Genomic DNA, 72,089 nt, shown 5'->3' with positions numbered 1-72,089 from the left:
TTCCTATTAGAAAGTATGTCTTCTGATAACAATGTTTGCAGAGCAATGCACAGAAAATTGCACCACTCCTAGAGATGAAGGTGTATGTGATGCCCATAGCAACCAATCAGATGCCGCCAGGGGACAATAAAATGAATGTATCTCCTGGCTGGTCACTGTGTGCAACAAATACAATAATCAGAATATTTACTGTAAAATGTCAGTTTTACTCTCATTGCTGCCGCCAGTGGAGTGTGAGGAGCCAGTCTGCAGAAATGTAGCCTAGAGTGTAGATATACAGAACACAGAAAGGGACTAATTTTAATAATATATGATAATAATAATACTATATACAATATACATACAGTATCTCACAAAATTGAGTTCACCCCTCACATTTTTGTAAATATTTTATTATATCTTTTCATGTGACAACACTGAAGAAATGACACTTTGCTACAATGTAAAGTAGTGAGTATACAGCTTGTATAACAGTGTAAATTTGCTGTCCCCTCAAAATAACTCAACACACAGCCAATAATGTCTAAACTGCTGTCAACAAAAGTGAGTACACCACTAAGTGAAAATTGGGCCAAATTAGCCATTTTCCCTTCCCAGTGTCATGTGACTCGTTAGTGTTACAAGGTCTCAGGTGTGAATGGGGAACAGGTGTGTCAAATTTGGTGTTATCGCCAGTGGCATAGCGTGGGTTGTCAGCACCCGGGGCGAGGCAAGTAATTTGCGCCCCCTAACCCGCGGGATTTTAGCATTCGAGTCTCTTCCACTAGATTAGTTAACTAAACCCTTACCCCCTAAGCACATGTATTGTTTGTTATGAAAATACTGATGTAATTAAAATAAAATGCATCTAAATACAAGTTTGAATGACCAGCGTGCCCCCTTTCAATGCAGAATGACCAGCGTGCCCCCTTTCAATGCAGAATGACCAGCGTGCCCCCTTTCAATGCAGAGAGACCAGTGTGCCCCCATTCAATGCAGAGAGACCAGCGTGCCCCCTTTCAATGCAGAATAAACTAAGTAAGGGAGCAAGCGCTCTGGTACAGGCTGGATGGGATGGTGATAGTATACGAAAGAAGGGAACAATAAGGAACAGAACACTGGACTGTAATAAAAACAATAAAAAGTCCTTGAAGAAAAGTCCAAGAGTTAAGTCCCAAATGAGGTAGTAATGGTGCAATAAATGGTAATTGCTGCTGAAAGGGCTGCTCCAGGGATCACAGTGAAGTCAACGCTGTGGGTACATGTAGAAAAGAGAGAGAGACAGAGCGCCTCTAAGTGCAGCAATTTATTGTAAAAATGGACATCATAATAAAAGCAACTCACTAGATAAAAAGTAATCAAGGCTTGTAATCTCCGGTGGTAGGTGGAAACGTAGCTGTAGCCCCCGAGGTCCCGCAGGGTAGAATGCTCCGTGCTGGCTGGATAGACGATCAGACGCTAGGTAGAGGATCCTCCAGTCTTCTGGGTATCAAGTACGGCTGGGCGCTCAAGAACCATGCTGGAACGCAGCGCACGCTGCATGACGTCACCGGAGATGAACCAATGGCACGGCGCGTTTCAGAGCTGGCGCACGACTCAATGGGCGTGCGTGCTCTTTTTTCAAGTGCAGGATCTAGTGAGTTGCTTTTATTATGATGTCCATTTTTACAATAAATTGCTGCACTTAGAGGCGCTCTGTCTCTCTCTCTCTTTCAATGCAGAATGACCAGCGTGCCCCCTTTCAATGCAGAATGACCAGTGTGCCCCCTTTCAATGCAGAATGACCAATGTGCCCCCTTTCAATGCAAAGAGACCAGCGTGCCCCCTTTCAATGCAGAATGACCAGCGTGCCCCCTTTCAATGCAGAGAGACCAGCGTGCCCCCATTCAATGCAGAGAGACCAGCGTGCCCCCTTTCAATGCAGAGTGACCAGCGTGCCCCCTTTCAATGCAGAATGACCAGCGTGCCCCCTTTCAAAGCAGAGAGACCAGCGTGCCCCCATTCAATGCAGAGAGACCAGCGTGCCCCCTTTCAATGCAGAGAGACCAGCGTGCCCCCTTTCAATGCAGAATGACCGGCGTGCCCCCTTTCAATGCAGAATGACCAGTGTGCCCCCTTACAATGCAGAGAGACCAGCGTCCCCCTATTCAATGCAGAGAGACCAGCATGCCCCCTTTCAATGCAGAATGACCAGCGTGCCCCCTTTCAATGCAGAGAGACCAGCGTGCCCCCTTTCAATGCAGAATGACCAGCGTGCCCCCTTTCAATGCAGAGAGACCAAGTGCCCCCTTTCAATGCAGAATTACCAGTGTGCCCCCTTTCAATGCAGCGAGACCAGCGTGCCCCCTTTCAATGCAGAATGACCAGCGTGCCCCCTTTCAATGCAGAATGACCAGTGTGCCCCCTTACAATGCAGAGAGACCAGCGTCCCCCTATTCAATGCAGAGAGACCAGCATGCCCCCTTTCAATGCAGAATGACCAGCGTGCCCCCTTTCAATGCAGAGAGACCAGCGTGCCCCCTTTCAATGCAGAATGACCAGCGTGCTCCCTTTCAATGCAGAGAGACCAAGTGCCCCCTTTCAATGCAGAATTACCAGTGTGCCCCCTTTCAATGCAGAGAGACCAGCGTGCCCCCTTTCAATGCAGAATGACCAGCGTATCCCCTTTCAATGCAGAGAGACCAGCGTGCCCCCATTCATTGCAGAATGACCAGCGTGCCCCTTTCAATGCAGAGAGACCAGCGTGCCCCCTTTCAATGCAGAATGACCAGCGTGCCCCCTTTCAATGCAGAATGACCAGCGTGCCCCCATTCAATGCAGATAGACCAGTGTGCCCCCTTTCAATGCAGAATGACCAGCGTGCCCCCTTTCAATGCAGAGAGACCAGCGTGCCCCCATTCAATGCAGAGTGACCAGCGTGCCCCCTTTCAATGCAGAATGACCAGCGTGCCCCCTTTCAATGCAGAATGACCAGCGTGCCCCCGTTCAATGCAGAGAAACCAGCGTGCCCCCTTTTAATGCAGAATGACCAGCGTGCCCCCTTTTAATGCAGAATGACCAGCGTGCCCCCTGTCAACGCAGAGAGACCAGCGTGCTGTGCCCCCTTTCAATGCAGAATGAGCAGCGTGCCCCCTTTCAATGCAGAGTGACCAGCATGCTCCCTTTCAATGCAGAGTGACCCGCGTGCCCCCTTTCAATGCAGAATGACTAGCGTGCCCCCTTTCAATGCAGAATGACCAGCGTGCGGCCTTTCAATGCAGAGAGACCAAGTGCCCCCTTTCAATGCAGAATTACCAGAGTGCCCCCTTTCAATGCAGAGAGACCAGCGTGCCCCCTTTCAATGCAGAATGACCAGCGTACCCCCTTTCAATGCAGAGAGACCAGCGTGCCCCCATTCATTGCAGAATGACCAGCGTGCCCCCTTTCAATGCAGAGAAACCAGCGTGCCCCCTTTCAATGCAGAATGACCAGCGTGCCCCCTTTCAATGCAGAATGACCAGCTTGCCGCCTTTCAATGCAGAGAGACCAAGTGCCCCCTTTCAATGCAGAATTACCAGAGTGCCCCCTTTCAATGCAGAGAGACCAGCGTGCCCCCTTTCAATGCAGAATGACCAGCGTACCCCCTTTCAATGCAGAGAGACCAGCGTGCCCCCATTCATTGCAGAATGACCAGCGTGCCCCCTTTCAATGCAGAGAAACCAGCGTGCCCCCTTTCAATGCAGAATGACCAGCGTGCCCCCTTTCAATGCAGAATGACCAGCGTGCCCCCATTCAATGCAGATAGACCAGTGTGCCCCCTTTCAATGCAGAATGACCAGCGTGCCCCCTTTCAATGCAGAGAGACCAGCGTGCCCCCATTCAATGCAGAGTGACCAGCGTGCCCCCTTTCAATGCAGAGTGACCAGCGTGCCCCCTTTCAATGCAGAATGACCAGCGTGCCCCCTTTCAATGCAGAGAAACCAGCATGCCCCCTTTTAATGCAGAATGACCAGCGTGCCCCCTTTTAATGCAGAATGACCAGCGTGCCCCCTTTCAACGCAGAGAGACCAGCGTGCCGTGCCCCCTTTCAATGCAGAATGAGCAGCGTGCCCCCTTTCAATGCAGAGTGACCAGCGTGCTCCCTTTCAATGCAGAGTGACCCGCGTGCCCCCTTTCAATGCAGAGTGACCCGGTGCCCCCTTTCAATGCAGAATGACCAGCGTGCCCCCTTTCAATGCAGAATGACCAGCGTGCCGCCTTTCAATGCAGAATGACCAGCATGCCCCCCTTCAATGCAGAGAGATCATCGTGCCCCCTTTCAATGCAGACAGACCAGCGTGCCCCCTTCAATGCAGAGAGACTTACCTGCAGCGGCGGCTTCGCCTCAGTTCCCCGCATCTCCTCGAGTCCTCCCGCCTCCTCCTCGGCCAATGTTTGCCTTTCCGAGACCCGCTTCCTGATTGGCTAGGAGGAGGATCCGTGTGACAATAGTGAATTCTCATTCGCTATTGTCACACAATGGGTGTGCTCGGGGCACACTGCTCTGCACCCCGGGTCCACCCTTTTTTGAAGCCTATTAGAGCCTCTGTCTCTAATCAGGTGATTAAAAAGAAACCCACTCTGTGACAGCGCCAGGCTGCTGACTCACTCACTGCTAAACTGACTGAGCAGTGAGGAGAGGCGGCATAGACGGGGCTTGGCTTGCAATGCCACCCCACCTTACACCAATGGACAGGTGAGGCACAGTCCAGCCCTGCCGCGACCAGCCATTTTCAGCCATAGGGCGGCCGCGCTGGACATCTCCCAGCCTAAAGATGGAGGTAGCCGCAGACAGTGTGTGAACTGTGTATGTCAGAGTCAGACAGACAGAGCGACACAGGGGATGCACCCCCCCCAGATGTTGCGCCCAGTGCGGCCGCCCCCCCCCCTGCACCCCCCACGCTACGCCACTGGTTATCGCTCTCACTCTCTCATACTGGTCACTGAAAGTTCAACATGGCACCTCATGGCAAAGAACTCTCTGAGGATCTGATAAAAAGAATTGTTTCCTCTACATAAAGATGGCCAAGGCTATAAGAAGATTGCCAAGATCCTGAAACTGAGCTGCAGCACGGTGGCCAAGACCATACAGCGGTTTAACAGGACAGGTTCCACTCAGAACAGGCCTCGCCATGGTCGACCAAAGAAATTGAGTACATGTGCTCAGCGTCATATCCAGAGGTTGTCTTTGGGAAATAGATGTATGAATGCTACCAGCGTTGCTGCAGAGGTTAAAGTGGTGGGGGGTCAGCCTGTCAGTGCTCAGACCATACGCTGCACACTGCATCAAATTGATTTGCATCGCTGTCGTCCCAGAAGGAAGCCTCTTCTAAAGATTATGCACAAGGAAGCTGGCAAACAGTTTGCTGAAGACAAGCAGACTAATGCCCCGTACACACGTGCAGATTATCTGAAGACTTTTGTCTTCAGATTTACCTTTTCTATGTAGTGCAAGGGCCTGCCGGATTGCATACAAATTGAAAGTGTTTAGGTTTGACCTCATATTATATGGTTTTGGTAAGTCTACAGACAAAAGTCTTCAGATAATCTGCACGTGTGTACGGGGCATAAGGTTCCAGTAATCCATGTCCTGTGGTCTGATGAGACCAAGATAAACGTATTTGGTTCAGATGGTGTCAAGCTTGTGTGGCGGCAACCAGGTGAGGAGTAGTGATGGACGAACATCGGCTGGGGCGGTTCGCGAACGCCAGCCGCGAATTTTCTCAAAAGTCTGCGAACCTCAAGTTCGTGGCGGGCCCCATTGACTTTAATAGGAGGCAAACTTTAAAAACCTTTAGGTCATATTTGCAGCCACAAAAGACATACTAGCTGTGCACAAATAGTCCCAGCACATGGACAATGTCATAACAGAAGTATTGCAATTGAAAAAGTTGCCCTAAATGTTTTATTTTTTTTTTTTTTACAGCAAAAAATATATATTTTTTTTTCATAAATCAGCCAGAACTGACAGCAGCCGGTAAATACATTGTCTAATACATATAGGGTCCATTCACATATCTGAGACAACCACTGGATACCTGCCCCTATAGTAAAAAGACTGTAATAGGCCCGAAAACGACATTGGAGCACCTTAAATGACTTTTGTGGACATTGACATAGCGATTTGTGTGAGATCAAAATTAGTGATTTGTGTGTGACTGCAGCTGATCTCTAACTGCCCCTAAAGCAACCACAGGATACCTGACCCTATAGTAAAGAGACTGTAATAGACCCTAAAATGATCCCCGCTGAGCAACACGGATCCGCCTGCGGAGGTGGACCGTGTGAAAGAGCCCTAATGAGCACAGCAGACCTCTCCCTACACTGGCAGAAAACGGAATGTGAAATGGCTGCCAGATCGGGTCTACTTATAGGGTAGGGGGACTGTCCATGTGCTGGAATGGTTCAATTGGCTGTCCCGTTCCACCTGACGGCTGTGTCATGGGTCAAAGTTCTTCTGAATGAAAAATAAAATGGCAGCGCGGACATATTCGCGAACATTGGCAAAAGTCCGACTTTTTGCAAATTTGCGAACAAGCAAAATTCGCCGCGAACCGACCGCCGGGCGAACCGCAAGGCCATCTCTAGTGAGGAGTACAAAGACAAGTGTGTCTTGTCTACAGTCAAGCATGGCGGTGGGAGCGTCATGGTCTGGGGCTGCATGACTGCTGCCAGCACTGGGGAGCTAAAGTTAATTGAGGGAATCATGAATGCCAACATGTACTGTGACATACTGAAGCAGAGCATGATCCCTTCTCTTCGGAGACTGTGCCACAGGGCAGTATTCCAACATAAGGAGCCCAAACACACCTCCAAGATGACCACTGCCTTTCTAAAGAAGCTGAGGGTAAAGGTGATGGACTGGCCAAGCATGTCTACAGATCTAAACCCTATTGAGCATCTGTGGGGCATCCTCAAACAGAAGGTGGAGTAGCACAAGGTCTCTAACATCCACCAGCTCTGTGATGTTGTCATGGAGGAGTGGAAGAGGACTCCAATGGCAACCTGTGAAGCTCTGGTGAACTCCATGCCAAAGAGGGTTAAGGCAGTGCTGGAAAATAATGGTGGCCACACAAAATATTGACACTTTGGGCCCAATTTGGACATTTTGACTTAGGGTGTACTCACTTTTGTTGCCAGCGTTTTAGACATTAATGGGTGTATGTTGAGTTATTTTGAGGGGACAACAAATTTACACTGTTATACAAGCTGTACACTCACTAATTTACATTGTAGCAAAGTGTCATTTCTTCAGTGTTGTCACATGAAAAGATATAATAAAATATTTACAAAAATGTGAGGGGTGTACTCACTTTTGTGAGATACTGTGAATATATATATATATATATATATATATATATATATATATATATATATATATATATATATATATATATATATATTAATGTAGGGCAAATGCACTATAAATTTATATATATATATACATACATATACACATAATGACTATAGGAAGATATTGCATTAGAAGAAGCTATGGTGATGAACGATAGGATATTAAAGGCTTGTTCACATGTGCCCTTAATGCCCCTTTCCAACCCTCTGAAAAGCGATCTGTTGGGGATTACTTTTTAGAATGCGTTTGGAAGGTGGTGAAGAGGTTAAATGTTCCCTCCTCACTGCCTGATTTAACCCTGTAAATACCAGACCAACACATTGCACACGGTTGAGGGGCAAATGTGGCTCGGCCCCATGGGCTTGTATGGGTCACATTCAGCAACAGTAATGCCCACCAAATGCCATATAATGTTTCCTTTTTGCCATGGACACAAAGCACTAGGCATGTGCAATTCGTTTTGAAACTAATCAAAATTTGGCTGAATTTTGCATCTTCCGAATGTCCGAAGAAAAATATAATGACTTTCAACTAATACGAAAGAAATTATAACGAATTCCTTAGTTTGTTAAAGATCTAATGAAAGAGCAGGTCGGCTCGGAGTAAATCCTACAGTCCAATCAGCTGATTAATTTTGTGCTGGAGGTTGGATTACTGAGTGCATTCCTGAGAACTGAGTGAGAAGGGAGTTGTATTGTATTTAATCAGAGGAGATGAGTTTTAAAAAGCAGCAGAAGAGATATTGTCTGTGTGTGTGTGTGTGTGTGTGTTTATGTGTGTGTGTGTGTGTGTGTGTGTGTGTGTGTGTGTGTGTGTGTATGTATGTGTGTGTGTGTGTATGTATGTGTGTGTGTATGTGTGTGTGCGTGTGTGTGCATGTGTGCGTGTGTGTGTGTGCATATGTGTGTTTGTGCATATGTGTGTGTGTGTGTGTGTGTGCGCGTGTGTATGTGTGCGTGTGTGTGTATGTGTGTTATGTGTGTGTGTGGTGCATGTGTGTATGTGTGTGTGTATGTGTGCGTGTGTGCGTGTGTGTATGTGTGTGTATGTGTGCGTGTGTGCGTGTGTGTGTGTGTGTGTATGTGGGCGTGTGTGCGTGTGTGTATGTGTGTGTGTGTGTGGTGTGTGTGTGTGTGTGTTAATGGATTCAATAAACAAACGACTTTCTGAATTACAAAATGTTATCACGGATAAATAATGAATTATCCGAAAATAAAGCAATCAAAGAATAAAATGAATTGATTTGTTGTAACGAATATCTATACTCTACAGAAATAATGATTTATCCAAAAACAAATTAAGGTAACATAACAAATAAAACAGAACAAAATTATTTATTTTAGGAATAAAAATTAAATGGAACAACATTTTTCAGTCCTGAGCAGCTGCAAGTCTGTGTTCAGGTGGGTAGCTGTGGGGGGGGGGGGGGAGGAACAGTAAAACAGTGGACTAACCATCTGGTTTTACCGCCCCTGGCTAAATGTGTAAAGGAACCCTGAGAGGTAAATTTACCATAGTGTGCACGTCCTTTGTGCAAGGTCATCAGACAGTAACCTTGTGTACAGGCAGGGCTGCTGTTAGAAATCACAGGGCCTCACACAGCCTCCACCATAGGGCCCCCCCTTGGCCAAAAGTGACTGACAACATAGATTTATCATTATCTTTCTCTGCAACCTCAGTTGCACAGATGAATGAATAGGAAGCCCTCTGAGGCTTCCTGCTCATTCACAAACTAAAGCATAGTAAATACAGTTCACTATGTTTCAGTAATGAATGGAAACAGGAGTGATTGGTATTGATCGCTCACTGTGTTCATTCAGGAAAGGAAGGGGCCAGAAAATTACATATTTACTGTCCCCTTCCCCCGCCCTCCATCCTGAAATATCCATCTGCGTGCCTGCAGCAGCTGCTGGTGGGGTAGGACAGGAGGGAAGCCAGCAGTGCTGTGAGGGAAAGGGGCACACAGGGGGGTCTGGACAGCAGATAGAAGTGGCGCATGCACTAGAACCAATTCCCCTGCAGTGCAGCCAGAGAGAGAAAGAGGAGGAGAAGCTGGCAGTGCTGCAGGGGGAGGGCAGAAGAGGATAGGTGTCTGCAGTAAGAGTACAGCTGGCCCTCCTTCTCAACAGGTGCCGGGCCCCCCTTTTAAACTGCCTGGCTGCAGGGCTGGCTGTACTGCCTTATCAGTGGCCCTGTGTACAGGGCAGTGTTACTAAAAGAGTAGATGTGATCATAGGTGTGTACAGCCTATAGCATTAGGGTGTGCACCCCAAAGCTCAAACACATATAAATGCCACCTGCTGTCACAGGGAGGAGGTTTTGGTGGTGGGAGGCAGTTGATTAGGAGCATATTACGTTACACCCTAAATACGGTTGTAACGTGTTTCTAAACTTGAACCTAGCCTTTAACCACAGATATACCGCGGCAGGCAGCTGCTGCTGGGCAAAGTGACGTAGGGGTACGTCACTCGCTCAGCCGCCTGTGGGGGGCGAGCGCGCACCGCCGGAGGCGTGCTCCTGCCCCTGCTCGTTCACTGAGATCCCCACACGAGTGACCGGCGGCTCCGATGTCTGCCGGTCACTCGCGATCTCCCGCAGGAGAGGGAGAAAGGCAGACGGCTGATGTAAACAAAGCCGCCTGTCATTCGCCCTGGTGTAAGTGCAGAGACAATGTGGTCCTGCTATGTAGGATCGTATGTCTCTGTAGTTACATCACAAGCCACGCCCCCCCACAGCTAGAATCACTCCCCTAGGGATACATTTAACCCACTGATCACCAATAAAGTTAACCCCTTCCCTGCCAGTGTCATTTTTACAGTAACAGTGCATATTTATAGCACTGATTACTGTAGTAATGTCACTGGTACTCCCAAAAGTGTCAAAAATGTCAGTCAGGGGTCCGATCTGTTCGACACAATGTCACAGTCCTGCAAAAAAATTTGCAGATCGCCGCCATTACTAGTAAAAAAAAAACAATAAAAATGACATAAATCTTTCCCGTAGTTAGTAAACGCAATAACTTTTGCGCAAACCAATCAAAATATGCTTATTGCGATTTTTTTTACCAAACATATGTAGCAGAAAAAAAATTGGCCTAAAATGTTAAAAAATTTAGATTTTTACATTTTTTTTTGAGAATTTCATATAAAAAATGTGAAAAATATTGTTATTGTAAAATTGTCGCTCTTTTTTTGTTTATAGCGCAAAAAGTAAAAATCGCACAGGTGATCAAATACCACCAAAAGAAAACTCTGTTTGTGGGAAAAAAAGGACGTCAATTTAGTTTGGGTACGGCATCGCACGACCGCGCAATTGTCCGTTAAAATGTTAAATCGCAAAATAGGCCCTGGTCTTTGAGCAGCCAAATCTTCCGGGGTTTATATGGTTAATATCATGGGGGCATTTACACTGGCCACTGGCACCCCCAACCACCCACCTGGTGTTGCCCCTGGATAATACTAACGCACATGGGGTGATTAGGGTGTGCCAAGGCACACCCGGCACACCCTGTGCGCACGCCTATGGATGTGATTCACTTAGCAAAGTCAGTATTCACCTAGCTTAGTGAATGAGGTGAAGCTGTGTTCACTTCCATCATCTAATAAGAAGAAAATAAAATCTTTTTTTTTATATTCCTTTCACATGGATGGGTATTGAGATAGAACAAAGCTTTGCAATATTCACTAAGCTAAGTAAACATTGTAATCGCTAAGTGAACATTCTCCACTCCTTTAGTAAATCAGCTCCTTTGGCTGACCATAATATCACCATTTTGCTTTGTATTGGTGAGCTTTGTCCACTGAAAGATAAAAGAATCCTGAACATTGCAGCAGCCGCACAAAGCTGGAATTGTGGTTTTTGGTGGAGTTGGCATTTAAAGCGCGGTCCTGGCATACAATGATTTTTGGATGGAGGGTGTTATTTTAAATACGAGGAGCCCCCAGTCTAGACATTTTTAGCTATTTTATTGCTTTCCATTTCATAGCAGACACTATTTACAGACGGTCCTCAGTAAGTGTTTCTGTTGATGGTTAAAGTGATGAGTAATATTTTGGGGGATAATCTTAAAATACATAATTCCCGAGACAGACATACAGTGCGCTATTCTGTGTCTTCTGAGTCACTCCTGGGGGGGGGGGGGGGGGCACTGACTGAGTGGAGACACATATTGGCACGTCTGCGGAGAGGCACTCCCATCTCCTCAATACGTTGTATGCACTTAACCCCTTCCCTTCCACAACACAAGCATTGCTAGGCACTGGGCATTAAACTCTAACATTACTGGAGATCTACAAATGACAAAATATTATTATTATACAGTCTGCAGTCCAATGCATCAGATTTTTATAGCTGAATATTTATTATTTAAATGTTTATTCTATGTAAATACTACACATCATAAATCACAAAAAAGATCTCGCGAGCAGCCTCCTGGTAGATTGCTGCAAACACTCCACTTCTCATAACAGTGTAGACAAATGCAATTAAATTAATAGTGCTGCACAAATAATTAAATAAATAATTAATAAGTTATCAAGCTATAAAAAATAATCTGTGCCAAGTAATAAAAGACATGCAAAAATACATACAAATATATAAGTGCAAAATGGTAAAGTGCAAAATGCAGAATATAATCAATAATAGATTCAATCAAATATATATATAAAAAGAAACGAAAAAAGTGTGATAATAGAAATATGTGCAAAATTGCAAAAAAACTCCAGTGATAAATAGTTCCCTTGAGTATTAGTGTTGAGATAACAATCCTAAGGCAGTGAACCGACCAACTGAAAGTGGCTAGTGCTTCCCAATGGTGAGTGACTAGAGTGTCACAGTAAACATCGACCGTGCACCCCCTTTTGAGTGGGTGCTCACCTTAAACATATACGATTGAGGCGTATATACAGGAGAACTCAGTGTGTGTCCATCCGGATCTCTACAGGGAGTGCAGAATTATTAGGCAAATGAGTATTTTTGAGGATTAATTTTATTATTGAACAACAACCATGTTCTCAATGAACCCAAAAAACTCATTAATATCAAAGCTGACTATTTTTGGAAGTAGTTTTTCGTTTGTTTTTAGTTTTAGCTATTTTAGGGGGATATAGAAACATAGAAACATAGAAACATAGAATGTGTCGGCAGATAAGAACCATTTGGCCCATCTAGTCTGCCCAATATATCTGAATCCTATGAATAGTCCCTGGCCTTATCTTATATGAAGGATAGCCTTATGCCTATCCCATGCATGCTTAAACTCCTTCACTGTATTTGCAGCTACCACTTCTGCAGGAAGGTTATTCCATGCATCCACTACTCTCTCAGTAAAGTAATACTTCCTCATATTACTTTTAAACCTTTGCCCCTCTAATTTAAAACTGTGTCCTCTTGTGGTAGTTTTTCTTCTTTTAAATATGCTCTCCTCCTTTACCGAGTTGATTCCCTTTATGTATTTAAAAGTTTCTATCATATCCCCTCTGTTTCTTCTTTCTTCCAAGCTATACATGTTAAGGTCCTTTAACCTTTCCTGGTAAGTTTTTTCCTGCAATCCATGTACTAGTTTAGTAGCTCTTCTCTGAACTCTCTCTAGAGTATCTATATCCTTCTGGAGATATGGCCTCCAGTACTGCGCACAATACTCCAAGTGAGGTCTCACCAGTGTTCTGTACAGCGGCATAAGCACTTCTCTCTTTCTACTGCTTATACCTCTCCCTATACATCCAAGCATTCTGCTGGCATTTCGTGCTGCTCTATTACATTGTCTTCCCACCTTTAAGTCTTCTGAAATAATTACTCCTAAATCCCTTTCCTCAGATACTGAGGTCAGGACTGTGTCAAATATTCTATATTCTGCCCTTGGGTTTTTACGCCCCAGGTGTATTATCTTGCACTTATCCACATTAAATTTCATTTGCCAGAGTTCTGACCATTCTTCTAGTTTTCCTAAATCCTTTTCCATTTGGCGTTTCCCTCCAGGAACATCAACCCTGTTACATTTCTTTGTGTCATCAGCAAAAAGACAAACCTTACCATCGAGGCCTTTTGCAATATCACTTATGAAGATATTAAACAAAATTGGTCCCAGTACAGATCCCTGAGGTACCCCACTGGTAACATGACCTTGTTCTGAATGTTCTCCATTGACTACAACCCTCTGTTGTCTGTCACTCAGCCACTGCCTAATCCACTCAACAATATGGGAGTCCATGCTCAATGACTGCAGTTTATTGATAAGTCTTCTATGTGGGACAGTGTCAAAAGCCTTACTAAAATCTAGATATGCAATGTCTATTGCACCTCCACCTTCTATTATTTTAGTCACCCAGTCAAAAAAATCTATAAGATTTGTTTGACATGATCTCCCTGAAGAAAACCCATGTTGTTTTTCATTTTGCAATCCATGGGATTTAAGATGTTCCACAATCCTATCCTTTAATAGGGTTTCCATTAATTTGCCTACTATTGATGTCAGACTCACTGGTCTATAGTTGCTCGATTCCTCCCTACTACCTTTCTTGTGAATGGGCATGACATTTGCCAATTTCCGATCTTCCGGGACGACTCCTGTTACTATTTAAATGTTTATATCTGTGTGTGCAGGTGACTATTACTGTGCATACTTATTAGGCAACTTAACAAAAATCAAAGATACAGTATACCCATTTCAATTATTTTTTTTTACCAGTGAAACCAATATAACATCTCAACATTCACAAATATACATTTCTGACATTCAAAAACAAAACAAAAACAAATCAGTGATCAATATAGCCACCTTTCTTTGCAAGGACACTCAAAAGCCTGCCATCCATGGATTCTGTCATTGTTTTGATCTGTTCACTATCAACATTGTGTGCAGCAGCAACCACAGCCTCCCAGACACTGTTCAGAGAGGTGTACTGTTTTCCCTCCTTGTAAATCTCACATTTGATGATGGACCACAGGTTCTCAATGGGGTTCAGATCAGGTGAACAAGGAGGCCATGTCATTAGCTTTTCTTCTTTTATACCCTTTCTTGCCAGCCACGCTGTGGAGTACTTGGACGCATGTGATGGAGCATTGTCCTGCATGAAAATCATGTTTTTCTTGAAGGATGCAGACTTCTTCCTGTACCACTGCTTGAAGAAGGTGTCTTCCAGAAACTGGCAGTAGGACTGGGAGTTAAGCTTGACTCCATCCTCAACCCGAAAAGGCCCCACAAGCTCATCTTTGATGATACCAGCCCAAACCAATACTCCACCTCCACCTTGCTGGCGTCTGAGTCGGACTGGAGCTCTCTGCCCTTTACCAATCCAGCCACGGGCCCATCCATCTGGCCCATCAAGACTCACTCTCATTTCATCAGTCCATAAAACCTTTGAAAAATCAGTCTTGAGATATTTCTTGGCCCAGTTTCAGCTTATGTGTCTTGTTCAGTGGTGGTCGTCTTTCAGCCTTTCTTACCTTGGCCATGTCTCTGAGTATTGCACACCTTGTGCTTTTGGGCACTCCAGTGATGTTGCAGCTCTGAAATATGGCCAAACTGGTGGCAAGTGACATCTTGGCAGCTGCACGCTTTTCTCAGTTCATGGGCTGTTATTTTCCGCCTTGGTTTTTCCATACGCTTCTTGCGACCCTGTTGACTATTTTGAATGAAATGCTTGATTGTTCGATGATCACGCTTCAGAAGCTTTGCAATTTTAAGAGTGCTGCATTCCTCTGCAAGATATCTCACTATTTTTGACTTTTCTGAGCCTGTCAAGTCCTTCTTTTGACCCATTTTGCCCAAGGAAAGGAAGTTGCCTAATAATTATGCACACCTGGTATAGGGTGTTGATGTCATTAGACCACACCCCTTCTCATTACAGAGATGCACATCACCTAATATGCTTAATTGGTAGTAGGCTTTCGAGCCTATACAGCTTGGAGTAAGACAACATGCATATAGAGGATGATGTGGTCAAAATACTCATTTGCCTAATAATTCTGCACTCCCTGTATGACTCCTCTCATCCGAGACAATTATGGCTGGTTGACACGGTTTGTGAAGTGAACAGTTTTTTTATCCAAATGCATTCAATGCATTAAAGTGGTTGTGAACTTCCCTATAATGTTTGTACCTATAGGTAAGCTCAGGACCGGGACAAGGGGTGGGCAGGAGGGAGCGGCTGTCCTGGGCACTATGTAATCAGGTGAGATGGGGGGCCACCACAAGGAGTTGGGGGGGGGATTTGTGTTGAGTGGGGGAATATGGGGGGCATTAGGGGGTAGGAATAGTTCTTGGAGAGGAAAATGGGGGGGGGTGGTAGTAAAGGTGATTTGGGCATATTGGTGGGGGGGGAGAGGACTTGTGCTAGTAGGGGGGGATTTGTGCTAGAAGAAGTGATATGGTAGAGAGGGGAGGCGATTTGTACAAGGAGGGGAATTTTTTTTAGGAGGGGGGGATTTGTGCCAGTAGGGATGATTGGGGGTATTTGTACTAGGAGCCGGGGGGTTTGTTAACACATAATGCTCATACATCTTGGGGGGGGGGGCACCGTTTGGCATGTCTGCCCTTGGCTCTAGATGGCCTGGGTAAGCCTATCATAAGGTTTACCTATAGGTACTGTCATAGGCGTACATGCGGATTCCCCCTACTGCCAGACTTCCCCCATTGTTTTTCTTCCTACTTCCTCTGTGGATGTATAAGCCGGCTTCCGGGGAGAGAGGATAGAAACGAGGGCTGGACCGCACCATGGACCGCAACCCTGCGCCAGTGACGTCATAAACTTGCGAAGCGTTTTGGCGCATGCGCCGTATGGCTATGACCTGATAGTGCGCTCCTTTATCAAGCTAAAGGCGGGTACACACTGTAAGAAAAACATATACTTTGGCAGATATACTTTGGCTGGCTGGCTCGGCTGCGCGAACCGACGAACTTTAAATTCGCACAGATATGAACGGTACTCATAGGAAATCATGGAGTATGACTTGTCATGCAACTTTGCAGTCCCAAATCGCAGGACAAGTCACACAAGTGTGAAATGCGCCTATAACGTCTCTTGTGGGGATTTATAAGTACCATAGTTTGTTGCCAGCGTGCGCAATTTTAAAGCATGACATGTAAGGTATCTATTTACTCAATGTCATCTTTCACATTATCCATAAATTGGGGTAAATATTGTTTTTTTTAAATCAATACTTTTTTTATAAATTCATTAAAGTGTACTTGTTTCCAAAAAAACTGCGTTTGCGCAAATACCGTGTGACATAAAAAAATTGCAACGATTGCCATTTTATTTCCCAGGGTCTCTGCTAAAAAGGAATATTTGGGAGTTATACCGTATATACTCAAGTATAAGCCGAGTTTTACAGCATGTTTTTTCATGCTGAAAAAGCCCCTCGGCTTATACTCAAGTCACTGGCTTCACTGTCTTTTTAAAAATGGCGACGCTCGGCGCCGACATGTCACTGCGCATATGCCGCATGCCCGGGAATAGCCGAACGTGTTCGGGCTTTCCCGAGCATCGGCGGCGCATTTGCGGTGATGTATTGGCGCCGGGCGGCGTGATTTTAAAATCGAAGGCGCCTCACCGACAGGTAAGTGAGACTCCTCCGCAGCCCCTGCATTTCCTCATGCAGTGCTGCGGGCATGGTACAGGACATTCTCCTGTACCATGCCTGCAGCACTGCATCTCCTGTGCCATGCCTGTACATACTGTGCCATGCCTGTACTTACTGTGCCATGCCTATACCTACTGTGCCATGCCTGTACGTACTGTGCCATGCCTGTACCTACTGTGCCATGCCTGTACATACTGTGCCATGCCTGTACATACTGTGCAATGCCGGTACATACTGTGCCATGCCTGTACTTACTGTGCCATGCCTATACCATCACCTGTGCTATGTCTATACCATGACCTGTGCCATGCCTATACCATCTCCTGTACCATGACCTGTGCCATGCCTGTACCATGACCTGTGCCATGCCTGTACCATGACCTGTGACATGCCTGTACCATGACCTATGCCATGCCTGTACCATCACCTGTGCCATGCCTGTACCATCACCTGTGCCCTGACCTGTGCCATGCCCTTTACTATGACCTGCACCATCTCCTGTACCATGCCCGCAGCCCCTGTTTTGTGTCTTGTGGTGGTCCAGTTGGGTCCAATAGCTGCTGCATTTCCCACCCTAGACTCGAGTCAATACGTTTTCCCACTTTTTTGTGGTAAAATTAATGGTCTCGGCTTATATTCGGGTCGACTTATACTCGAGTATATACGGTAAGTCATTTTCTAGCAAAAAGTACTGATTTATACTTGTAAAAAGAAGTGCCAGAAAAAGCCTGGTCAGCTAGTGGTTAAATATACTGTACATTAAATAGAGCGCAGTTACCCCTTTCCTTGTATATATGTACAGTGATGTTGGTTGTAGTCCAGTTTCCTCATTCCAGCACGGTTATGTTGCATAGAAATGACATTAGTAGCAGCATGCACAGGTTAGATATTTGCTGTTTGTGTATTTCAGGAGCTCGGCCCCCAACTGTCAAACCACGGTCAGGACTGTAGTATAAATATCATGAGAAGACGTCAGGAGACGCAGGAAATACACATATCTGCAGAAATTCCTCCGTCCTCCTATCTGGGGAAAAGCTGCCAGAAGTTCTGCTTGTTATTTGTTTCTAGAGCTGGGAAAAATCCCTCTTGTTTGCATGCTGAGACTGAAACAGGATGGAGACACAGAATACAACAGGTCTCCTTTACACAGGCAGATTTATTCTACTAAAGTTTATTATTATTTTAGTGGACTCATTTTTCAAGCGAAGTTTCGCCCCCCCTACAAAAATTAAAGCTACATACTGTAGCTGCTGATTTTTAATATTAGGACACTTACCTGTCCTGGAGTCCAGCGATGTCTGCACCGCAGCCGATGTTTCCATCGGCTGTCGGGTGCTGCCGCCGCCATTGCCGGTAGGGGAACCTGGCAGTGAAGCCCTGCGGCTTCACGGGCGGGACCCTAATGCGCATGCGCGAAGCGCGCGGCACATTCGGTTTGCCCACCCTTTGTAGCTATAACAGCTTCAACTCCTCTGGGAAGGCTGTCCACAAGGTTTAGGAGTGTGTCTATGGGAATGCTTGACCATTCTTCCAAAGCGCATTTGTGAGGTCAGGCACTGATGTTGGAGAGACGGCCTGACTTGCAGTCTCCACTCTAATTCATCCCAAAAGTGTTCTATCAGGTTGAGGTCAAGACTCTGTGCAGGCCATTCAAGTTCCTCCACCCCAGACTCACTCATCCATGTCTTTATGGACCTTTCTTTGTGCACTGATGTGCATTCATGTTGGAACAGGTAGGGGCCATTCCCAAGGTGTTCCCACAAAGTTGGGAGCATGAAATTGTCCTAAATGTTTTGGTATGCTGACACCTTAAGAGTTCCCTTCACTGGAGCTAAGGGGCCAAGCTCAACCCCTGAAATACAACCCCACACCATAACCCTCCCTCTACCAAATGATTTGGACCAGTGCAAAGCAGGGCCCATAAAGACATTCATGAGGGAGTTTGGGGTGGAGGAACTTGACTGGCCTGCACAGAATCCCGACCTCAACCCAATAGAATACCTTTGGATTAGAACGGAGACTGCGAGCCAGGCCTTCTCTCCAACATCAGTGCCTGACCTCACAAATGTGCTTCTGGAAGAATGGTCAAACATTCCCATAGACACACTCCTAAACCTTGTGGACAGCCTTCCCAGAAGACTTGAAGCTGTTATAGTTGCAAAGAGTGGGCCAACTCAATATGTACATTGTATATGTTTACAAGCAATACAGAAAAATAACATTGAGACCCCGTTCACACTGGGGCAACTTGTCAGGCGACCTGGTCGCCTGACAAGTCGCCGTGGGTCGCCTGCCATAGATTAGCACAGGACCCGTTCTAATAGGAGCGACACAAGTCGCTCCGACTTAGAAAAAGGGTCCTGTACTACTTTGGGGTGACCCGGAGCGACCTGCATTGACTTCAATGATATGAAGTCCGTGCATGTCGCTCCGAGGTCGCGGTGCGAGCTGTGCACCGTGACTTCACAGGTCGCCCCAGCAAGTCGGGTCGCCCCTATGTGAACCGGCTCTAATAGTAGATGATAATCCTTCATTAATATAAGAAATCTCCTACACCTGCCATCTTCAGTTGCCTAAGCATCAAAGTTGACTATGGTCTATTCACTACAGCCACAGCATCAGAATGCAGCGTGTGGAGTGCGATGTTAATGCGGTGGGAAAACTGTAGTGCCGATGCTCACTGCAGCGTCATTTTATTAAAGCAGAACTTCACCCAAAATGACAAGGTCCACTTTATGTCCTCCCCCCCCCCCCCCCTATTATATGTTTTTGGGGGGAGTGGATACTGAGGTGATCCAAGCAGAAGTTTAGCCCTCTCACTTTGCCCACAGCTTTCTAGGACACCTCACAGGTCCCAGGAGGCTGCAGGTCTATCCACAAAGCTCAGAGTGGATCGCGCATGCACAGTAAAAAGCCAGCTTCCTACAGTAAACATGCTGGTGCCAGGAACCCCAAGACTGGCAGGGGAAAGGGCCTGGGTGAGGACAGTACTGGATCCCTGGACAGGTAAGTGTCCTTTTAATAAATGTCAGCAGGTACAGTATTTGTAGCTGCTGACTTTTATTTTTTTCTTTCTAGGATGAGGCGGTGGATTGCCTCACACTACATTGTGTTGGAAAAAAGTGTAGCGTGTCGTACTTTTCTTCAGCATACACTCCTGAAAAGCAGTGGTATGAACCAGCTACATAGGAGACAAGTCATTTTGCCTTGTCTTCCGGTGGAATTGTGCTGGAATAGTTGGTCGGTGTAGTCCCACCGGCACTGCACCTGGTGTGAATGGGCCCTAAAAGTCACCTGCCTGCAGCTCCAGGCTCCCTTTGGTCATGGCGGCAGTCAGTATAGGTGTTGTTGAAGGTTGACATTTAGGGGGAGCCAACCAATTAGCGGCTCTGCTTGAACCCACGTTGCGGCAACTGTCTTCAGATAAATCCACTGACTGGCTGACTATGTCTTAAAGCCTGACTCCAGGCATGGTTTTACTTTAAAGCGGAGTTCCGGCCTCGGGGGTGAAATGTAGATAAAAATACCCCCGGGACAGTCAGGGCTAGTACATTCCACAATGAATAGCCTCTGAACTGTCCCAGGTCGCACTTACCTTTTAGAAGAAATACTTACCTTGAAAATTTATTCTCCAGCGCTGCCATCTCGGATGTGGGCAGCTGAAGCCGGCGCATCCTCTTCCGCGTCCTCTTCTCCCAGAATGCGCCTGCACCGGCCCCGCTCGTCACTTCCGGTGCGGGCGCGTCATCCCTCCACAGCTTCTGGGCGTGCCCAGAAGCTGTTTGGCAGGGAATGATGCGCCTGCACCGGAAGTGACGAGTGGGGCCGGTGCAGGCGCATTGATTCCTGGGAGCAATGACATTCAGCTCCCAGGAATCAATGCAAGGAGGAAGTGACGGCGCGGGCCGCGGCCACAGAGGGTTGAAATGGAAGAAGGGTGAGTATATTTTCTTCAATAACAAGGTAAGTAAACAAAAAAAAAAATCGTAACTATCCATTTGTTTTTCAGGTGACCTAGAGCAAGCGGATGGCCCAAAATGGATTGTCGATTTTGAGGCCGGAACTCTGCTTCAAATAGTTCATTTGGGTCAAGATGGCCCAAACAAATGATTTCTTTTACTAATAGATGCACCCGCTGTGCTGTATAAACTGTAGGTAGTATCAGCTACATACAGTATACAGCTCTGTGTTTTGGCAGCAGTACGGGGAATTATGCCTGCTGCCAAAACAAAAATGAGTCATGATAAGTGCTGCTCAGCCATTCACAGGAAGCTTTGTATTTTATCATAAATACAATACCAGCTTGGCCCAATTTAAACTATTTAAAACTAAAAGTAAAACATAGGGCTAAGCTTTAAAGTTTGTGTATAGCCCAAACTTTTTTTAAATTTTGGATAGGCTATGGAAGCATTAGAACATCTGTCAAGTTTTGATTGATGTCTGGGCCCCTGCTGGGGAGAATTACCTTCTTTATTCATTCTGGTGGACAGTTATTAGAACAGAAAGTGATGGAAAATCCAACATTTTACTGTTGTCACTATACAGAAATGAAAGTGAAATCCTTCGAAGGGGACATTTATTCTGGTGACGTCTATCTTAGAAGGGAATTCCCCTCACTTTGTTGAGATTTTCATTTGCTTCCTGTTACATTTTCATGATAGGCAGTGAAGGGGAAATCTTCCCTACAGGACATAGATGGTAAATAAAATAGCTTGTCAGGGGTGTTAACCCTTTGCTACTATACCTACAGCTAAAGAAAAAAAAAAAGTCACAGTATGTCACGGTCTTTGTCTGTAGGGTTCAGTATTGAGTTGTCCCACCCTTTGCAGCTTTAACAGCTTTAACTCTTCTAGAAAGGCTGTCCACAAGGTTTAGGAGTGTGTCTATGGGAATGTTTGATCATTCGTCCAGAAGTGCATTTGTGAGGTCAGGCACTGATGTTGGATGAGAAGGCCCGGCTCGCAGTCTCCACTCTAATTCATCCCAAAGGTGTTATATCAGGTTGAGGTCAGGACTCTGTGCAGGCCAGTCAAGTTCTTACAGTCATGTACCCCCCAAAAAAATGACATGCCAAATGTGGCGTGTCAGGGGGTCAGGAGTACTTAAAGGGGAAGTTCCACTTTTGGATGGAACTCCGCTTTAATTGAACAAGCTGAAGTTAAAAGCTGATTGGCTGTCATGCACAGCTGCACCAGGTTCTGAGTGCTCCAGTTTTACTAAATCTCCACCTTAGGTGCAGCAGAGTTTAGAGGCAGTTCAGGCATAAAAAAAAAACGTAGCTAAATGTGCCTAAGTGCTAGACGCAATTACCACTTGAGCGTTTATTTATTTAAAGCGTAACTCCACTTTTGTTGAGAAAAAAACATTCCCCTCTAAGCACACTTGTATAAAGTACTCGAAACCCATACTTGAGTAAAAGTACAAGTGCTCGATCAAAAAGTGACTTGAGTAGAAGTACTAAAGTATTCAACATTTTTTATACTTAACTGCTTCCATACCGCGCCATAGTAAAATGACGGCGACAGGAAGTCTTTCTTGATCCGGGCGGCCGTCATATGACGTCCGCCCGGTCTCGCCGCTACTGCGCGCCCCCGCGGGCGCGCAGCGCGGCGATCGGGGGTGAGGCTCGTCCCTTGGACTGAGCCCAAACCTGATCATGGTAAACAGCCAATGAAATTGTCTGTTTACCACGTGATCGGCTGTATCAATCACAGCCGATCACATGAGCGGCTCCAGCGCGAGCCGCTCGTTCCTTCCTCAATGCGCGCCCCGACGGGGGCGCGCAGCGCGGCGATCGGGGACGAAGCTCGTCCCTCGGACAGAGCCCATCCCCGATCTAGGTAAAGAGCCAATGAAATTGGCTTTTTACCACGTGACCGGCTGTGTCCAATCACAGCCGGTCACAAATGTCAACAGAGAACACGGTAACTAGCTGTCACCGTGTTCTCCTCCTCACACACTGATCCTATGTGAGGAAGAGATTGTGGTAACAGCTAGTTACCAATTACAGTGCACCCCAAACACACTGATTGCCCCCCCCCCCTCCAATAAAGAGCACCTGTCACTAGCCCATCAAAGTACCTGTCACTAGTCCATCAAAGTATCCGAGTACCTGTCACCAGCCCATCAGGTACTCTGATGACAGGTACTCGGGTACTCTGATGGGCTGGTGACAGGTACTCGGGTACTCTGATAGGTAGGTGACAGGTACTCGGGTACTCTGATGGGATACTGAGAGGTACTCGGGTACTCTGATGGGCTGGTGACAGGTATTCGGGTACTCTGATGACGGGTATTCGGGTACTCTGATGACAGGTACTCGGGTACTCTGATGACAGGTACTCGGGTACTCTGATGAAGGGTACCCGGGTACTCTGATGAAGGGTACTCTGATGACAGGTACTCGGGTACTCTGATGACAGGTACTCGGGTACTCCGGTGACAGGTACTCGGGTACTTTGAGTACCTGTCATCGGAGTACCCGAGTACCCGTCATCGGAGTACCCGAGTACCTGTCACCTACCCATCAGAGTACCCGAGTACCTGTCACCTACCCATCAGAGTACCCGAGTACCTTCCACCTGCTCATCAGAGTACCTGACACCTGAAGTACCCGAGTACTTGCCACCTGCTCATCAGTACCCATCACTACTCATCAGTACTCATCAGTACCCATCAGTATCTATCAGTATCAGTACTGATCATCTGTACCCATCAGTACAGTATCAGTATCACCTATCAGTACTACTCATCAGTACCCATCACCTGCCTGTCACCTGCCCATCAGAGTACCCGAGTACCTGTCACCTGCCTATCGGAGTACTCGAGTACCTGCCACCTGCTCATCAGTACCAGAGTACCTGTCACCTGCCTGTCACCTGCCCAGCAAAGTACCCGAGTACCTGTCACCCTTCATACAGCCACCATGTCCAAGTCCAAAAAGGATTATATATGTCCTCCGTTTAAACCTAAATACCGCTGTTATGGTAGCAGATAGCTGCCATAACCCTGGTATTTTTTTAAACGGTGGACGGTTGGCTTTCCGATAAGGGTGGTCCCAGTGGCGGATTCGCCGCGGGATCACCCTTCCAGGATGGCGGAAGAGGTGCCCCCCCCCCTCCCGCCGTGTTCCGGTCCTTCTCCCCGCTTACCGGACCCGCCGGCAGCGGGGAAAACGATCCGGTCCCGGATCCTCACAGACAGGATGTCGAGTGAGGGCAAGCTTGCCCTCACTCGACTCTATGGTCTTGGAGGACCGGAGCTATGGCCAACTTCGTTGCCTAGCAACCGGTTTAAAGGTCCCTTTTTTTTTTTTTTCATTTTATTTTATTTTTATTTTTTTTTTCTATCTTTTAGTGTACTTGTGAGATCTGAGGACTTTTTGACCCCAGATTTCACAAAAAAGAGGTCCTGTCGTGCCTTTTTCTATTACAAGGAATGTTTACATTCCTTGTAATAGAAATAAAAATGATCATTTTTTTTTTTAAAAAACGGTGTAAAAATAAAAAATAATAAATAAAATAAATAGTAAAAATAAAAAATTAAAGCGCCCTGTCCCAGTGAGCTCACGCGCAGAAGCGAACGCATATGGAAACCCTGCCCACATATGTAAATGGTGTTCAAACCACACATGTGAGGTATCGCTGCGATCGTTAGAGCAAGAGCAATAATTTGAGCCCTAGACCTCCTCTGTAACTCTAAGATGGCAACCTGTAGAATTTTTTAAAATGTCGCCTATGGGGATTTTTAAGTACCAAAGTTTGTCGCCATTCCGTGAGCGTGCGCAATTTTGACTCCATGACATGTTGGGTATCTATTTACTCGGCGTAACATTATCTTTCACATTATGAAAAAAATTGGGCTAACTTTACTAGTTTCTTATTTTTTTATTCAAAAAAGTGAATTTTTTCCAAAAAAATTGAGTTTGGAAGACCGCTGCACAAATACGGTGTGATAAAAAATATTGCAATAATCTCCATTTTATTCTCTAGGGTCTCTGCTAAAAATAAATATATAATGTTTGGGGGTTCCAAGTAGTTTTCTAGCAAAAACAACTGATTTTAGCTTGTAAACACCAAATGTCAAAAATAGGCCTAGGCAAGTGGCTAGGATGCATGATGGTGCTCCTTGGATGTTGGGCCCCTCTATATGGCTAGGCTGTGAAAAAGTTTTACACATGTGGTATTGCCATACTCAGGAGGAGTGGCAGAATGTATTTTGGGGTGTCATTTTTGCTGTGTACATGCTATGTGTTAGGAATATCCTATAAATTGACAACTTTGTGTAAAAAAAAAAAGTTTTTATTTTTTTCCCACATTTTCCAAAAACTTGTGGAAAAAAATGACATGTTCAAACGACCCATAATGCCTCATAAAATATATGTTGGAGTGTTTGCTTTCTAAAATGGGGTCATTTTGTGGACTTTTCCATTGTATTGGTGCTCTAGGGCTTTCAAAAGTGTGATAGGTAGTAAGAAAGTTTTATGTGTATTTATGCTCCTAGAACGCCTGAAGGTGCTTCTTGGATGTGGAGGCTATTTTTGTGGCCAGACTGTGTAAAAGTCTCACACATGTGGTATCACCATACTCAGAAGGAGTAGCAGAATGTATTTTGGGGTGTCATTTTTGCTGTGTACATGCTATGTGTTAGAAATAGCTTATAAATTGACAACTTTGTGGGAAAAAAAATAAAAATAAAATGTTTTCTTCATTTTCCCAAGAATTGTGGGAAAAAATGATAACTTCAAAAAACTCACCATGCCTCTTACCAGAGTTGTATAAAGTACTCGAAACCCATACTTGAGTAAAAGTACAAGTGCTCGATCAAAAAGTGACTTGAGTAGAAGTGGAAGTGCTCGATCAAAAAGTGACTTGAGTAGAAGTACTAAAGTATTCAACATTTTTTGTACTTAAGTATTGCAAGTAGTTTTTTTTAAAAATGTTGCTACTCAAGTACTGAAAGTAAAAGTACCAGTAGTTTTGAAAAAAAAAATTGCTACTCAAGTACTGAAAGTAAAAGTACAAGTACTGTGTTATGTTGTTATTAAAGAAAGAAGTCAAAAGTTTGAACATCATATTGTTTTTTATTATTTCAAATGCAGCTTTTATTTATACATACAGTAGTATTTATTTTCGTATATGTGCTGATAATACACACGTTTTGAGCTTCATGAAACCTGCCATCTACTGTTCTGGCAGTGGTAATTTTTATAATAGTAACGAGTAACTATGCAGCACAAAAAAAAAAAAAATATTGGAGTAGAAGTATTGAAATCATCAAAAAATGTAGTGAAGTAAAAGTGGAAGTAGGAGAAAAAAATTCTACTCTGGGAAAGTACAGATACCGCCTTTCGGTACTTAAGTACAGTAGTGAAGTAGTTCTACTTAGTTACTATACATCTCTGCCTCTTACTAAATACCTTGGACTGTCTACTTTACAAAAAGGGGTCATTTGGGGAGTATTTGTACTGTCCTGACATTTCAGGGCCTCAAGAAAGGATCAATTTTCAGTAATTGGTACCATAGCTTCTAGACTCAATAACTTTCACACAGACTAAATAATATGCACTAATTTGGGTTAATTTTACCAGATATATGTAGCAGTATAAATTTTGGCCCAAATGTATGAAGAAAAATTAATTTTTTGCAAAATTTTATAATATAAACTAAAAAAAAGTTTTTTTTTTCCAAAATTTTTGCTCTTTTTTTGCTTATATCACGAAAAAAAAAAAAAAAACACAGTTGTGATCAAATACCACCAAAAGAAAGCTCTATTTGTGTGAAAAAAATGATAAAAATTTTGTTCGGTTACAGTGTAGCATGACTGAGCAATTGTCATTCAAAGTGTGAGAGTGCTGAAAGCTGAAAATTGGTCTGGGCTGGAAGGGGGTCTAACTGCTCTGTATGGAAGCGGTTAAGTATTGCAAGTAGTTTTTTTTTAAATTTTGCTACTCAAGTACTGAAAGTATAAGTACCAGTAGTTTTTAAAAAAAATTGCTACTCAAGTACTGAAAGAAAAAGTACAAGTACTGTGTTATGTAGTTATTAAAGAAAGAAGTCAAAAGTTTGAACATCATATTGTTTTTTATTATTTCAAATGATTAACCTAAAGGACAATCACAATTCCTTTGGCTGTAACTTTTTGTAAACAAAAACAGATAAAGTATGTCCCTCCCTTAAAGCATCCCTCCTTCTCTTCCCTGCATGTTTTTTTTTTCCACAGCTTATTGGTGCGCAAAATCATATATAAACCAATGTTATATACAACAATGTATTCCAATAATGAAATAAAGTAAGAGTGTATGAAATCAAAGTCAATAAAAAGTCCATATATATAATGCCATAATACCATATATATGTGACAAAACAAGATGAATATATTTTCAAAGGTGCAGGAATCAAACAGGTGCTATTCCAAATAGGTGCAGACTCCCACCACCTTGTGGATTTCCCTCTTACCTGGCGGATGAAGGTAAGTGCAAAATAATATCCAAATAGACTCTTCCAGTGAAACAAAACTGCAAAACCTGTGCTCTCAACTTCCAGTGAAAAAAGCAAAATCAGCCTCTTACCAGAAAAAAGATCTATGTACGCTTGTGACTCCTTGGTTGGGAGGTTCTCTTTCCCCTTAATAGCAGATATGTAGACCATTTCATTTATACATACAGTAACATTTATTTTCGTATGCGCTGATTTACACATGACATTATACACATTTTTTGAACTTCATGAAACCTGCCATCTACTGTTCTGGCAGTGGTAATTTTTATAATTGTAACGAGTAACTATGCAGCACAAAAATAAAATATTGGAGTAGAAGTATTGAAATCATCGAAAAAATGTAGGTAAGTAAAAGTGGAAGTAGGAGAAAAAAATTCTACTCCAGGAAAGTACAGATATCACCTTTCGGTACTTAAAGCAGAGTTCCGGGCACAAAAACTATATTTTTTTTGTGCCCCTCCGCTAGTTCGACATTACCTGAAAAGGAATTGGATAGTTTTTGTTTACTCACCTTGTAATTGAAGATCGTAAATACTCCCCTCAGAGTACTTCCTCCCTCAGCGCCGCGGCTCACCCCGTCACTTCCTGTCTCGCGATGATTCCTGGGAGCTGAACGTCATCGCTCCCAGGAATCAATGCAACGGCACCGGCCCCGCTCGTCACTTCCGGGCGACGCCGCATTCCCCTGCTAAACAGCTTCTGGGCATGCCCAGAAGCTGTGGAGGAATGCGGCGCCGCACCGGAAGTGACGAGAGGGGCCGGTGCAGGCGCATTCTGGGACAAGAAGACGCGGAAGAAGACACAGAAGAGGACCGCGCCGGCTTCAGCTGCCCACAAGAGAGATGGAAACGCTGTGGAAGAAATTTTATAAGTAAGTATTTCTTCTAAAAGGTAAGTGCGAACCGGGACAGATCAGAGGCTAGCCATTGTGGAATGTGCTAGCCCTGACTGTCCCGGGGGTATGTTAATTAAAAAATGACTTCTGTGCCTGGAACTCCGCTTTAAGTACAGTAGTGAAGTAGTTCTACTTAGTTACTATACATCTCTGCCTCTAAGTGATCTCTGTATATTACAAGGATTTTAACAAACTTTGTTGCTGATTCCTACCTTTTGTTATTCTCAAAAAATCATTGTTTGTGCCTCTGTGCTGAGTGGGTCTAATGAGAGTGGTTTCATAATTATCTATCAGTTGTGGTAGCTGCAGGGCTCTAATGAGGAAATCTGCTGGGCCTGCATCCCTTTAGATGTGTTCTTATTGGGAGTATCTAACCAAAAATGACATTTTTGTTGCAGGGGATGCCAGAAATATGACTTGTATCTTAGTGCAGACTTCTGGGGAAATTGGTGAGCCAATCACACAATGAAATGAAGTTTCCGGGGTGTGGTCAGTATACATTCTGTGTACAGAACACCTCCAGGTAGCCATATTGCATTTTCAGAAAATTACAACAGCTGCGAATTGAAAATGAAAGGCAATTTTTAATAACATTCAATTACAATATGCTTTGTGTCGCAACTCGCAACTGTATACGCTATATTATTTTTTCTTTATTTGCTATTCTTTTTCCCCACGAAAGTGGAGTTACCCTTTAAATGGCAAGAATAAATTCAAATTCTGTCCCAGTTGACCAGCAAGGTAAAGGTATGTATACCTCTACACTGCACTGTATAATAAAACAAATCACATGGAAGGACTGAGCATGCTCATTGAAAAACAGTGTCTGCCTACAAAGTTTATGCAACAGTCCTGTCTGTAGCATGTCCGCTGCAGGATTTCCATTCAAACAGGAAACAAAAAACCAAACTAGTACAAGAAGCAGAGAAACAAGAGGAGGGAAAGAAAAACAGTGGTAAGAATCAAAAATCTAAATAACTAGTGACAGATGATCCAAACCATCTGCTTGTCTTAGTTATACATTTACAGAGAATGTCCATGTAGACCAATCAACGTATTGGTCATGTAGACCAATCAACGCATTGGTCATGTAGACCAATCAATTATTTAATGCATTAAATAATACATTCATAAGAATGATTAAAGAAACATTGTGCATGTCTGCTGCAAGGTCTGGTTCAGTTATGCTGTGAAATAGTCATCCCACCAAAGGGGTCGCTGTGGCTGAATTTTCATGCTATAGACTTGCAGAGCTCTTGCTGTAGACTCACCACTGCAACTTTGCTCTTGCTAGAGAATTGCTGCACAGATTTGCTACAAATTTGAAAAGTGCCAACTAGAACTTGTGCTTCATGTGCACTGCAAGTATATAACTTCCTAGTGAAAATCTGCAGCAAGTTAACAAGACTTACAATTCAACACTGGCACAAATTTGTGGAAGGTTATCCTTGCTATCGGGGAATATTCATGCTGCCATCTGCATAGTTCCATACCTATCATCCAGCAGACTGGCAGCAGCAAAGCACACAGATCAGACCAAACTAAACAATCACAGATCACTGCAAAACCATGATTTTACCTACAAAAAATTATAGTCACACTGCCTACAGTGTAGCAACTAAATGGGCCTATCAAAAACACATTATAACAATTATATAACTATCCTAGCACCTACCTTGGAGGGTGCAACATATATATAGTGGGGAAGATGTTACTAGTGATTGTGTTAAATGGGACAGCATTGAACAGCTGCCGGCATTAAATGTTAAAGTGTTTCTAAACCCAGGAGCCGGTGTACTGCCGAAAACTCCAACCTGCCGAAATCTCCAACCAAATTATTTCCGGTGAGTGTACACTGGGAATAATTGGAAATTTCGAGCACTTGGTGTTTTCACACAACGTCGGCAGCCTTTACATGGTATAATTAGTGCAGATTCTTACTCCGCCCGCTAGTAACCAAAAACATGGACGCCTCCAAGGCGGCGACAACTACCAGAAAGTGCTCGAAATCTCCAATTATTCCCAGTGTACACTCACCGGAAATAACGTGGTTGGAGATTTTGGCAGGTTGGAGTTCTCAGCAGGACACCGGCATTCACTATATCTGATCTCCCACAGTACACAGAACATGGAAATGCAACTATTTTAGTGTAGCACCCTCCTAGGTAGGTGCTAGTGAGAGAGTATAGTTTTGGCTCTGTCTGCCTATCAGAGGGGCAGCAGGCAAATCTATATTGCTTTCTGCCTATCAGAGAGCAGGATCTGTGAGTTAGGTCTGCTCAGTATGTGATTCATTGGGTCTAGAGAGTGTTTCACACTGGTCCAATTGGGAGGTATATTGGACAGTGGGAGGTGCATTCTGGGATACTGTATAAAAGCCAGGAGCACATGTGCTGCAGGGTTTTTGGCTGGTGAGCAGAGTCCCGGAGGGAGGGTGGCGGCTGCTTCCTCCTCTGTAGTGGTGGTACTTGGTCGCAGGCGGTCGGTCTAGGGATCAGAGGAGCCGAACTGAACCCAGAGGTCCAGGAGAAATGACTAGAGAAGGAGAGACACTGGAGAGCCTCGAAAAACAGAATAGTGAGTACAGGGGATTGTGTCAAGGGGCCTGACCTGAGGGGGCCACCCGGGAGCAGAAGAACAGAGGACCGGTGTCACTGTGTCAAGTAAAAGGGGATACTAACAGAGTATCCTGAAGAGAATTTGTTCATCAAGTCTTCTGCATAGAGACTTAACCCAAATTCACCTAGTGGCAGGGTAAAATCAGCAGCAGCCTGGCTGCATCATCAGACAGGAGTCCTCATATCTTATGAATAGTTCATTTGGAGTATCCCACTATTCCCTTCTCCCATCCCTATTTAAAATAAAACACCAAAAACAACTACAAACCCCTGGACTGATCATTGGCTGAGCCAAGAAGTAAAGTTTTAAATTGTGAATACCACAGTTTAACCCAGGGGGACCCGAAAGTGTGTTATCCAGCAGTCCTCAAGGGGGCAGTGCTACATTAGTAAAAATAAACCACTAAATACCTTTTCCCATCAGCAGTATATAGCAGTCTTGTGACTTCTATCAGTGTCTGGCCACGCACAGGTTAAAGGTTGTAGGAGAGGTTTTCATTGTACTCTGACTGTCCTATGAGGCTGCAAGACCCGCCATGACCCTTTTTCTAGACAGTGTTGATTGGCCCTGTGCTGATCACATGCACCCTCGCAAGAGCCTATGAGGAAGAGGCAGGACCTCGAAACGCGTCAACCTACCTATGGACATTTTTATTCAACCTGTTGGGATACTGTGGACTTCATAGTCCTTTTATGATATGCCTATACCAAACACGTGTTAGTGAGTACCCCCTTTTTATACCTTTATACATTAAACTGTTTTAAGGATAATGCAGGAGGCCGGTGCACCCTCTGTTTGGTTCTTGTTTTTAGCTGTACAGACTTCCCCAGTCTTGTGAGGGCAGCAAGGTGGCATTCACCCGTACCAGCCTGGATACAGAATCTCTCAGTCTGACCCTTCTGGGACGGTGGGACCCACCTTTTGAGCGCAGGAGAAGTTTTTAGAGTCATTCTAAGTTATGGAGGTTTGTGTGATGCCTGAGCCAGCTCCTATTCATAATGGTGATGCGTGTTCTGCGAGTGTGTCCTTCATACCGCTATGCATGTAACATATTTCTTTGTTTCCCATTCTCCAGTAGTTGTTGGTGATGATTTATCTGTATTTTGTCATTTCTATTTTTAGTTATTGAAATATACCTTTTCTATGTTTCCCTAGGTCACAGGCTGCTTAAAGGGGAAGTATCACATGACCTCCAAGGACACGGATCAAGAATTTCCTGCTCAGTGGAAGGAGACTATCTTATTCTGTAGATTGTTCTTGCTTTACACACATTCCTTTCTGTGATATGGTTGTGTTTCAGCTCTCTGTAGGTCACCAGGAAAATCTCTACGGCGTCTTTGTTTTTTTTTTTTTCAAATGCAGAGATACTTCCCCTCCTCAGTGTGATTAATAGTGCGGCCTTGTGACGCTGCATAACATGTTATGTAGGATGGAGTGACTAAGGATATTAGTCAGGGAAAGAACGAAGAAGGAGTAGAGCTTCTATGTCTACAACTACTTTTCTAAACATGGATACAAACCTTTCCTCCCCTGCACTTCCTACTAACACAACCAAACCTGCCGTTCATATAAAGCCTAAGCTAATTTTCATAAGTACCTGGGGCTCTGAGCCTCTATCTAGGCATTTTTAATTAAGGGCCCATTCACACCAGAAACTGCACGCTTTTACATGCGTTTGATGCCTTTTTTTTTTACATGTTTGCATGTATTTACAATGCATTTTTCCTATGCATTTGCCTGCTTGCATTTCCTTTGAGGTCACTTCCTTATTGTTTCTTCTTTGGGCTGTTATGCAGTGCTTTTGCATGCATTTTTTAATGCAAAACAATGTAGCTGGCTGTACTTTTTTTCACCGCACTGCACTGTGATGATATAAATTATGCTCATAGGATAACCTGTAATTTGGACTATCTACGTAGTTGTAATGCATTCAAAACACATCCCACTGCATCTGGTCTGAATGGGCCCTAAATAAACAATCAAACTAAAGGGATGGTTCACACTAGCCTGCACAGTAAAATGCAGGAACAAGTAAAAACATTCCATTATCCACCTACTCCGTGAATGTATCTTGAAGAGATGACCAAGGCACTCATGCTCTTCATCACAAAAAGGGTTGGCCTCTTATCAGATATGAAAGATCCCCAATACAGAAATCAACCAGGCATGTAATTAACAGACTTTCAGACATTTATCAATGGCAATAGCAGGACACCAACTTCCAGTTTCAGTGATTCCAAGGTTCAGTATGTCAGATCAGGCCGCATCCGCACTCATGGAGGTGAAGAGAGGCCACATACAGTGTAAAATTGCCAAACAATTTATTTAACTGGTTGCCGACCGCCGCACGACTATATACTGCGGCGATCAGCCCCGGCCAGGCAGAGTGACGTATGGGTACGTCACTTGCCTGTCACTGACTTGCGAGCCATATGCGCCCCCCCCCAGCTCGTTCACTGACAAGTCAGTGCGTGTGACCGGCAGACCCGATGTCCGCCGGTCACACTACGATCGCTCCGGTGAAGGGAGAAAGGCGGAGCGGCTTATGTAAACAAGCCGCCCGTCATTCTCCCTGGTGTAAAAATGGTGTGAAAATGAAGATCAGACGGTTCTGCTATGTAGGACAGTTGATCTTTGTTTTTACACCAGGAGCCATGTCCCACTACAGTTAGAAACACGCCCCTAGGACACACTTAACCCCTCCCTCTCCAATACAGTTAACCCCTTCCCTGCCAGTGTCATTTTTGCAGTAACAGTGCATATGTATAGCACTGATTACTGCAGTAATGTCACTAGTAACCCTAAAATTGTCAAAAATGTCAGTCAAGTGTCCGATCTGTCCGCCGTATTGTCGCAGTCCCGCAAAAAAAAATCGCAGATTGCCGCCATTACTCAAAAAAAACACCAAAAATGACAAAAATCTTTCCCTTTGTTAGTAAACACAATAACTTTTGCGCAAACCAATCAAAATACGCTTTTTGCAATTTTTTTTACCAAACATATGTAGCATAAAACAAATTGGCCGAAAATGTTAAAAAATTTTGATTTTTACATTTTTTGGGGGGAATTTCATATAAAAAAAATATTGTTATTTTTGCAAAATTGACGCTCTTTTTTTGTTTATAGCGCATGATCAAAAAATCGCACAGGTGATCAAATACCACCAAAAGAAAGCTCTGTATATTTACTGCGGCAGTTAACCCCCGGCCAGGCAGAGTTACGTAGACCTACATCGCTCGCCTGTCACTGGGATTGGAGCCAATAGCGATCGGCTCGTTCAGGGAGGAGTGCGGTTTGTGACCGGCGGACCCGATGTCCGCCGGTCACTCGCCGATCGTCGGTACAGCGGGAGAAAGGCAGAGCGGCTTATGTAAACAAGCCGCCTGTCATTCTCCCCTGTGTAAAAATGGAGATCAGACGGTTCTACTATGTAGAACCGTTGATCTTTGTTTTTACACCAATAGCCATGTCCCTTTACAGTTAGAATCACGCCCCTAGGACCCACTTAACCCCTCCCTGTCCAATACAGTTAACCCCTTCCCTGCCAGTGTCATTTTTGCAGTAACAGTGCATATATATAGCACTGATTACTGCAGTAATGTCACTGGTACCCCCAAAAAATTACAAAAATCTTTCCCTTTGTTTGTAAACGCGATAACTTTTACGCAAACCAATCAAAATACGCTTTTTGCAATTTTTTTTACCAAACATATGTCGCATAAAACAATTTGGCCGAAAATGTTAAATTTTGATTTTTACATTTTTTTGGGGGGGAATTTCATATAAAAAAAAGTGAAAAATATTGTTATTTTTGCAAAAATTACGCTCTTTTTTTGTTTATAGCACATGATCAAAAAATCGTACAGGTGATCAAATACCACCAAAAGAAAGCTCTGTTTGTGGGAAAAAAAAGGACGTCAAATTCGTTTAGGTACAACGTCGCACGACCGCGCAATTGTCCGTTAAAGTCACGCAGTAAAAAAAAATCGCAAAAAAACCCCTGGTCAGGAAGGGGGTAAAATCTTCCGGGGCTTAAGTGGTTAACGATAATAATAATCCTAATATATTACTATATTATATAATTAAATATAAACACATCAACTGGGATATGTTAACAAACCTCTTATATGACTGTGTGCTTTCATATGTGCAAAGATTTTAACTTTATTATACCTTTATAGATTAAAATATGTTAAATTGGCCCCAGAATTTATAGCAGGCATGACTAGTCATACACCAGTACTATTTTGTTCAAAAAACATAGTTTTTTGAATTTTTGTTCAATTTTTTTTAAAGTCTTAGTTTAGTAAAAAATGTAGTCTCTTGTGCTGTTGGCTGTGGTTTTGGATGAAACCCTCTCTACTTCGATCCCCCCTACCCCTCCAGGCATATTCTTCCAGATTTGCAGGGCTTAATACAAGCTGAGGGACCTGTTAAATGCACTTATCAAAAGTGCTGACTATGCCAACCCTTTCTGCCCCCTTCCTCCATTCATGGAAGCCAAACTATACCTTCCATGAATGGAAAATTATCTATGAATGGAGAAGACAAAAGATCAAAGGAGAAGGATGGGAAAATGTTTTTGATTCTTACCTAAACAAACACAACTTTAACTGTCAATGTGGGAAAAAATTGTAACTATTTTAATATGCATGTGCTTGGAAAACTTTAAAGCCCATCTCTACGATAAAGGTGTACCTCTCCCACATCTCCTTCCTCCACTAACTAATCACTTTCGTGAAAATAAAATAGCTAAATGCTATTTTTTACTTACCTGAAACATACATCAGGAGCCCAAGTCTTCCCCTCTTCTGTTTACTCCCTTGATAGATCCTTCTGGTGTGACATGGACATTTTCTATTGGATGTTTAGTGGCTTGGCTCCCACAGGATCCTGAAGATTATTGACTTCAGCTGAGGAAAGCGGAGGGGACCAGCGGTCTCGGGCACTTTTGCAGGGCTGGATCACAGATCTTCCAAGCAAACCGGATGGGGATATTTGGTGAGTATCTATAAAGATTATATATATTCTCTTTGGTGAGTATATCTGGTTTCGACAGGTAGGGGAAGAACAAACACTAGCAGGATGGATTGGGAGGGTGATGAGAGAAGGGGGGGGAGGGGGTCATATTTAGCCAAAAATGGGGCTTTTATCTGGAGGTAGAACTTTCATTATCAGGAACATACATTATGGTCATTCATCTAAACCAGAGGTCTCCAAACTATCACCCATGGGCCACATCCAACCCGCTACAAGATTTTATTTGGCCCACCACAACTATCTGTGTAAAAACCTGTCTGGCTGGGTGTGGATATGCCAGTCTGTGTATCATAATACAGAAAGTTGCACATCAACCATGGTTGGTGGTTAGGGCCGCCAGCATCCTAGAAACCAATGATGTGATGCCCTGCCTCCTACATTTTTAGGAGGACTGGACTTCCTCCAGCTAGACCTGCTCCCTCTCCCAGCTTCTACCATCCTGAGGGAGGGGGGCTGCCAGGCATACAGTCAGGGAAGAAAGTATTTGATCCCCTTTGTACATTTGCCCACTGACAAAGAAATGATCAGTCTATTATTTTAATGGGAGGTTTATTTTAACAGTGAGAGACAGAACAACAAAAAAATCCAGAAAACGCATTTCAAAAAAGTTATAAATTGATTTGCATTTTAATGAGTGAAATACATATTTGACCAGTTCTCATCTGACCACAGCACTTTCAGCCATTTCTCCTCTGAATCATTCAGATGTTCATTAGCAAACTTCAGACGGGCCTGTACATGTGCTTTCTTGAGCAGGAGGACCTTGTGGGTGCTGCAGGATTTCAGTCCTTCTCCGGGTAGTGTGTTACCAATTGTTTTCTTGGTGACTATGGTCCCAGCTGCTTTGAGATCATTGACAAAATCCTCTTGTGTAGTTCTGGGCTGATTCCTCACCATTCTCATGATAATTGAAATGCCACAAGGGGAAAGCTTGCATGATGCCCCAGACCGAGGAAGATTGACCGTTATTTTGTGATTCTTCCATTTGCGAATAATTGCACCAACTGTTCTCACCCTCTCACAGAGCTGCTTGACGATGGTCTTGTAGCCCGTTCCAGCCTTGTGTTGGTCTACAATCTTATCCCTGACATCCTTGAACAGCTCTTTGGTCTTGGCCATGGTGGAGAGATGGGAATCTGATTGATTGATTGATTGCTTCTGTGGACAGGTGTCTTTTATACAGGTACAAGCTGAGATTAGGAGCACTCCTTTTAAGAGAGTTCTCCTAATCTCAACTTGTTACCTGTATAGAAGACACCTGGGAGCCAGAAATCTTGCTGATTGATAGGGGATCAAACACTTATTTTACTCATTAAAATGCAAATCAGTTTTTAAACTTTTTCAAAATGCGTTTTACTGGATATTTTTGTTGTTATTCTGTCTCTCACTGTTAAAAAAAAAAGCCCACCATTAACCACTTGCCGACCGCTCACGTTGAGCGTACTGTGGCAAAGTGGTTCGTTATCGTCCAGCAACGTAGGTCTACGTCGCTGGACTCCTCCCATTGTGGGCGGCGCGCGCGCCGCCGGAGGCTCGCTCCCGCTGTATTCAGTCACAGCGGGAGTCGAGCCAGTGGAGGAGCGGCGGTGATCACCGCCGCTCTTCCCCAATCATCGGGGATCGAGTGTGGAGATCCGCCTGCTTGTGTAAACAGGCAGGGACAGATTGCAGGATTCAGCATAGCTTGCTGAACCTGCGATCTGTGCCTGTGTCACACAGTCCCCTCCCACCACACACGTCAATAAGCACCAGGCATACATTAACCCTTTGATCACCAATAAAAGTTAACCCCTTCCCTGCCAGTGTCATGTTTACAGTAACAGTGCATATTTATAGCACTGATTACTGTAGTAATGTCACTGGTACCCCCAAAAGTGTCACAAATGTCAGTCAAGGGTCCGATCTGTCCGCCGCAATGTCGCAGTCCCACAAAAAAAATCACAGATTGCCGCCAGATCGCCGCCATTACTAGTTAAAAAAAAAAACAATAAAAATGACATAAATTTCCCGTAGTTAGTAGCTGCGATAACTTTTTTGCGCAAACCAATCAAAATTGACAACTGGCTTCCAGTTTCAGACGCACACCTGGTTCAAAACAAAAGCAAGCAGATCCCTAGTGACAACTCTCAAAGGTAGGATTTCCCCTTACTTTTGGGATATTTTTTCTTATTTCATATTGTCCCTGAGAGAGGAAGTGAGGCAGATTCTCCCCAGGAACAAACAACAATAAACACCTGACAAAGGATCTAACTTCTATTTCTATCTCTATCATAAAACTAGAAAAAAAGTTGCGACTTGCAGTTTTATTTAAATTGTTATCTGATTAGCTGATTGCCTTGTGAACAGGTAAAGGAAGTACCCTCTTTTTAGCCGCTTCATACAATTGATGTAATGGACCTATCATTACTTTGTTTTCGTTTTTATTTACTCATTTAGTTATCCTGTTACTTGGTGATTTTTGTTTTAATATAGATGTTCTTTCCATCCAAAATTCTGCCCAGTCACACTTCCAGCCTTGCCTAATAGGAAGATAATAAGGCAACAGAGAAATCCCAATAAGTAACAGATCATGCAGTAATTTACATTATTAGTCACTTTCCACAAATACTATGAGGTTTCAGTTCCTCCATCACCACTGCCAAATGTGTCCATCAGAGCTGCTCTGGATTCAGATTTCCATACGCAAGCCAAAGCAGACACAATGTTTCCTCTCTGATGTTTTCCATTGTGAGAGCACTTTTCTACTTTTGGAATTATAAGACATCACAGTGAATATGAAGAGTGATCACATAGCGGGATGTCATTTTAAAACATGTGAATTATTTCTGGGAGATGACCCGAGACATTTTATTGGTCAGTGTACAGCTTTATATGATGGTAAGGATTGCCCAGCATTGGCACAACAATTGTCAGTGTCTGCTTTTCTTACAGATCATATTTTGGTTTTAAGATAATAAGTTATGTTTACAGAAATTTACTTTTTTGTTACTCTATAAAGCAGTAATCGTTTTCACCTAAAGCTGGCCATACACTAGTAGAATTTTGTTCTTCATTTCTCATATTAGGAATGTTCATTCCATTTTCTAATCGTTCGTGGGTTCAAATCAACGTTTATTTTTTACTGCAATGTCGAGAAAATCTGGAGGCTCTGGATAGAAAAATGTTCTCAAACTTCTGGCATCCTACAACCAATGATGCGTGCCTCGGGCATTTCTCCCTTCCAGGTCTGCTGCCTTTCCTCCTAGCTTTTGTCATTTGCCTGCCTAGCACGAAAAGGTACAGGGTCACTCTGATGGGGACACCTGATGTAGGGGGGAACTCTGATGGGGGCACCTGATGTAGGGGGGAACTCTGATGGGGGCACCTGATGTAGGGGGAACTCTGATGAGGACACCTGATGTAAGGAAAAACTCTGATAGGGACACCTGATGTAAAGGAGAACTCTGATGGGGGAACCTGATGTAGGGGGGAACTCTGATGGGGGCCCCGTATGTAGGGGGAACTCTGATCGGGGCACCTGATGTAGAGGAGAACTCTGATGGGGGCACCTGATGTAGGAGGGAATTCTGATGAGGACACCTGATGTAAGGAAAAACTCTGATAGGGACACCTGATGTAAGGGGGCACACAGATGGGGACACCTGATGTAAGGAAAAACTCTGATAGGGACACCTGATGTAAGGGGGCACACAGACGGGGACACCTGATGTAAGAAAAAACTCTGATAAGGACACCTGATGTAAGGGGGCATTCAGATGGGGGACACGTGATGTAAGGGGGCACTCTCATGCGGACACCTGATATAAGAGGGAACTCTGATGGGGACACCTGATGTAAGGGGGAACTCTGATGGGGACACCTTATGTAAGGGGAAACTGTGATGGGAACACCTGATGTAAAGGGGAACTCTGATGAGGACACCTGATGTAAGGAAAAACTCTGATAGGTACACCTGATGTAAGGAAAAACTCTGATAGGTACACCTGATGTAAGGAAAAACTCTGATAGGTATACCTGATGTAAGGAAAAACTCTGATAGGTATACCTGATGTAAGGAAAAACTCTGATAGGTACACCTGATGTAAGGAAAAACTCTGATAGGTATACCTGATGTAAGGAAAAACTCTGATAGGTACACCTGATGTAAGGGGCACACTGATGGGGACAAGCACAAGAGAAATATTGACTGCACTCCGACATAGGAGGCAAACAGTGGACTTTATTGAATAAAATGATATCCAAATATGACGAACATCATGGACATGACAGACGAACAAAGGAAGCAGGTACCGGGTTTCACAAATTAGATTTATCTAATTCATAATACAAATGCTTGGACTTGCTCAGACCAGGGACTAGACGTGCACCCGACCTTTGAGGATTTAATTACTTAAACCTGAGTGGCTACCTTTCCATTGTTGTCTACACTGATGGGGACACCTGATGTAAGAATAAAACTCTGATAGGGACAACTGATTTAAGGGGGCATTCTGATGGGGATACCTGATGCAAGGGGGAACTCTGATGGGGACACCTTATGTAAGGGGGACTCAGATAGGAACACCTGATGTAAGTTGGAATTCTGATGGGGGACACCTGTTGTAAGAGACAACGCTGATGGAGACACCTTATGTAAGGGGGAATTCTGATGGAGACACCTGATGTAGGGGGGAACTCTGATGGGGACACCTGTTGTAAGAGAGAACTCTGATAGGGACATCTGATGTAAGGGGGCACACTGATGGGGACACCTGATGAAAAGGGAATTCTGTCGGGGGACACCTGCTGTAAGAGACAACGCTGATGGAGACACCTTATGTAAGGGGGAATTCTGATGGAGACACCTGATGTAGGGGGGAACTCTGATGGGGACACCTGTTGTAAGAGAGAACTCTGATAGGGACATCTGATGTAAGGGGGCACACTGACAGGGACACCTAATGTAAGGGCACAACATCCATATTCCTTTCGCACATGTTCCTGGCATGAGCTCTTGAGGTACTGGGTGCTGTAGCCACTGCCAGCTGGAATGTAGATATTCACCAGCACACCAAGGATCATCAGTTTCCTCCAAACTTTTTTTTATTAAAGAAAGATGACATCATAAAACAGTGTAGGGCCACAGTGCATTGCCAGAGTACTACTACACTGTTTTGTGATGTGATCTCTCTTTAATAAAAACCATTTGTCGGAATTCATGATCCTTGGTGTGCTGGCAAATATCTACATTACCTAATGTCAGGGGACACTATGATGGGGAAGTCTGATGTAAGGGGGCATTCTGATAAGAACACCTGATGTAGGGAGGACGGATCTCAGATGGGGACACCTATTGTAAGGGGAACTCTGATAGGGATACCTAATGAAACAGGGCACTCTGATGGGGACACCTAATAAATTAGGAAATCTGATTGAAACACCTGATGTAAGGGGGCACTCTGATGGGGACACCTGTTGTAAAAGGGTCTCTGATGGGGACATCTGATGTAAGGGGAACTCTTAGTCTGCGTTCACACTGGGGGCAGCTTCAAAGTCGCCCGACTCTGAAGCCCCCCGTGCAGCGTGACTTCAGCGGGGCATGCAAACGACTTATCTAATATAAGTCAATGCAAGTCGCCCCCAAAGTAGTGCAGAAACCTTTTCTCTAAGTCGGAGCGACTTGAGTTGCTCCTATTAGAACGGTTCCATTGCACTGAATGGATCGCGAATTGTCAGGCGGCTAAGTTGCCTGACAAGCTGCCCCAGTGTGAACCCAGGCTAAAGGGGATACCTGATGTAAGGGTGCAGCTGATGGGGACACCTGATGTAAGAGGGAGGTCTGATGAGCTAAGTTGCCTGACAAGTCGCACCAGTGTGAACCCAGGCTAAAGGGGATACCTGATGTAAGGAGACACTCTGATGAGGACACCTAATGTAAAGGAGCACTCTGATGGGGACACCTGAATAAAGGGGTACACTGAAAAATTTTATAATAAATATTATTAAAATGCTTTGGAAATTGTACATTGTTTATTTTAATTATAAAATGACCACATCTATACAAGGATCGGAGTTATAGCACAAGCATAAGTTTCTAACCTCTGCTGGAAAGTGTTTTCACCGATCGGACCTCCTTTAATGTTAATTCCATAACCTGATATATATTATATATATATATATATATATATATATATATATATATATATAATTTTTTTTCCCCAGCTGTGAAATACAATAAAGGTTGCAATATGGCTCCCCATTCCGATTTTTCATCACGCCATATATCTGGCGGAAAGGGTCCTTATATGAGCAAATTTAGTCTTCACACTCATATTTTCAATATCATTTATATTCTTAGAAACAATGGATATTTTCGACACCGTCTGCTAAATATTTTCTCTGTAGTTATGGAAACTCGTAAGTTAAAAAGAAGTGGAGAGATTGAAGTGACATCAGGTCATTGCTCACTTTAGCAGAAAGAAAAAAGGATAAGAGGTTCATTTCCACAACTAATATATTCTAGGTATGACAAGTAAAGAACAATGTCCTCAGTGCTGGATCTGTACAGAGCACTGAATGTGCTGTATGATTACAGCAGGTCCTGATTCTTACCAATCCATGTATGTATCCTGAGTACATTCTATAGTTGAATAATGTGGCAGAGTCTGATTATTCACTGAGGCTGTGAGTATGTGGAGTATGTATGATGCAGACATTCCAGAGAAGTTATGCCACTGCCTCTATACTGCTTTCCCCTCCACTCTGGAATGTGCTCCCTGATCTACAGAGAAGAACAGAGGTGATAGAGAACACAGGGAACATTCCTGCACAGACTGAACCTTGCCTGGGTAATAGATGGGATTACATGTGACAAGCACCCTTATACAAGACAGTGCAAACCACTTACATGTCCCCTGAGATGCAGCCATGCCTGATATTGACTCCTGATATTTTTACTGCATGTTCCACTACAGCTCAGCCTTGAACGGGCAGGACACACATCACTTCCATGGAAAAAACACTCGCTGACTGAGGAAATATAGTTCTACAAAGGAGATGATATTGTGTGTTTTTTATTATGTTAGTGTGCTTTTAGGGCCAGTTCACAACACCTGAAGTCCAGTGCGTTTTAATTATGCATCAAAAACGCATGAATAATAGGTTATATGGTTTTCAATGGTATAGTTCACACCAGTGCGGCCAGTTCCCCAGTGCATTCCAGTGCCAGTTAAAAAAAGTAGAACGTGCTGCATTTTTTCTGCACTGGACTGTAATGGAATGCGGTAAAACACATCCAATACGCACCGGAATGCACGTAAACACACAAAAAACGCACTGGAATTTTGAGGTTAAGAAAAAAGAGGGGGGAAAATGCACTGAACTGCTACAAAAACGCAGCAAAAACGTGTCAAAATTGCACATGCAGAAAAGCATCTGTAATGCATCTGGACTGCGTTTCTATGGTGTGAACTGGCCCTTAAGGGGAAAAGAGAGGGGGAAAAAAATGCACTGGAATGCATAAAAACCCACCAAAAACGCATCAAAAAGCGCTTGCAGAAAGGCATCCAGAATTCATCTGGACATTATTTCCATGATGTGAACTGGAGCTGAAAGCGGAAGTGTAGGTATGGCCATTTTTATATTGTTACCTGTGGGGTGCCCCTGGAAGTTGGAGATCAGTGTAGTGGTTAATGCAACTAACAGTGATCTTCACTAGCTCTAATAGGCTTCAAAAAAGGTTGGGCTCTGCGCCCTGAGCCGACCCAGTTGTGTGACAATATTGAATCAATATTTGCTATTGCCACATTGATTCTCCTCCTGGCCAATCAGGAAGTGAGTCCTGTTTCCCAATTGGCCAAAGAAGAAGGGGGAGGAGGAGGGAAGAGACGGCCGCTGAGAGGAGACTGAGGGGGAAGCAGTCGCCGTCCAGAGGAACAAAGTAAGTGAACTGGCACCCGGGGGGTGGGGGGGATATGGTGTGAACTGGACTCTTGAGTGACAGGGGGGTCCATGGCCAGGTTCCGTCTCCCTCCACCCCCCCCCCACCCCCAGACCGATGAAGCACAGCCGCCACTGGTTTTAACCCCTTCAGCAACTTGGGATAGGGGGTTGTAGAGGATATGGGGGGGGGGCAATTCTTGTTTTGCCTAGGGTGGCAAAAATCCTTGCACCGGCCCTGGCGCAAACCAATCAAAATACGCTTATTGGAAGGATGAAAAATGTTGATTTTTAAATTGTTTTTGGGAATGTTATATAGCAGAAAGTGAAAAATATTGTTTTTTTTTTTTCAGAATTGTCCTAATTTTTATATTTATAGCGCAAAAATTAAAAATCGCACAGTTGATCAAATACCACCAAAAGAAAACTCTATTTGTGGGAAAAAAAGGACATAAATTTTATTTGGGTACAGCGTCATACGACCGCACAATTGTCCGTTAAAGTAACGCAGTGCTGGTTCGCAAAAAATGGCCTAGTCATTAAGGGGGCAAATCCTTCCGGTCCAGAAGTGGTTAAGTATGTACTGTACATTTGACTTGCTGTCAATCTCCTGCAATCCCCTGTAGAGCAGCACTCAGACTAGGAGGAGGAGGTGCAGGACTGGGAGCCAATCAGGTGTGTTGCAGGCAGATGTGCTGACAAGGAATAAGCTGATAGGAGATGTGAGCAGAAGGTTGACCTCATCAGTGACTTCATCTACCCTTCCTCTCTGCCTCACCCAATCAGAGATCACCTTATGTTCACTAAAAGAAAATGAGTGGTGGTGCCATACTAGCACCCTGTGTTCAGTGTGCAGAGGGGCAGCTGCAGGAGCAGCACCCAGAAGATCACAGCTATCATTGTATGTAGCGCAGACTCCTACAGTGGTTGTCAGCGTCCCTTAGAATACCAGATATGGAAACTTACATTGAGGAAAGCTGGACTAGTGTAAATTTGCTAAAAATAATTATTCATGGAGTTCCACTTTAAGAAAATTCAAGGCCGAGCTGTAATGTGCTTATGACCCCCCATGGCTGTGAAGGCACGCATAGCAGTTACATCTGACATGATATATTGGTCATATGGATGATGTCTGTGTTATATTATGGTTACTAGAATCACATCTGCTGTGGTGAAATGGATTTTACTCCCCAGGAATAAAGCAAATAACCATGTGTATTAGATTGTAAGCCCTCACGAGCAAAGCCCTCCTAACCCTCTTCTATTAAATTGTGTTGTAACTCTATCGTCTCCCTTTATAATATAAAACGCTGTGCAAACTGTTTGCGCTGTATAAATCCTGTTTATTAATAATAATCCGGGCTTTTATACAGCTGGAACCAAAGGGAACGTAGTTCCGACACCTCCCGCACTGAATGTATGTAATGACAAGTAGTGATGGGGCGTGCTGGAGAATCTATTGTTGTTGGTTGCAGACGGATCTATTATAGTGGGGATGTCTATTATTGCTTGCGGGGGATCTATTGTTGCTGGGGGTCAGTTGTTGCTGAGAGAGATCTATTCAGGGAGTGGTCTATTTTTGCTGGCTGCTGAGAGGTATTGCTGGGGGTGGATCTATTGTTAATGGGGGGGGGGGGGTATTTTGATGAGGGGGTCTATTGTTTCTGGGGGAGTAAACTTTTGCTGGCTGCAGGGGATCTATTTTATTGCTTTTCTTGCTATTAATAACAAATTCTATACAAATTACTTAGCACAACAAAATGATCCTTGGCTCTGTATTCTCTAAAGGTGCGGTACTGGGAGGTGGGTAGGTGGTGGAACCAAGGAGCGGTGCTCAGAGGTGGTTGGGGGGTGGAGGTAAGGGGTGACTCGGAAGGGAAGAGTACCTGCACCTATTCTCTGAGAAAAAAAAAGCCCTGAAAATATAATTAGGGACTCGTCCCCCGCTGCTCTTGCACAATTGCCACTTTTGAGGAGCGGGGGAGCAGGTACCTGATTTTGACAGGTACCTGCTCCCACTTCCATTCCGAGTGTCACAGCGCTCGGCAACGGAAGTTCTCAAGTAACTGACACTGACAGGTCCCAGAAGACTGCATCCACCAGTCAGGATGCGCAGCGCGATTCGCGCACGGTGCAGTAGGCACCTGGCTGTGAAGCCGCAAGCTGTCACAGCCTGGAGCCCATAGTGAAGATGCCGGCGCCGCTGAGGGAGGACGGAGAACGGCTAGGGTGAGCTCACCGCAGGAGTGAGGGACAGGTGAGCGGTTGTTTTTTAAAAGTCAGCAGCTACACGTTTTGCTGCTGCTGACGTGACTAGCTATTAAAGATGATTTGTCTTCAGCCTCTGACCATCACTCTCCTCCTCCATTATAAATAACCACATGACCACAGGTTGGAGTTAAATGGCCATAGCAGCCTTTTATTAACAAACTGTATACATAACAGGTAAATAACACATTAAACCCAGTTTTTTACTGGAGCCTCAAGGTCCCGGTAGGCATCAAAGAAGGAGATACCTGCGTCCGACTTAATTAGGCCTCCAGCCGCCACAGCACCAGCTCAGAGACAACCATTCGCAGGTACCAACATACCAACTACTGGGAGCCGTACCTCAGACAGGTTTCTACCAAGTATAAGTTTGCACCATCTGGGACCTGTACCTCAGACGGGTCCCTACCAAGTATAAGTTTGCACCATCTGGGAGCCATACCTCAGACGGGTCCCTACCAAGTATAAGTTTGCACCATCTGGGAGCCGTACCTCAGACGGGTCCCTACCAAGTATAAGTTTGCACCATCTGGGAGCCGTACCTCAGACGGGTCCCTACCAAGTATAAGTTTGCACCATCTGGGAGCCGTACCTCAGACGGGTACCTACCAAGTATAAGTTTGCACCATCTGGGAGCCGTACCTCAGACGGGTCCCTACCAAGTATAAGTTTGCACCATCTGGGAGCCGTACCTCAGACGGGTCCCTACCAAGTATAAGTTTGCACCATCTGGGAGCCGTACCTCAGACGGGTCCCTACCAAGTATAAGTTTGCACCATCTGGGAGCTGTACCTCAGACGGGTCCCTACCAAGTATAAGTTTGCACCATCTGGGAGCCGTACCTCAGACGGGTCCCTACCAAGTATAAGTTTGCACCATCTGGGAGCCGTACCTCAGACGGGTCCCTACCAAGTATAAGTTTGCACCATACTAACCTACCAGGATCTTGTACCCCCCTTGCTGCCATGAAAAAGAACCACCCCAAAAGAAGAAAGCCTCTGTTAAAACAAAAACCAAAAACAAGGGTGGTGGACCACAAAACCAAAAGTCAGAAAAAAAACAAGAAAATACAAGAAAATGGGAGGGAGTGTTGGAAATATTCTCCAATGCAGCTTTCCTCCGACTGCAGACTTCCTGAGGCCCCTAGTTTGACCTCTCCCTGTAGCTCCACCCCTTCCTGGCCAAAACACCAATTAAAAGTCCCACCACTTATATTTTCTATCGTACTGGGCTGAAAACCCCTCCTTGTCCCAAACCCCTTTAACCCCTGTCATGCCGGCCCTCCGTCCATGTCTCTTCTCTCCTTTACTCCAGGCCTCTCTTTTATTTTTTTGATAGGTGCCTGGAGCTCCTCATTAAATCATCTTTGGCTTAACAAAAACAGCATTCGTTTGAAATGGTACTCTAATACCACACACAGTCTTTGATTTCAGAACTAGGTTTACAGGTCGAATTTAACTGGAAACTGATGTAAAATTTTATTTGAATTTCCGAAATTTGAATGAATTTCATTTCGTTAATCGGAGCATTTGGTAAACTTTGTTTATACTGCAATTCAGGTTTTTGGATATATCTGAATCTCCAAATAATGTAAAATTTGTCTGAATATTTATTCAGAATGAAACGAACCGCACATGTCTAAAAACAATGTGATTTGTTCATTCTGACATGTAGCTTATTGATTTATGTGAAGTGTGACTGTATGGCAGGTCCCATTAGGCAGTATTTAGAGGCAAACACTTAGACATGCTATGCTTATCAGGAAGAAAAGAAGTCAATATGTTAGCTTAAAGCCATTTTGTGGTGAGCCATAAACATTATCAGTTGGGATTTCCTCCACAATGGGAAAATCATTTGTATCATTATATTGGCTATGTGTTCTGTGAGTATATTTAATGGCTAATGTTTTGTATATGAAGTGTTTTATGGTCATCTAACAATAATGTGGCCAGCGCAGAGCTATGGGCCGATACAAATCATGTAGAATTGTGGTAATATCAATTTCAAGCTTGTGTGTGCTGCCTGCAATTCCAGGGAATCTGTAAGCCATTTTATACATTTTAAAGCCTTGTAAGTAGGCGTGACAGACTACCCGCTGTTATCTTTTGTTTGCCAGAAAATCCTCCTGCGTGTGCATTTTTATACTCAGTCAGGTCTTCCATAATTTCAGGGCTAGTCCTGCCTTCATATAACAATATTCTAGTAATTCAGTCAGTTTTATCTAATTTTTTATTGCAAAAGCAACCACATCAAGCAACTTACCACCATCCCATGTAGATATAAATTAAGGTAATTAGATTTGCAAAATGAACTCTGGGGACACCGTATAGATAATGCACATCTTTGATGCGGGTGCAACAGGGGGAGGAAAGTGGCTAATAACAGAGCGCATTGTGCGGTGCACCGCATGGTGGGTCTGGCCAGGTTGTGCTAACAGTGTAAAGGGTATAAAGGAGGTATAGGTAAGTAAAACCTGAGCCTACTCTGCTCTGGGTCAATGGATAAGCACAGTTCCTGTGAAGTGCATCAACAAGTAGCTACTCTGTGTCCTTTATATTGCAAGCTGTCCTTACTTGAAGATTCAATGGAATAAACAGCTTAAACGACTTTACTGTGGTGTACGGCCATTCCTCCTAATTATCATATAGTTAAGTAAAACTTTAGCCTACTCTGCTCTGGGTCAAGAAAGCTTAAGACGCAGCATGCAGATGTTAGCAATTTGTAGTGCATAAAGTGCAGGGGTCAGGAATAAGTAACACAGAGTGCAGGTGTCAGGAGAAAGCAACACAGAGAGTGCAGATGTCAGAAGTAACATAGAGTGCAGGAGTCAGGAGTAGGTAACACAAAGAGTGCAGGTGTCAGGAGTATATAACACACAGAGTGCAGGTGTCAGGAGTAAGTAACACAGACAGTGCAGGGGTCAGGAGTAAGTAACACACCGAGTGCAGGTGTCAGGAGTAAGTAACACAGAGAGTGCACGTGTCAGGAGTAAGAAACATAGAGTGCAGGAGTCCGGAGTAGGTAACACAAAGAGTGCAGGTGTTAGGAGTATATAACACACAGAGTGCAGGTGTCAGGAGTAAGTAACACAGACAGTGCAGGGGTCAGGAGTAAGTAACACACAGAGTGCAGGTGTCAGGAGTAAGTAACACAGAGATTGCAGGTGTCAGGAGTAAGTAACACAGAGCGTGCAGGTGTCAGGAGTAAGTAACACAGAGCGTGCAGGTGTCAGGAGTAAGTAACACAGAGAGTGCAGGTGTCAGGAGTAAGTAACACACAGAGTGCAGGGGTTAGGAGTAAGTAACACATAGAGTGCAATGGTTATAAGTGAGTAACACACAGAGGGCAGGGTTTAGGAGTGGGAAACACACTGAATGCAAAGGTTAGGAGTAAGTAACACCCAGACTGCAGGGGTTAGGAGTAAGTAACACACAGAGTGCAATGGTTAGGAGTAAGTAACACAGAGTGCAATGGTTAGGAGTAAGTTACACACAGAGTGCAATGGTTAGGAGTAAGTAACACACAGAGTTCAGGGGTTAGGAATAAGTACACACAGAGTGCAATGGTTAGGAGTAACACACTAAGAGCAGGGGTTATTAGTAAGTAACACACAGAGTGTAGGGGTTAGGAGTAAGTAACACAACATAGTGCAACGTTTAGGAGTAAGTAACACATAGTGCAGGGGTTAGGAGTAAATAAATACTCTTGTAAAACACCCACATGTATATGAATCCTGGGAGTGGTATTCCAAGTGGTGCCCAGACCCTAATTAGGGGAGATACTTCCAAAATTCTACCATGCAAAAAACACAGAAAGGAACAAATTAATCTACATAGGCTATCAAATTGGAAAAATATTCAATTTATTGGACATGCATTCTCAAAAACATAATAGGCAGGATGTACTTCCCCCCAAAAGAACTGTTACCACTCAGGGTGTATTCCCTCCCAAACCCAAACCCACCCTGTGCTCTCCCCTCCCTCTCTTACCACACGTTCAGAAAAAACACACCATTCCACCACCCCCCAAGGACATCCCTCCCCCCTGGGGCATCCACAACCCCACACACCTTCCTTCTCCCCAACTAACCGTGTCTCCCCCCTCGATAGATGGTATGTCCAGTCTGTGAAAGGGTCCCTAGTTATTGTGAAAACCTAATTGGTAAAGTAGGGGGTAAATCAATTGCTGCTTATGTGGACTGCATGGTCTGCTGATCCATACACATGCTAAGCTCACTGTGTCTAGCTAGCTCCTCCAGTACTCCAATCACTGATACCTAGTGCGGCTGTGGGACTACATGTACACGTAGAGGTGTGATCGGTATGACCTCTGCAGAGTCCGTGAGCTAGTTGTCCTGTGTACCAGAGTGATAGGAGTAAGTAACACACAGAGTGCAGTTGTTAGGACTCGGAGTAAGTAACACAGAGTGCAGGGGTTAGGAGTAAGTAACACACAGAGTGCAGGGGTTAGGAGTAAGTAACACATAGAGTGCAATGGTTAGGAGTAAGTAATGCACAGAGTGCAGGGGTGAGGAGTAAGTAACACACAGAGTGCAGGGGTTAGGACTCGGAGTAAGTAACACAGAGTGCAGGGGTAAGAAGTAAGTAACACACATAGTGCATTGGTTAGGAGTAAGTAACGCACAGAGTGCAGGGGTTAGGAGTAAGTAACACTCAGAGTGCAATGGTTAGGAGTAAGTAACACACAGAGTGCAGGGGTTTGGACTCAGAGTAAGTAACACACAGAGTGTGGAGGTTAGGAGTAAGTACCACACGGAGTGCAAAGGTTAGGAGTAAGTAAGGCACAGAGTGCAGGGGTTAGGAGTAGGTAGCAGCACCATTTTGCGTTTAAAAAAAGTCCCTGACACTTTCCAAAAAACGTAGGGGCACAAAAAGGCATTGATGTGATTGTGTTCCATAGGAACCCATGTTAAAAATAACGTCCTGCGTTTCTGCAAACAGCATGAAAAAACGCATTGTTGTGAATGGAGCCTAACTATAACAAGAGTGAACAAATGTATATGTGATATATCTCGAAATTATAGAGGATTGCTGCTACCACTGTTATTTAATTATTTCAGGTACTTACAGTGGGTACGAAAAGTATTCAGACCCCCTTAAATTTTTCACTCTTTGTTATATTGCAGCCATTTGCTTAAATCATTTAAGTTTTCAAGATTTCTGCTGCACTTAAGGTTCCTAAGAGCACAGTGGCCTCCATAATCCTCAAATGGAAGACGTTTGGGATGACCAGAACCCTTCCTAGAGCTGGCCATCCGGCCAAACTGAGCTATCGGGGGAGAAGAGCCTTGGTGAGAGAGGTAAAGAAGAACCCAAAGATCACTGTGGCTGAGCTCCAGAGATGCAGTCAGGAGATGGGAGAAAGTTGTAGAAAGTCAACCATCACTGCAGCCCTCCACCAGTCGGGGCTTTATGGCAGAGTGGCCCGACAGAAGCCTCTCCTCAGTGTAAGACACATGAAAGCCCGCATGGAGTTTGCTAAAAAACACCTGAAGGACTCCAAGATGGTGAGAAATAAGATTCTCTGGTCTGATGAGACCAAAATAGAACTTTTTGGCCTTAATTCTAAGCGGTAAGTGTGGAGAAAACCAGGCACTGTTCATCACCTGTCCAATACAGTCCCAACAGTGAAGCATGGTGGTGGCAGCATCATGCTGTGGGGGTGTTTTTCAGCTGCAGGGACAGGATGACTGGTTGCAATCGAGGGAAAGATGAATGCGGCCAAGTACAGGGATATCCTGGACAAAAACCTTCTCCAGAGTGCTCTGGACCTCAGACTGGGCCGAAGGTTTACCTTCCAACAAGACAATGACCCTAAGCACACAGCTAAAATAACGAAGGAGTGGCTTCACAACAACTCCGTGACGGTTCTTGAATGGCCCAGCCAGAGCCCTGACTTAAACCCAATTGAGCATCTCTGGAGAGACCTAAAAATGGCTGTCCACCAACGTTTACCATCCAACCTGACAGAACTGGAGAGGATCTGCAAGGAGGAATGGCAGAGGATCCCCAAATCCAGGTGTGAAAGACTTGTTGCATCTTTCCCAAAAAGACTCCTGGCTGTATTAGATGAAAAGGGGGCTTCTACTAAATACTAAGCAAAGGGTCTGAATACTTAGGACCATGTGATATTTCAGTTTTTCTTTTTTAATAAATCTGCAACAATGTCAACAATTCTGTGTTTTTCTGTCAGTATGGGTGCTATGTGTACATTCATGAGGAAGAAGAATGAACCTAAATGATTTTAGCAAATGGCTGCAATATAACAAAGAGTGAAAAATTTAAGGGGGTCTGAATACTTTTCGTACCCATTGTATATAGCGCCGTCAATTTACGCAGCGCTTTACATATACATTGTACATTCACATCATTCCCTACCCTCAAGGAGCTTACAATCTAAGGTCCCTAACTCACATACATACACAGTAGGGCCAATTTTTTTTATACAGGATCCAATAAACCTACCAGCATGTCTTTGGAGTGTGGGAGGAAACCGGAGTATCCGGAGGAAACCCACACAGGCACAGGGAGAACATGCAAACTCCAGGCAGGTAGTGTCCTGGTTGGGATTCGAACCAGTGACCCTCTTGCTGCTAGGTGAAAGTGCTAACCACTACATCACTGTGCTGCCCATTTATCTGTATCCTTGCTTAAAGAGACCCTTAGAGTGTACCCACACACTACGCAATCAAAATACCACACACATATAAATGGCGTCCTGTCTCTTTAAGAAAACACCAACTTGCAAATAGCAAACTCTATCTTATCTAAAATGTTTGGGTTTTCTATTTGCACATGTTGGTTGTTTTCTTAAAGGGACAGCGCACCATTTATTTGTGTGGTATTTTGGTCCTTACCTGCCACCTGTCAGATCTGTAGCACAGGGCCAACTACAGCACAGTCAACCACCACCCTTTAAGCAGTGATGTGTAGCCAATTAAAACAATCATTTACATGATGGCAATCTACCACTATCCTTGCCATGTAGATATGAATTGAGGTGACCAGATTTTCAAACTAAAATAAGGGGGAAACTCTTCTTAAAATGCTAATTTTTTTACTGTGGGTGGGGGGCACATAGGGTAGAGGGGCTATTAGCAGCCTGTGTAGTGCTAAAAATGGAAAACTAAAATTTGTTAAAATTAGGGATGCATGGATACCGTTTTTTAAGAGTATCGGTAATGATTCTTTCTCTCAAGTACCCACAGATACCAATTACCGATACCTAATTTGCCCTTGGATGCATTCAGACCAGGTCCACATATGTGCGGTCCTGTTTTGACAGCGGGATATTAGCTTTCTCCGGTGCGACTTTGTTCAGTGGTTCCGGTGCGAATTGTCAAAGTGTAGACAATGGAAATTGCACTTGAACCATGCTCAAAATCCTACCAGACTCTTTTTAAAAAGCCGATTATGTGAATCGGCTCCATTGAAAAGGCTGCAGGGTCACATGTCATGCGAATCGGATGGGATTACAAACGCATTCCAATTCGCATATTTGTGAACGGGGTCCTTACAGTCTGCAGACTTGAAGGTATCGGTTTTAGTATGGGAGCATTTGCATGAGTACAAATACTCATGCAAATGCTTATCGGTATTGGTGCAATGGTAATTAAAATTGCTAGAAAATGCAAGCACAACTTTGCAGTCTGCCTGAGGCTGGCACGGCATTCCCTAGTTCCAATGTGCATTACCTCTCCATACATACAAAGATATTTATATTTGTCTGCAGTGTCCAGTAGAGGTACAGTACCGCTTTCTCTATAAGAAAACTTTGATTGTCCTGTAACATGCTGAGATCTGCTATACACAGCATACTTGTTTCCTTTACCAGCAGCCTTTCAGTCTACTTCCCCTTTATACAGATCATGTTTGGGAAGCCCCTGATTATCCACTAACAGTCAGGGAAATACAGTTTACTTTTAGCAACATTCTTTTTACCATTATGTTTTCCTTGAACTAGCTTAACCACAGCATTTCTTTATTTATTTATTTTTTTGTTATCTTTTAAGCATTTGTTCCCCTTGTATTGCATTAAAACTTTTACCTGTACTACTCACATTTTGCACACTTTAGAGCTGCCCTCCGTGTCCATCTTTGACCCTAGCCATCTCCCAATTTCTAGGTTGAAAGCTTTTTAATGAATATTTAGCTTAGATCTCACCTAAGCAAAGGAAAATCCCCTCTTCGACAGTTACCATAAAAACAGGTGTCCTTGTTGGAAATTTCCCCTAACCTCCTGTTCCTGTGAAACTAAAAATTTTGGATTTCCTATAAAATTCTGTCATAGAGACAATGGTCCGCAGGACAAATAGGGAGGGTGAATTTACCCAGTGAGGACAGAGACAGCAATAAAAACCTAATAGGAGATCTAACCCCTCCTCCAAAATGAAAAAAAAAAATATTAAGATTTATATAGCCCAGATGGCAATCCTTTTTACTAAGACGGCACAGCCTCTGTGTCTTCATGGCCATGTCATGGGGTTCTCTCACCCTTCCCTGGCTTTTGAGAGACAGCTTGCCAGAAAAAGGAGAAAGCAGAGGTGGGGGGGGGGGGGGCCTGGAAAGACTGCTGTGGACGAAGCTGCAGAGAGAACAGAGCTGCTGTACTGTGCTAGACTGTGTTCTGCATTGAGAGAAGAGAACCCACGAGGACCTGTGAGTGAGGTGGACTGTGGACCCCATATAGGGGGACAGATCAGGCTTCAGTGGGGAGCCTCACAGCTTGGTGTTATGTCTTGCCTGGCCTCCTAGGAAACTGCTGACCTGAGGATACCTATACTTCGGCTAGACTTGCTAGTTGCCTTGGGACTTTACATCAGATGGCCACTGGCCAGTGGTGTAGATAGCCAATACTGGTTTGTTTGTTTTTTTCAAAAATTTGGTAGTAACCATATTTTTTGTTAGTGATTGATAATTAACCTTGTTATTGCTAAATCAATTTAGCAGATCTTCCTTTTCTTTCCAAATAAAGCCCACTTTAATGCTACTGGTATGATGGTGAGTGTTGGACTCAATTCAGGATGGGTTACCACTGGGGACAGCCGAAGGACCCATCTATCCAGAAGCTCTCTAGGGAATAAGAGCAACATTTTGGAATTACATAAACATTATTTTATGATACAGTTATTAAATACCAGATAAACTTAATATTAAAAGACATACACTTAAAGTACAAGTTTTACCTACAACATCAGATAAAGTAACACAGACAGAGGTGACAAAGACTGCTTCCTTTCTTGGTTAAGGAAATAAAAAAATAATTTACTTCTGCTTTGTCTTTTCTTGGTCTAAAGGTCATTCGAGTTAAAATGCTTACTGGGAACAAAGCACTGAACCTCTTGCTAATAGCAAGAAGTGACTTTCCCTTACCAAATTTGCCTGCCGAAGCCCTTCCCACCCACCTCGGTGTCCCTTTAAACAGTCTGCAACGCCCACTGTCAGCTGGTCCTGCCTGCTACCGATCTTTGGCCCAGATTGAGAGCTGTCTTAAGCTGCCCTTAGATGGTTCGAATCTTGGTTGGTTCAGCAGGGACCAACTGAGATTCGAACCACGTATAGGCAGGCTGATTGTACTCAGGTTGATCATTCGATCGACTTGGGTACAATAAGCATGCCTGATTTTTCATGTGATTGTTGTCAGCGGCTATAACCGCTAGCAGTAATCACTGTGTGTTCTCCCGACAGGGACGGCTCCCCGCGCCACCCCCTGGGAGAACACAAAAGCTCTGCAGGAGGGATTCCCCCATCGACACTGACTGGGTTGATGGGGAAATCAAGCGATTTTCTTTCCTGCATCCACAGTTTAGAAAATCACACCATCTATAGCCAGCTTTAGACAACTCAGTCTTTGATCTGGAAGCATACAGTGAGTGAGCTTTCAGCACATTAAAATCAGCCACCAAGCTACGCATATGTGCATCTCTGTATTAAAATGATACGTTCAGTTGTATTGTTCTTTGTTTTACACTCCATTGCCTATCTATTTATTAATACCTCATTTCCCATAGACACATGCCTAAGCCTTGTGGACAGCCTTCCAAGAAGAGTTGAAGCTGTTATAACTGCAAAGAGTGGGCCAACTCAATATTGAACTTTACAGACTTAAGCCCCGTACACACGAGTAGAAATTCCGGGGAATTTCGTCCGACGACCGATCTGCCGATTTTCGGCTTGTTAGTATGGTGCTTCCGACAACCAACTCCGACTTTTCGGCCGAAAAAATCCTGGTGTGCAGGCTATATAATTTTTGTCGACCGTCAAAACACGTCCGATTTTTGTCTCATTAGTACAGATTTAGATGGGGAAAAATCTTATGAGCAAGACTAGGCATGCTCAGAGATGAAAGAACAAAAAGAAAGCAATCCAACACATGACATCACTTCTGAAGTAGAATTCTGTCGTGCGGGAAAATTCGTGTGCAGTCTAGAGCACATTCCAACCAACAGACACCATTCTGGACAAAAGACGGACGACCGGTCGGCGGAAATTCGTTGCGTGTGTACGAGGCTTAAGACTGGGATGCAATTAAAGTTCATCTGCGTGTAAAGCCAGGTGTCCCAATACTTTTGACAATATATTGTACTTACCTAAAAGGCAGTTTCCAGTGATATTTCCTGAAAGCTGGTCCAGTGAGGCACAGTACATACTGTACACAGCCCAAACTAAATTTAACTTAACCACTTAAGCCCCAGAAGATTTTACCCCCATTCCGACCAGGGGGTTTTTTGCGATTCAGCACTGCGTGACTTTAACGGACAATTGCACGGTCGTGCGACGCTGTACCTAAACTAATTTGAGGTCCTTTTTTTCCCACAAACAGAGCTTTCTTTTGGTGGTATTTGATCACCTGTGCGATTTTTTGATCATGCGCTATAAACAAAAAAAGAGCGTAAATTTTGCAAAAATAACAATATTTTTCACATTTTTTTATATGAAATTCCCCCCCCAAAAAAATGTAAAAATCAAAAATTTTTAACATTTTCGGCCAAATTGTTTTATGCTACATGTGTTTGGTAAAAAAAAATCGCAAAAAGCGTATTTTGATTGGTTTGCGCAAAAGTTATCGCGTTTACTAACAAAAGGGAAAGATTTTTGTAATTTTTGTTGTTTTTTTTTTAACGCGTAATGGCGGCGATCTGCGATTTTTTTTGCGGTACTGCGACATTGGGGCGGACAGATCAGACCCTTGACTGACATTTTTGACACTTTTGGGGTTACCAGTGACATTTCTACAGTAATCAGTGCTATACATATGCACTGTTACTGTAAAATTACACTGGCAGTGAAGGGGTTAACTTTTTTTGAGAGGGAGGGGTTATGTGTGTCCCTAGGGGCTTGATTCTAACTGTGATTGGCTGTGGCTTGAGGGGTAGGAACAGTGATCAACGGTCCTACATAGTAGAACCGAATAATCACTATTCCTACACAGGGAAGAATGACAGGCGGCTTGTTTACATCAGCCGCCTGCCTTTCTCCCTCTGCACCGACGATCGGGTCCGCTGGTCACACGCGCAGGGGGTCCGTGACCAAGCAGGCTAGCGACGTAGTACTACGTGAGGGGCTGACCGCCGCAGTAAATAGTCGTGCGGCGGTCGGCAAGCGCTTAATGGGACACAGCTTGATTGCCCAAAAGTGGAAAAAAAGTTATGGGTAGAAATCCACTTCAATTTAAATTCCTTAAAAAGCAATTACAAGTGTAATAACTTTTTTCCCCTTTACTTCATAGGAGGGGAACAAGGTTTTCAATAGAATGTGACATGGATGAGGGATAAAAGTCTTGGAAAGCTCCAGTAAAATAAACAAGGTTGTGCAGTTACAGTGTCTCACCTCCCGCTGTTCTCTGAGATTTGTATGTCTGTCTATAGAAAGAGAGACCAACAGCCGCACATGAATTTCATCACCATGTTTGCAAAACCAGCCACTGGCAAGGAACTGAATTGAGCTTGTCCTTAAGTCACCATTTGGAAGCTTAGCTCCAAAAAGTGAAGAGTGATCTCCAACATGTGTGTTCCTAACAGCAGAATAGATTCCCAGCTAGGAAGGGCTGAGATTCAGGGAAAATCAAAGTAAGGTACAAGAAACCTCTGAGTCATATTTTCTGCAAAGGATTTTCCCAGAAATGTCGTCTCAACAGTCATTTTATGTTTTGTTTATGTAACAAGTCGTACTGTATACCAGTCGTGATGGAGCGTGACACTGAAAGCAGTTGCCATGGATTTTAAAATGCAGGAAAACACGGGTTTAAATTAATATTTATAATAAACATTATTGTAGATGTAGCACCCTTCTAGGTAGGTACTAGAGAGAACGTTGAGCTCTGTCTGCTTACCAAGACTGCAGGTAAATCTATATTGTTCTCCGCCTACCAGACAGCAGGATCTGTTAGTGAGGTCTGCTCAATGTGCTCAGGTGCAACTCGTTTTGTCTGCAGAGCAGTGGCGGCTGGTGTTTGGTAATTCAGCGGCGGGGGGTTGCGGCAGACCAATGCGCAAAGGGTCGGTCGATAGGTTGGTCTGGTCAGTCAGCGACACATTCCTCCCCCCTGTCTGCCTCCTTACCTACTCCTTCCTCCTGTCTGAGCTGGGGAGTGCTGGATGGCTGAGCTACTGTCCTCCTCCATCCGTGTCTCTTCTGGGCACTGGCCAGTAAGATCACCTCTCCTTTTCAGCCAATTGGGAAAGCGGTCTCACAACCCTCTTCCTGATAAGCTGGTAGGAGAGTCAGTGTGACAATAGCGAATATTCATTCGCTATTGTCACACAACTGGGTGGGCTCGGAGCACAGTGCTCTGCACCCCAAGCCCACCCTTTTTCGAAGCCTTTTAGAGCCTCTGGCTCTAATCACGTGCTTCAAAAAAGAAAAAAATCCCCTATTGGAATCCATGCATCCGGCGCCTGCATGTAGATTAGGGAGGCCGGACGCATGGATGGGGGGCGGCATCCCTGCCCCCCCCCCAATAGATGGGCCGCCCCTGCTACAGAGTGTTTCACTAGTCCAATAGGGAGGCATATTGGACAGTGGGAGGAAACCTGACAAATGAGTGCACAGGTGTTTGCTACACAACAGCAGCGGCTTGTGTTCCAGCTGTCGGGTATGGGCCGGCCCACGGGGCACTAAGGCAGATATGACGTCATAGACCTGGAGCGCATTAGGCACCTGCAGCATCTGCTGATGGCGGCGTGCGTTCCCATGGACATTTTTCACCATCGCCAGAGGTATTGGATATTCAGCTGGCGATGGATACTGTACAGTCAGCCATTTCCTTTCTACACCATAACTATCCCTAGCTCTCCCCTGATTACTCCACTCTGCCAGACTCCTTCCCAAACCAGCAAACACCAGGATGGACATCATTAATGATCCCATCCAAATGTATTGCAATATAATTCAACAACAAAGAGAAAGAGGGTAAGCTTGTTAATCTATAACTACTAGTTCAACACATGTGCTTGTATCAGTAGCTCTGAACACAATATGAAATGTGTAAACATTATGTGATTTTCAATATTTTTTCAAGTGTTTTTAAGTAATTCTAGCATGTGAATTCTATGTAACAAACATAGCGATTTATGCAGTGGTGGGATTCAAAAATTTTAGTAACCAGTTCCGACTTTCCCAGCAGAATGACCAGCGTTCCCCCTTTCAATGCAGAGAGACCAGCGTGCCCCCCTTTCAATGCAGAGAGACCAGCGTGCCCCCCTTTCAATGCAGAGAGACCAGCGTGCCCCCTTTCAATGCACAGTGACCAGCGTGCCCCCTTTCAATGCACAGTGACCAGTGTACATGCCCCCTTCAATGCACAGTGACCAGAGTGCCCCCTTTCAATGCAGAGAGACCAGCATGCCCCCTTTCAATGCACAGTGACCACAGCATTGCCCCCAATGATTGCAGAGTGCCAGCCACAGCATTGCCCCCAATGATTGCAGAGTGCCAGCCACAGCATTGCCCCCAATGATTGCAGAGTGCCAGCCACAGCATTGCCCCCAATGATTGCAGAGTGCCAGCCACAGCATTGCCCCCAATGATTGCAGAGTGCCAGCCACAGCATTGCCCCCAATGATTGCAGAGTGCCAGCCACAGCATTGCTCCCAAATTGCAGAGTGCCAGCCACAGCATTGCCCCCAATGATTGCAGAGTGCCAGCCACAGCATTGCCCCCAATGATTGCAGAGTGCCAGCCACAGCATTGCCCCCAATGATTGCAGAGTGTCAGCCGCAGCATTGCCCCCAATGATTGCAGAGTGTCAGCCACAGCATTGCTCCCAAATTGCAGAGTGCCAGCCACAGCATTGCCCCCAATGATTGCAGAGTGCCAGCCACAGCATTGCCCCCAATGATTGCAGAGTGCCAGCCACAGCATTGCCCCCAATGATTGCAGAGTGCCAGCCACAGCATTGCCCCCAATGATTGCAGAGTGCCAGCCACAGCATTGCCCCTAATGATTGCAGAGTGCCAGCCAGAGTATTGCCCCCAATTGCAGAGCGCCAGCCACAGCATTGCCCCCAATTGCAGAGTGCCAGCCCCAGCATTGCCCCAAATTGCAGAGTGCCAGCCACAACATTGCCCCAAATTGCAGAGTGCCAGCCACAACATTGCCCCCAATTGCAGAGCGCCAGCCACAGCATTGATCCCAATTGCAGAGTGCCAGCCCCAGCATTGCCCCAAATTGCAGAGTGCCAGCCAGAGTATTGCCCCAAATTGCAAAGTGCCAGCCAGAGTATTGCCCCCAATTGCAGAGCACCAGCCACAACATTGCCCCCAATTGCAGAGCGCCAGCCACAGCATTGCCCCCAATTGCAGAGCGCCAGCCACAGCATTGCCCCAAATTGCAGAGTGCCAGCCAGAGTATTGCCCCCAATTGCAGAGCGCCAGCCACAACATTGCCCCCAATTGCAGAGTGCCAGCCACAGCATTGCCCCCAATTGCAGAGTACCAGCGATCCCCCCCCGCGAGACCCATGCACTTACCTCATGGACGGTCTCGCAGTCGGCTCCCCGCGTCTCCGAGTCCTCCCGCGGCGCCTCCTCCTCGTCCAATGGCACGGTGTTTGCCTTTCGGCCAATCAGGAAGCGGGAGGACCCGCTCCCTGATTGGCCAGGAGGAGGATCATGTGACAATAGCTAATTCTCATTCGCTATTGTCACAGAATGGGCGGGGAGGAGCGCACTGCTCCGCCCCCCGGCCGCCACGTCTGTCCGAGCGCGGGACATTCAATTGTCCTGCGCTTCCTCAGACGCGCAGAGGGATTCAGCCGGTTCTGCGAACTTGCAGAAAGTTAGCAACCGGTTCTATGGAACCGGTGCGAACCGGCTGAATCCCACCACTGGATTTATGGTATTTATATAAATTTTTATAAAGTATGCTTGTTCTTGACATCACTAAGTGCGGGCGTGGCACAAATGTGCGCACACACCCACCAGGGAGGGGTTGCCTCCTTGTTTTCCACCTCCATGGAATCATTTAGGTTATGTAGCACTGACCCTAGAGGTCTGCTGGATATAACACTTTCTGGATTCCCCTGGGTTACCTGTAGCAACTGTTTGCATAAACGTATCACTTTAAGTTCTTGGCTCAGTCAAAGATCAGTCCAGGGGTTGTTGTTTTTGTGGTTTTATTTAGAACTGGGATGGGAGAAGGGATGAGTGGGATCCTCCATCTGTTAACTATTCACAATGCTGAGGACATCTAACTTGAGAGTGTCGGCAAGGCCGCTGCTTCATCCTGCCACTTGAATGAAGATGAGATAAGCGTTGCTATGATACTTTCTTCAGGGTACTCCCCTAGTACCCCCTTTCTCTCTGTGCTAGCTGACACCCGTCCACTGACTGGACAATCCGGAGTGGTCCCCTTCCTGGGCAGACCCCTAGGCAAGTTCCTCTGTACTCACGGACACTGTTTTTCCAGATTCTCCTGCTCCTGCAGTCAGCTTCTCCAGGACCTCTGGGTTCAGCCTCACATGCACTGGTTCACCAGCCTGACTGCCTGTGACCATCACCACATGATGAAGAAGAGGAGGCAGCCGCCACCCTCCTTCTGGGACCTCCTTCATGAGACCTCTGCCTCATAGCTTCTTATACCCCGTCCCATAATGCACCACTTGTCTGTGCCAACCCACTGGGACAGTTAAAAAAGCCTGTTTATCATTGGCCAGGTTACCTCCAGCATCCAACGTGCCTCCCCATTGGAGCTGCTGGGGAGTGGGGACACTCCCTGAGACCAAATTAATACACACTGGGCACGCTGAGCAGGCCTAACTATCAATCTTGCTCCCTGATAAGCAGAGAGCATATACATTTTGCCTGTTGCTCTGCTGATAAGCAGACAGAGCCTAAAACTACTCTGCCTACCTAGCACCTAACTACTAGGAGGGTGCTGCAGTTATATAAGCATAGAGTTTGTATCTCAGTGCAACAGGCTCTGAGGAAGAGGCAGGTCCTCGAAACACTTTAGCCAGTCGCTGCAAAGGACTTCATTACTGTGACGCAACATCTTATATGCTGCAACAACATCATTGTTGATATGCCTTTTTATTATCTCCTCCTTTTTATTATCTCCGTTTGTGAGTATACATCTTACTTATCTTTAATAAAGCCGTTTTATCTTGTTCTCAGTCTATCCAGACATCCCCAGTCTTGAGAAGGCAGCAAGACAAGCGTGATCCCATATAACTAGCATCTAAACCCTGAGAGCCTCTGTATGTGCGGCCCACCTTCTAGCGCAGGAGAGTAAAGTGTTGGTTTGATACAGCCCTGGTGATTTAGCAGAGGAAAGTGCCTCAGTGCATGCCTGGATACTGTATAAAAGCCAGGAGCACATGTGCTCGGGGTCTTTCGGCTGGAGTCCTGGAAGGAGGGGGTGGCTGCCTCCTCCTCTGTAGGGGGGTCATGAGCCCTCAGGTAGTCGACCTGAGGGCCTAGAGAGTAGCAGTGAGGAGCTGAACCCAGAGGTTAGGTGGAGCTGACTGAGAGGGGAGACACTGGAGGATCTTATTCTGCAGTACAGTGAATACAGATCTGTGTCAAGGGGCCTGACCTAAGGGGGGCCACCCCTGCAGCTAGAAGAGTCAATGGACGAGTGTCAGTAAAGGTGATGCTAGTGACTGTCCGAAGATAATGTAGGTTCACCAAGTCTATTGCTGGAGAGAAAAGTGCAAGGAGACTTAACCCTTTCAATACATGTGGCAGTATGGATTAAGCTGTGCAGCTGCTTCCACAAACAACACGATGAGGCCAGGTGAGAGTTGTCCTTATCCATTGTGATTAGTTACAGTTGGAGTATCCCACTATTCCCTTCTCCCATCCAAGTTCCAAAATAAACACTAAAAACCAACACCACTGGACTGTTTATTGTGTGACGAGCCATGTGCTGGTATTTAGAGGAGGCCCGAGAAGTCATCTTACAGCAGGCCCTACGGGGACAGTGCTACATATATACACAGTGTTTTTATACTGGTGACATTTTTGCTGTTTTGTGTCAGATCAGATCAATCTACAGTTCTAAATAATATTTCCAGGTCCAATTCTTTTAAAGGATCAGTTAGCCTAATGCTAATATGATGCATCCATACTGGTGAGTTGACTCTCTTACTGGCTTGGTGTAAGAATTATGTCACATGGGCATTAGCGACTTAGTCATATGGTACAGCCTTTAAAGTACCTCTGTGGAATTGCAATAGCGAGGGTTTTGTGTGATATGTGGCTCTTGGGATTTCCTTATATTCCGCTATTGATGTTCTGTTCCTGGCACCCTTTCCTGTTCCTCATGCCTCCCCTACACTTCCTGTGTTTTCCTTCAGTTGTGCTTCAATCCGAGGTCTTCCCCTTTGCCCTGTTATTGAATTCCCCTCTCCTACACTGCCCCAACCTAATGGGAATGGTATGAAAGATGTGATAACTATACCAAATAAATAAATAACTTACTTAGACTAAAATAATTAAAAAAAATAGACCAGAGACATGTTTTGGAGTTAAAAAAGGCCGCGGCTTGTTTTAATAAATGGCTTAACATACATGAATAGGATTTTATACTTTGTTTTTTATTACATCTTCCGATAACATAAACAGCAACCTAGCCCCTACGGCTCAGGTTGACAAACTTCACTCAAACTTTTAAAGCCATTATCCAACTTTATAAACATAACAAGACTTACTATCGTCCACCAAAGCCACTAGCTAAGGCGACCCCTGAGCCAAAGATTATAAACAGGCCGCGACAACCGAAGGGCGGGAGGGTGGGGGAACTTGCGAGAGTAGTCCTGAGGTGAAGAGTGACCCGGAGTCCCGCGGCCACTTGTATAAATAGTGCTCCCCAGAACCGGACTGAGCTAGATTCCAGACAGAAAAGCGGGCTAATTGGGCGGGAGACCATCTCCTCGCGCAAAAACTGCCCAGATACAGCTATCCTAAAGGCGGGAATAGCTTAAACTTACACAGAAACTGCCCAGATACTGGGTTAACTTGGGCGGGAAACCCCACTAGACTGACCTGGGTCATTATTTCACTTTTAAAAACCATTAATATGGCTGCCGGCTAGTTCTTTATAATATTAAACTAATCCTTTAACTAAACCTTTATTGAGTACCTATTAACCCTTTCTCCCATCCCATAAAGAATTGGGGGCTAGAGTAACCCCAATTCTTTTTATTCTTAAAGACTCCTTGATAAAAGCCCCAGCTACACTCCACTGTAGACCCCTGATCCATGATCTGTTTCCAGGTTTCTCTCCTGAGATGCCCCAAATCACCTTTCCTCTCCTTTTTGCCAACCGAAACCCCCCCCCCCCCCCCCACCAACAGTTATGTTCCCTTTTTCTGTCCCCATGCCTTGTTCCTTTAGTAGGCTGTAAACAGTGCACTGCAGATGGACAAATCTCCAGCTGTCAACTATGTATTTTCAGAGTGGCCATCTGCAGCTGTCAGAATACCTGCATTGTGATTTTAGCTGGTTAAATACAGTCACTGTTGAGTCAACTTTTTTCCACCCCGACTCCTTCGATTTCTCTATTGAAGTTTGTCAAACCAGATGGTGTCAGCAGGGCCACCCACAGCTCCAATTTCGCCTGATTCACAGGTATAGACTGAAATCTGAGTCATGTCATCTTTCTTCATAAATTTGGGCCAAAATATAGTCTGCCGTTTTGGTAAAAACCAGTGTATATTATTTAGTCTGTGTAAAAGTTACAGCCTACAACCTTTAGAATATTTGAAAATTGATCAATCCTGATGTATTGACGGCCTATGTTCTTGAGGCCCTAAAATGCCAGGACAGTACATATACCCCCAAAATGACTCCTTTTTGGAAAGTAGACAGTCCAAGGTGTTTAATAAGAGGTATTTTAAGTCTTAAGATGTAATTTTTTGTCACAATTTTTTTGAAAATATAGAAATTTTATAAAATATGTTTTTTTTTTCCACAATTTTTTTTTTACATACTCTCACCAGAGCAGTACAGCATCACCATTACTGGTGTGGAAGTGATCAGGAACAGTATGTAAAAATATATATATTATTATTATTATTTGTTTATTTTTAAAAATGTCTTTACTTTTTTTACAAGTTTTCTTTTTTTACATACTTTGACACTGTACTTCTCTGGGTAGGTGATCAGGATTTTTTTTTACTAAGATTGCTTTTTACAGTGATGGTCTGATCACTGTTATAAGCAATCATTTTTATGAATGGCATCCATTCATGTGCCATTGTGTACTATTGTGATAGCTGTGATTGGCTATGGTTTTCACATGGTACAGGTCCGTTGTGATTGGGCTGAGTACCATGTGATCATTGTGACCAATATCAGAGAAATCACAGTAATACACAAGAAATGGCTATGAATGAAAGCCATTGTGTACTATTGACATGTGATCGCTGTAACTGGCCGGCCCGGTACAACAATCTGTCTTCCACTGTGTCCAGTGGACACAGCAGGTGACAAATCATGCCGATGTATTGCCCCCAGGGCGTACATGAGGCACGCACCTGGACAGGGCCGCAATTGGGGGGACAACCCATACACTTTTAGGGGGCCCGGGCCTCCCGAGGGGCCCAGTCCCCAACCAACACTTGTTGCCGCTGTTTAGTACCAAGTACCACTCGTTGGTACGGGCCCAGGCCCTCAAACCAACGGGTTGTTAACTTACTGTATAATAACATTTAGAGCTTTTTTTACTGGCGGAAAGTGTTGGAATGGTGTTCCGTCACCTCCGCCAGAGACAGTGAGGGAGTGGAGTGATCCCATGCAGCTCTTTTATTTCCAGCTGCAGCCTGAGAGATGGAAAGGCAGAGTGATATCACCTGCACTCCACCTCTCCCTGCAGACCAGATGCTGGTTTGAGCACCAGTCGCAGCTCAGGCATGTGGAAGAGCTGTGCTAGAGACAAGTTGTTAGACATCACATTTTTGGTAAACTGCCTGACAATGTTCCTGGATGTGGGCCTGTGCTGTGACTGTCTCTGTGTTTGATTGGGTTCGGTTGTCCCTTTGCTGGATGGGGATGTCTCTTTGCTATATGGGGATGTCTTTTTGCTGAATTGGAATGTCTCTTTGCTAAATATGTAGGGATGTCTCTGCTGGATTAGGCTGTCTCTTTGCTAGATTGGGCTGTCGTTTTGCTGAATATATGGGGATGTCTCTTTGCTGAATATATGGGGCTGTTGGTTTTGGTGGGATGGCCCAGGGGGCCCAAGCCTAAAGCTTTGTAAGGGGCCCCAAAATTTCTGATGGCTGCCCTGCACCTGGAGAATGTCATATGATGTCCACTCAGGATAAGGAAGCTCCTGCCCAGGTGTCATTTTACAAAAGGCTTGGTGGGAAAGGGTAAAGAGGAACTTCTCCAATGTTGTTCTGCTGTGATCTGCTGCTCTGCTGCTGCACACATAGTCCCACACCGCCATCTTCCTTTCCTGCATCATCAGGAGCCAGCTATCTCTTTCTGCTTCTTGCAGCCACCCCTTGACAACAGACCATGGTGCACATGCAGTAGATTGCCCTGAAGCCTGGGGGTGCGTGATGTGATTATTCCGGGAGGCTACAGGCAGCTGAGGGCTAGGTCATTCTCTCCTAGGCGAGGCCAGTTACGTTAATAAAAATAAAATTAGGTATTTACAAGAAAATGTAAAAATGTGTGATTGTGTAAAAAAGATGGCGAGGAGTAATGGAAAATGGAAAAAGAGGGTGAAGATCTGCTTTAAGTTCTGAAAGCAAGTTGCTGCAGAGATTGGGAGTCAGGACCTCAGCTGTCAAAATAACGGCAGATCTGGCATTTACAAGAGTGGACCTGTGACTGACGGGACAGCGCAATAGAATATATGAAGTACACTATATCCATCACTGGTTAAAGAAAAAGCCATCATGAAGAGAAAGATTCCCTTGTAATTGCCATTGCAGGTGGCTGGAGCTGGAAACGTCTCAGTTTACACTACTGGCTCAGTTCACTCTTTAGCGTTAGCTAGGCAAGCCTATGGCTCATGTTACATTCACTCGCATTGTTGTCTATAACACTTGGGCCCCTCCACTTAGAGAGTAATAAAGACGATGTAAACCATAACTGATTGACAATTAATTTGCTAAAGCTCTAAGCATCTCAAACAATTGATATTTTTTAAGTTAAAAAATCCTTGATTATTTTTTTTTCATGCTTTGTTGCATCCCAGTGCTGCTGATCCCCTGCAGTTTCTTTGTAGCCACTTCATGTCATGTCATGTCCTTTGTAGCCACTTGTAGTCAAGTTTTTTTTAGGACTACTTATAGTCATCTTTGGAAGCCCATGTGATAGGGTAGCACAGCCAGCTACATTGTCATCCTATAACAAGAATTGCCTGAACAAGGCAGCAGCAATCAGCGACTTATAGCGGCTCTGCGATATTGTGGCATGTTCTATTGGGTTGAGGTCAGGACTCTGTGCAGGCCAGTCAAGTACCTCCACCTCAAACCCGCCCATTCATATTTTCATCTCATGGACCTTGCTTTGTGCACTGGTGTGAAGTCACCTTGGAACAGGAAGGAGCCATCCCCAAACTGTTCCCACAAAGTTGGGAGCAATGAAATTGTCCAAAATGCCTTGGTATGCTGACGCTCTAAGAGTTCCCGTCACTGGAACAAAGGGGCCAAGCTTAACTTCTGAAAAACAACTACACCCCATAATCCCCCCAGCCCCCCCCACCAAAATATTTGGACCAATGTACAAAGCAAGTGGATTTTTTAGGGCATGAAAATAATCATAATTAAGAAAAGTATAACAAAATTTTATTCAGGACCATAAGAAAAACATTGATACCTCATAAGAACGTATGCGGTAGGAAATAGCAATGTGTGGACTAGTGCACAGATAACCATAGATCAGGGGTGGGGAACCTGCGGCCCGCGCACGATCGTCGGCCGCCCGCGCCCGCCCATTTGTGTGACAATAGCGAATGAAAATTCGCTATTGTCTCACAGATCCTCCTCCTCCTTGGCCAATGCCATTGGCCGAGGAGGAGGTGGGACACGGGAGGACTCGAAGAGACGCGGGGACTGAAGAGAGGAAGCCGCCGCTACAACAAGTAAGTCAAGTGCACTGGTCTGGGGGGCTTGGCACGCTGTTCACTCTGCATTGAAGGGGGCACGATGATCTCTGCATTGTGGTCAGTCTGCTTTGAAGGGGGCACGATGATCTCTGCATTGTGGTCAGTCTGCATTGAAGGGGGCACGATGATCTCTGCATTGTGGTCAGTCTGCATTGTAAGGGGGCACGATGATCTCTGCATTGTGGTCAGTCTGCATTGTAAGGGGGCACGATGATCTCTGCATTGTGGTCAGTCTGCATTGAAGGGGGCACGCTGTGGTCTCTCTGCATTGAAAGGGGGCACGCTGTGGTCACTCTGCATTGAAAGGGGGCACGCTGTGGTCTCTCTGCATTGAAAGGGGGCACGCTGTGGTCTCTCTGCATTAAAAGGGGGCACGCTGTGGTCACTCTGCATTGAAAGGGGGCACGCTGTGGTCTCTCTGCATTGAAAGGGGGCACGCAGTGGTCAGTCTGCATTGAAAGGGGGCACGCTGTGGTCTCTCTGCATTGAAAGGGGGCACACTGTGGTCTCTCTGCATTAAAAGGGGGCATGCTGTGGTCTCTCTGCATTGATAGGGGGCACGCAGTGGTCAGTCTGCATTGAAAGGGGGCACGCTGTGGTCTCTCTGCATTGAAAGGGGGCACGCTGTGGTCTCTCTGCATTAAAAGGGGGCACGCTGTGGTCTCTCTGCATTGAAAGGGGGCACGCTGTGGTCACTCTGCATTGAAAGGGGGCACGCTGTGGTCAAATATAACAGGCTAATTTTTAAGTTGATCATTTTGTACGGCCCCCGAATGATGTTACAAAAATCCAAATGGCCCTTCGCAGAAAAAAGGTTCCCCACCCCTGGTGTAAAGGCAGGCGTCCCAATACTTTTGACAATATTGTGTAGTTTAAAAAAAACTGTTCGTATCCCAGCTGCTGGAATCTGTTCTGTATGCAGTGCCAGTGCCAGTGTGTGGAAGACATAAACAGCTATAATAGCTTCCCTTTACTGCACACTTCTCATTGTATCTATTATTTGCAACATGGGAAGCACCTAGTCTTACTTCTAATGTCTGACTCACTGTATGGGCTGTCCTGTCTGAGTTCACTTTGTAATCTTTTCAGTCTCTTCATGCCTAGGCCTAGAGAAGGATCCAGAGAGTTTGCAAAGTTATCCAGAGAGTTTGCATCTTTAATACCTTAAATTGGCCAATAAAGGGTATCACTTAAATTCCAAACTTTCTGCATTAATTGAGAGCTAACATGGTACAATAATCTACTACAACTAACCATTAATAAAATTATACAGGATTTATATAGCGGCAACAGTTTGCACAGCGCTTTACAGAATTAGGGCAGACAGCACAATAAATTTCAATACAGAAGGAATCAGAGGGCCCTGCTCATTATGCCCCATACACACGTGCAGATTATCTGCAGACTTTTGTCTGCAGACTTACCAAAACCATATAATATGAGGTCAAACCTAAACACTTTCAATTTGTATGCAATCCGGCAGGCCCTTGCACTACATAGAAAAGGTAAGTCTGCAGACAAAAGTCTGCAGATAATCTGCACGTGTGTATGGGGCATTAGAGCTTACACTCTAAAAGCATCTGCTTTTCTCTCCAGGAGGACAGCACCATCTCTTTTCAGGCATCATCCAGGGACAATACCTATCTCCTGGACTAAGGTGCAACACTGTCATGTAAATCCCAAGGCCTGTCCAGTTCTTGGCTGTTTTCACAAATGTCTGATACAGATCAGCCCTTACTGCCTGTAGCATCATCTTAGCCTATGCAAAGTCACTGGACTGGAGCTGAAAAAATGCTTTTTAATAATAAAAGTTACAAGGTTTTGGAGACATTATGCTGTTGCGGAAATTTATTAGAGCAGACTTTTCAAATTAAAGAAAGGTCCATTTTAAAGCGTATCTCCACTTTTGTTTAGAAAAAAAAAAGCATTCCCCTCTGGGTGATCTCTGTACATTACAAGGATTTTAACAAACTTTGTTGCAGATTCCTACCTTCTGTTATTCTGAAGAAATCATTGTTTGTTCTTCTGTTCCTCTGTGTTGAGTGGATCTAATGGGAGTTTTTCATAATTGTCTATCAGCTGTGGCAGCTGCAGGAGACTAATGAGGAAAGCTGCTGGGCCTGCATCCCTTTAGACGTGTTCCTATTGGGAGTATCTCACCAAAAATGACATTTTTGTTGCAGGGGATGCCAGAAATCGGACTCGTATCTTAGTGCAGACTTCCGGGAAAATTGGTGAGTCAATCACACAAGCAGAAAATGATGTTTCTGGGGTGTGGTCAGTATACATTCTGTGTACAGAACCGCTTCAGGTAGCCATATTGCATTGTATTTTCAGAAAATTACAACAGCTGCAGATTAAAAACTAAAGGTAACATTCAATTACAATATGATTTGTGTCACAATTGTATACACTATATTGTTTTTCTTTATTTGCTATCTTTTTTCCTCACGAAAGTGGAGTTACCCTACAGAGAAATATGGCCAAATCCTTTTTTGGTAATTTTTCTCTTCTAGGTCACAGGAGTGCACTTATTTTTTCTCTTCTGTGACCCAGAATCAGCTAAAGCCCACTGTCGGCTGATGTTGCAGATCCACTCCAGGGTCTGGAAGGATTATGACAATGTCGGTATCCACCCAGATGGCTAATGGATGGCAGGCTCAGCTTTTAAAGAGTTCCACCCAAAAGTGGAACTTCCACTCATTTGCTCCCCCCCCCCCCCACCGGTGCCAAATTTGGCACCTTTCCGGGGGAGGGGGGAACGGGTACCTGTTTTTGACAGGTACCCTTCCCCACTTCTGGGAGACGGCACCGCGGGGCCGTCCCACAGAAATTTGGCCCCTACTCCTTCCCCCGCCGCCGAGCCAATCCGAATGTGCAGCATGTTTTGCGCATGCGCAGTAGGGACCCGCCCATGAAGCCACAAGGCTTCACTGCTGGGTTCCCTTACCGGCAATGGCGGCGGCAGCACCCAACGGCCGATGGAAACATGGCTGCGGTGCCGACATCGCTGGACTTCAGGACATGGAAGTGTCCTAATATTAAAAGTCAGCAGCTACAGTATGTGTACCTGCTGACTTTTAATTTTTGGAGGGGGGGTGGAACTCCCCTTTAAGAACTGAAGCCAGCTGCATCTGCCCCCACTCCTGCCTGGCAATCCAGTGAGCACTGGGGGGGGAAGAGCAGAGAGTGGTGACTGACAGTCATCGCTGTCTGCTCAGAGCGGACCAAGAACTGATCATGTGATCGCTCAGTTCTCGGACATAGAGCCAGCAGGGGACAGCTGCAGCAGCACACTGATGTCTGTAGCATGGAGGTGATGGTTTTTTTTTTTTT

Source organism: Pelophylax lessonae, assembly GCF_965119305.1.
Source record: "Pelophylax lessonae genome assembly, chromosome: 5".
Taxonomy (NCBI): Eukaryota; Metazoa; Chordata; class Amphibia; order Anura; family Ranidae; genus Pelophylax; species Pelophylax lessonae.
Note: the sequence above shows the minus strand (reverse complement) of the source record.